General features: G+C 46.1%; 4 protein-coding genes across 5 annotated transcripts; 2 read left to right on the top strand and 2 right to left on the bottom strand.

Annotated features, from left to right (window-relative positions):
* Nucleotides 1-4,145: 4,145 nt before the first annotated feature.
* Nucleotides 4,146-13,387, bottom strand: LOC307089951 (monocarboxylate transporter 9-like). 2 transcript variants are annotated; one of them, XM_079756440.1, is made up of 9 exons: nt 13,194-13,387; nt 11,732-12,052; nt 10,773-10,916; nt 9,526-9,621; nt 8,394-8,769; nt 8,051-8,130; nt 7,227-7,452; nt 6,599-6,771; nt 4,146-6,294 (listed from the first exon to the last, which is right to left on the bottom strand). In XM_079756440.1, the coding sequence occupies exons 2-9, from the start codon at nt 11,994-11,996 to the stop codon at nt 6,056-6,058; spliced, it is 1,599 nt and encodes a 532-aa protein (XP_079612566.1). In that variant the 5' UTR covers nt 11,997-12,052; nt 13,194-13,387; the 3' UTR covers nt 4,146-6,055. The 2 variants fall into 2 exon arrangements, with proteins under 2 accessions (XP_079612566.1, XP_079612567.1); XM_079756441.1 differs by lacking the exon at nt 10,773-10,916.
* A 9,834-nt stretch (nt 13,388-23,221) lies between these two features.
* On the bottom strand, nt 23,222-46,310 carry heatr1 (HEAT repeat containing 1; the record flags this gene model as incomplete). Its single annotated transcript, XM_079756628.1, has 44 exons — nt 23,222-23,837; nt 24,417-24,525; nt 24,969-25,127; nt 25,631-25,785; nt 26,112-26,274; nt 26,401-26,505; nt 26,832-26,966; nt 27,089-27,247; nt 27,793-27,943; nt 28,226-28,539; nt 28,783-28,923; nt 29,256-29,379; nt 29,490-29,545; nt 29,812-30,011; nt 30,354-30,480; nt 31,185-31,400; nt 31,954-32,082; nt 32,401-32,522; nt 32,678-32,796; nt 32,987-33,133; nt 34,000-34,103; nt 34,243-34,374; nt 34,704-34,943; nt 36,025-36,195; nt 36,554-36,726; nt 37,611-37,803; nt 38,598-38,746; nt 38,892-39,051; nt 39,462-39,656; nt 40,196-40,317; nt 40,687-40,898; nt 41,062-41,150; nt 41,413-41,511; nt 42,048-42,155; nt 42,508-42,625; nt 42,761-42,862; nt 42,975-43,077; nt 43,371-43,504; nt 43,827-44,038; nt 44,251-44,391; nt 44,808-44,909; nt 45,160-45,301; nt 45,825-46,041; nt 46,169-46,310. The coding sequence occupies 44 exons, from the start codon at nt 46,308-46,310 to the stop codon at nt 23,749-23,751; spliced, it is 6,480 nt and encodes a 2,159-aa protein (XP_079612754.1). The 3' UTR covers nt 23,222-23,748.
* Nucleotides 46,311-49,826: 3,516 nt separating this feature from the next.
* Nucleotides 49,827-60,415, top strand: sun1a (Sad1 and UNC84 domain containing 1a; the record flags this gene model as incomplete). Its single annotated transcript, XM_079756820.1, has 17 exons — nt 49,827-49,930; nt 50,468-50,679; nt 50,831-50,857; nt 51,000-51,335; nt 51,704-51,826; nt 51,924-52,011; nt 54,782-55,013; nt 55,399-55,692; nt 56,059-56,151; nt 56,374-56,459; nt 56,678-56,846; nt 57,187-57,555; nt 58,232-58,316; nt 58,418-58,533; nt 58,950-59,117; nt 59,311-59,403; nt 59,794-60,415. 17 exons carry the CDS (start codon nt 49,827-49,829, stop codon nt 59,908-59,910), a joined length of 2,712 nt encoding a protein of 903 aa, XP_079612946.1. The 3' UTR covers nt 59,911-60,415.
* An 892-nt stretch (nt 60,416-61,307) lies between these two features.
* Nucleotides 61,308-68,773, top strand: get4 (guided entry of tail-anchored proteins factor 4; the record flags this gene model as incomplete). The annotated part of the gene is made up of 9 exons (XM_079757235.1): nt 61,308-61,447; nt 62,088-62,166; nt 62,516-62,597; nt 63,212-63,361; nt 64,573-64,711; nt 65,745-65,885; nt 66,248-66,323; nt 68,361-68,433; nt 68,635-68,773. 9 exons carry the CDS (start codon nt 61,308-61,310, stop codon nt 68,721-68,723), a joined length of 969 nt encoding a protein of 322 aa, XP_079613361.1. The 3' UTR covers nt 68,724-68,773.
* Nucleotides 68,774-71,008: the final 2,235 nt, after the last annotated feature.

The raw sequence follows: 71,008 nt of genomic DNA, 5'->3' as shown, positions 1-71,008 counted from the left end.
GCCAGAGACTGGTTAAAGATGGTGGTGATAACTGGAGCTAGTTCAGCCGCACAGTCCTTGAGCACCCATCCCTGGACTCCATCTGGGCCTGCCGCCATCCTGATGTTGATGTTGCGTAGGCTGAGTCTGACCTCATGAGTGCTCAGGACTAGGGTGGAGCCACCAGAGGGGAGAGGGGGCGACACCGGGTCCTTGCTGTTCCTGTCAAAACGTGCGTAAAAGATGTTTAACTCCTCCGCTAGGGGGCGCTGCTGTTGACAGGGGGGGATGTTCTTCCCTTGTAGTCCGTTATTGCCCTGACGCCCTCCCACACCTGCCAGGGGTGCCAGCTGTGGTCCCTCTAGTCCTCCTAGTCCCTCTACTCCTCCTAGTCCTCCTAGTGCCTCTAGTCCTCCTCGTCCCTCTAGTCCACCTGGTGTTGGTGTTGGTGCTGGGCTGCTTTTCCTTTCGGCAGCAGGTAGGTCCCGATAATCCCGCCCCCAGTACTAGACGTCACTGGTTCGTGCTGAGTTGGAACCTGTTGGTCTGGCCTGGAGCCAGGATTATTTATGTGGAAAAGCCAAGAACGGTTTGAGATTGGCACTGGCTCCGAACCAGCACCGGAACCGCATTGATGGAAAAGGGGTTCTAGTCCCCCTAGTCCCTCTAGTCCCCCTAGTCCCTCTAGTCCTCCTAGTCCCTCTAGTCCTCCTAATCCCCCTAGTCCTCCTAATCCCTCTAGTCCTCGCAGTCCCCCTGGTCCTCCTGGTCCCTCTAGTCCTCCTAAAGTCCCCCTGGTCCTCCTGGTCCCTCTAGTCCTCCTAGTCCCCCTGGTCCTCCTGGTCCCTCTAGTCCTCCTAAAGTCCCCCTGGTCCTCCTGGTCCCTCTAGTCCTCCTAGTCCCCCTGGTCCTCCTGGTCCCTCTAGTCCTCCTAGTCCCCCTGGTCCTCCTGGTCCCTCTAGTCCTCCTAAAGTCCCCCTGGTCCTCCTGGTCCCTCTAGTCCTCCTAGTCCCCCTGGTCCTCCTGGTCCCTCTAGTCCTCCTAGTCCCCCTGGTCCTCCTGGTCCCTCTAGTCCTCCTAAAGTCCCCCTGGTCCTCCTGGTCCCTCTAGTCCTCCTAAAGTCCCCCTGGTCCTCCTGGTCCCTCTAGTCCTTTTAGTCCCCCTGGTCCTCCTGGTCCCTCTAGTCCTCCTAAAGTCCCCCTGGTCCTCCTGGTCCCTCTAGTCCTCCTAAAGTCCCCCTGGTCCTCCTTAAGTCCCCCTGGTCCCCCTGGTCCCTCTAGTCCTCCTAAAGTCCCCCTGGTCCTCCTGGTCCCTCTAGTCCTCCTAGTCCCCCTGGTCCTCCTGGTCCCTCTAGTCCTCCTAGTCCCCCTGGTCCTCCTGGTCCCTCTAGTCCTCCTAGTCCCCCTACATGATGAGGCCCATAGGAACAGCCACATTTCAAACCATCTCCACACAGCCCACTGCCCGGGGAACTTGGTCTGTCTTCAGAGACTCGTCTAGTGTTTTTATCTGAGGGTAAATGGAAGAGAAGAGAAAACACTGCATTTACATTAGGGCATTTAGCAGACGCTTATCCAAAGAGACTTACAATGAGTGCATTTGTCAGAAGAAAGAGAAACAATATACGCTGTCGGTACAGTAAGCAAGTTCATAGAACCAAGTGCCAAGCACTAATGATCTCTAGGTTACACAACTGAGTAGGCCTATTATAACTAAATACAACATACAATAGGTGCGTACATTAAGTGCCAGGACGTAAAACATACAATCAGTTGGAGGGGTGGGCAGGGGTGGTTATGCAGAGTCTAGGTCAGGGGTCGGCAACCTTTTCTTTGTAAAGGGCCATTTATGGTTAGAAATGGGGTGTGGATATCTGTATGGGGCTGCATTTTTGTGGTAATAGGCTATTTAGCTACTTTAGAAATTAAATAGCCTGTATAGGTATGTACAAAAATAGGATTTATGCAATGAATACATGCAATTGCAATAAAACATAGGCTACAAAACAAGCCTTTGAGTGGATGTTATATCTAACAATAAATGAGGGAGGAATGCAGGAAAAATCAACTCAGGTTTTTAAGTTGAAATTGAGTTGGCCTAGCTCTTTTCAGTCCATGTTTGTGCAAATGAAATGAATATCATTGCATCATAGAAAATAACAACACTGTTAAACATTTAAACTGTTCAATTTCAAACAATTGAATTAGGACTGTCCAGTTCAGTGCTAAGTAGTCTTTTGCATTGATTCCCAGCAACATGCATGAGCAAAAAAATAAAATAAACTCAGGGTTACAACTTGCTATAATGAATGAGATAATCAAACACCCCCTACCTTTCTCACCCAGTTTCATGGGATTTTTGTTTCTGAAATTCAATTCCAGGGCTTCTGAATATCAGGGCTGTATGGAGTTGTTTTCATCTTATATATGTTTTGCCTTCTTTGGATCCATAGCTAGAAGATTTTAGCAAGCTACCCGCTCAGAAAATAGGCACCTGGATAGTATCGAGATGCACATTTCATGCTGAAAAAACATTTTTCATGCCATATACAAGCAATATATTTTTTACAAATTGATAATGTATGGTTGACTTTTGGCCTACAACAATCATAGGAAAATGAATCCCATAAATGTTAATTTCGGGTTATGGCCAAAGCGCCTTAAGGGCGGCGCCAAAGGGCTGCATGCGGCCTGTGGGCCGAGGGTTGCCTGGTCCTCCTGGTCCTCCTAGTCCCCCTGGTCCTCCTAGGCCCCCTGGTCCTCCTAGTCCTCCTAGTCCCCCTGGTCCTCCTAGGCCCCCTGGTCCTCCTAGTCCTCCTAGTCCCCCTGGTCCTCCTAGTCCTCCTAGTCCCCCTTAGTCCCCCTGGTCCTCCTAGGCCCCCTGGTCCTCCTAGTCCCCCTGGTCCTCCTGGTCCTCCTAGTCCCCCTGGTCCTCCTAGTCCCCCTGGTCCTCCTAGTCCTCCTAGTCCCCCTTAGTCCCCCTGGTCCTCCTAGTCCTCCTAGTCCTCCTAAGTCCCCCTTAGTCCCCCTTAGTCCCCCTGGTCCTCCTGGTCCTCCTAGTCCCCCTTAGTCCCCCTGGTCCTCCTAGTCCTCCTAGTCCCCCTTAGTCCCCCTAGTCCTCCTAGTCCCCCTTAGTCCCCCTGGTCCTCCTAGTCCTCCTAGTCCCCCTTAGTCCCCCTAGTCCTCCTAGTCCCCCTTAGTCCCCCTGGTCCTCCTAGTCCCCCTTAGTCCCCCTGGTCCTCCTGGTCCTCCTAGTCCTCCTAGTCCCCCTTAGTCCCCCTTAGTCCCCCTGGTCCTCCTAGTCCTCCTAGTCCCCCTTAGTCCCCCTGGTCCTCCTGGTCCTCCTAGTCCCCCTTAGTCCCCCTTAGTCCCCCTGGTCCTCCTAGGCCCCCTGGTCCTCCTAGCCCTTCTAGTCCCCCTGGTCCCCCTTAGTCCCCCTTAGTCCCCCTGGTCCTCCTAGGCCCCCTGGTCCTATTGTACTTGAGTACGGTACAGGGCAACTTTGCCTATGGCGACTAGTGCGCCCCTAGACTGCCAAAGACAAAAACTTTAGCCCAACTTTTGTTTTACTCCATTCATAACTTACCCATGTCATGTTTCATTATTAAGTTAAATATTAATAGTCCAGTAATGCTGTTGGAATAATAATAATCAATTCTCCTATTCAAGTGATCTTTTCATAGTTGTATAGTATACAAGCAATGAAGCCTGGCTAAAAAGGGCTTCCCTTGAGCTGGGTTTGTAACCCATATTATCTAAATATAGTATTCTTCAAACGGAAATTCCGAAACTTTAAACCAGTCATAACAAATACATAAACAACGACATGAAAGCCCCCTCTGAATCCCACACACGTGCTTCAAAGAACTGAAGACATGAACTCACCGGTCCCTCTCAACTCTGCGGTGCCATTGGCTCTAGATTTAAGGAGTGTGGTGAGGTCGGGATTACATCAGCCCACTTCCTGTACGCATGGAACATCCAAGGACCCCAAATTAAAACCGACTGACTCATTGTGTACGACTGTTTGGGGAAGTTGGGATTAACATCAGTTCAAAAGGTGTTCAGTTCTGCTTCTCCCGACGACCATCACTAATCACACACAAAAACAGTTCTGTGTCAATTATCCCTGGGAAAGAGATTTACTTCATCATGTAGTACAACTTTTTATTTAAAAAAAGAATGCTGAAAACCCCTAAACAAAAAACAAACAAATATATTGCCAATGTGTGTCATAGCATATATCATAGTAGGTACAGTTCAGTTTTTATTTCAAGTAACACCTTGGGATTCCTTTATCAAACAACCAACAGATAGACTAACTAGTGGCCCCTATTGCTCTTTGTCTGTGTGAGATGAACTTTAGGACCCCCAAAGAACAGAGCAGAATAGAACACAGGCACACACAGACAAAGAGGTTCTTCATCTGTTGAGTTGTTTGATTTCAATCCATCATAAAGTTCAGTCTTGACCACTTTTTGAACACTCTGAGACGATTTGTGAGTTGAACAATGAAACAGAATATATTGTATATAATCATACTTTTTTCCTTTCTTCCAAACTACGTCTGAGAGACCTTTTTCAGAAGATACAAAGACTAATTTCTACTCCAAGACATGTTGCCTCACATCCAACCCCGTCACAATAACCACTGTGGGGTAGATATGGTACGAAAACATACACATATATATATATATATACATAAATGAAAAATGTATGAAAAAACGTTTTAACTGTAGGACCAGCCTTTATATGATTTTTTTTATTTTGATTGTTAATGATTTTCATTTTGTTCCCCAGTAGGGTCTATACAACCTTTAGGAAATATGCTTTATAAAACAGTAGTGTATGACGCCGGGAACTTTGGTTCAAATCCAAATACACAGGCAGAGATTTGTTTAAGACAGCCATATTGTTTTCCTTGTAAACCCACACAGTGGAAAAAATGAAGAATTGTCATAAGGTACAGTCTCAAACATAATCACACTTACAAAAAATTGACTAGTATAAAAGTTTTGACGTTGAATATCCCTCTATTTCGTGAGAATACACAAAAAAGTGTTGTATGGCAGTTCGAATTTGGCAGGTTTGCACTTAAAAAGTTAAATAAATTTAATTTTAAAAGGTCTTTTAAATTATTATTATTTATTTTTGTAACATTTATAAAAAAAAAGAAAAAAAAAGAACATGGATCAATGTTGCCTCTGGCTTAAGTGCTGACCTTACATCAAAAACCCCTGTAAAGAAAAACAATATAAATAAAAAAGCATAGTGGTAAAACAGCATAGCAGCTAAATGATAGCACAGATATAAAGCCTTCCACTATAAAGGGATATACTTGGATAAAAAATGATTACAAATCAAATCATCAACAATAATAAACAGTTACAAACAAGTCATAAGGAACAAAATAAGAAATAATTATTTGGACGGCTAAACTTTGCATAACAAAAAATCGTAACCGGACTCCATAGAACCAAACTACATATTGTACTTCACTTTAGACATAGACAATAGCCTATGAATAAATGTTTGATTTATTTCTCGGTTTCAACTGCTTTACTAATGTGTCCGTCAGTAATATCTGTGTGTGAACCCCGTACAGTTACGGTTTGCCGAAGAGATATATATATATATATATATATATATATATATATATATATGTATAGATATAAAGTTATGATAATAATATATAATTACTAGTAACTTTTGACGGCAGTATATTTGAACAAAACAATTCACTTGTAAAATACAAATTCCACGTAAAAAAATATGACTAATTATTGCTAGAACTGGTTCTTTGGGAGAGCTACACCTCTGTAAGAAAAACGTGGTGTAAGCTGTCTGAAATGTGGGGGGTGTTGGTTATTTGTATGTCGTTTCTAGGCGACCGCATAACCAGAAACTATTAAACAAGGAACTAGCTTCAATGTTGAGATTGCACAAATGGCACCTCTCAACCCTTTTTTACATTTCTATCTCCCTCAGAATCCTGAATGAGAAACATCTGATAAACTAAACCGCTGATTCAGGAGTTTGGGATACGGTTTTGGACACTGTTTAATGTAATTTATCTTTCAGGCCACGAACGTTACCATGAGGGTCGCCGGCGTGTATGACCCATCAGTTGTGTCGGGAATGACACACTCAATGTGTTCCGTCTGCACGGCTTCTAGGGTTGGGAGGGGGGTTTCCAAAGTGGTACGACCCAGGCATGGCAGGGTACAGGTAAACAGGATCATGCCACCCAGGAGCACGCACCCCCCGCTGAAGTAGAACGCAATGTCAAAGGAGAGGGTCAGGTCGTAGAAGCAACCTAGAAAAGAGAGAGAGAGAAAGCATGAGCATGAGAGAGAGACAAAATCACACAGATAGCTAAGGTCAATATTAAATCGTTTAACATAGCTTGATAACACAACATTATTGTGTTTTACTGTCATCAATAATACATACAAAGTAACATGTAAAATCCTAACACATAACAATCATTGCACGCAACCAGCTGGTAACTAGCTGCGCTTTAGGAAAAGAACACATTCAAACCATACCGTCTATTTCCCTCCGGGGAATGACCGTCGTTGTTGTCAACAAATGAGTGAGCTAATTGGTCCATGGCCTACCTACGACTGGAGGCCCCAGGGTGATGCCCAGGCCTCCGAAGAACATGAGGACGCCATGGGCTTCAGAGAGCATCTCCTTGCCCACTATCTCGTTGGTGATGTACGGGGTCAGCGACCAGTTGCCGCCCAGGAAGCCCATCCACACAGCCAGGATCTGCAGCCCCAGGTAGAACCTGCACGCAGAGGTCAAGAGGTCACTCAGCATTCTGAGCATGCATTCTTTGCATGCTGAAAATGTATGCCCCCGAGGTATTCTAAGAACAGAGCTCCTCTGAAAATGCTGGGTTGCCATTATTGGCATGTCAACGCTGTGCCACTAATGTGTGGACAGGAAGTATCCCGAAGGTATAAAGAACGATGTCATCGTTTACGAGTGGACAATCGTGTGGATGGTGGCTTTGGAGCACCTACCGTTCATCAGCATGGCAGCGACAAATCAATCACATTAAAAACAATTCCACATTTACTAACAATTAGCATTAATATAAAATAAAAGCAGATTTTTTTTCCCCCGATTATTATCAAGTTGAGCATACTAACGGAAAAAAGAAAAGAAGGTCAATATGTAAGTAGGAAACAAACAAACATCAAAAAACAACCAAGCAACCAGAGCAGTCTCTGTGCTTACTTGGTGAAGGGTATGAGCAGCAGGCCCAGCCCGCTGCCCACCATGGTGAAGATGAAGAGGGGGATGCTGTGGACGAAGGGCAGGTCCACCATCGCTCCCAGGCCCAGCTTGCCAAAGCCGCTGGCGATGGCGACCAGCGACACCAGCGGGAAGGTGGCGGTGCCCTCCTCTATGAGCCCCTGGCTCCGGGCTACGTCCTCCATGAAGAGCAGGGTGGGGAAGGCACCTATGGAGTGGGGGGGGTGAGCAGTTTAGCGGGCCACCGATGACTGACAGCGCCTGGCAGCTGTGGGGGGTGGGGGGGAGGAAAGCGGTTAGAATTGTTTTTTGTTTGTTTTCTGTTGTTGGTTAGTTAGTGTATCTGGATGACCGTTCCATGACCTGGTAGGTTTAAGGAAGTGTGTATAGACACAGTATTGTTTTTGGACCGGGATGGGCCCCTCCTTATTTTGATGTAGGCTGAATTACCTTCACCGCCTGTCAGGGTACCTTACAAAATACAGAAGGTACCGAAAAAGTTCACATTATCGAGGTTTTGTTCCTGTCCCTGTGTCTGTTCACGTGTGTGGGGGTGGGGGTGTGGTTGTGGTTTGTTGGTTCACCGGGTGGCAGCTGAAGCATGTAAGTGTAAGACGACCAGCTGCCACCTTGCTCCCGGTTACGCACTACAACAACGCCTGTGAGTGTCTGCGACCTCAATATAATTCACCACAAATGAAAACAGCCAAACAGAAACATTTATGCACAAAAATATATGAAATATATCTGATTTGTAAATGGTCTGTCATTGCGGCAAAACATAGAAAATGTTGAATAAGACTTACCAAGGGCGAAGAGGAAGAAGGAGATACACAGGGCCATGAAGACTCGGTTCTGGAACACCGCTGATGTAGAGGACATGCATCTGGAGAGAGAGAGAGACATAAAAAGAGAGATATGAAGCGAGAGTGAGGAGTGGGAGCAAGCAAAGTGCCAGAGGAAACCAATGTCGGGAACGATGACTCATTACATTGAACACAGAGAGGGTGAACTGAAAAAGTGACCTATGCCACACGGTGAGGTCACCGGGTTAAACGTGCTCCTTGTTGTTATTTGCTGAGGGGAAGGAGCTTTGTACGCGTGGCGGGATCGTGTGTCACATGAACTGAATGTCGGCCTCACACATACCTTGAATAATCCCTTAGCCTGCTCTTTATCTGCCGGACCAGGTCCGCAAAGTCGCGAGCCCTCCTCCTCTGGAACGGCTCCTTCGTCTCCACGGAGAGCATCACGGCGTCCTTGGTCAGCAGAGGCTTCTGATTGGCCGGGGCCTCGTCCGGGCCCGGCTTCTCCGACAGCCTCGCTGCCTCGGCCTCGGCCTTCTCCAGGAGGGCCGCGCGCTGCTTGAGGTAGTACTTGGGCGGGGTCAGAGGTCGCATGGGGCCGGCACAGGCGATGATGTTGAGGGACACGGCGCCCACGATGAGCAGGCAGCCACTGACGCCCAGCAGCTCGATCAGCTTGGTCTGCAGCGTGGCGTAGAGGAAGCCGCCCATGCTGGAACCTAGCCCATGAGACATTGGCGCACGCACCGTTGATTGACAAGCCAAATTAGCCAATCCACTTTGGTCTGAGTATCGGTAAAAGGCGATGGATTTATTTAATACAAACACAACTAAAACCTACATTTTAAGTCAAGTCAAAGTCAAACTGAACTTTATTGTCAGACTGACCGTGCAACAAGTTCCATAGAGGACCGAAATTGTGTTTCCCAATTCTCCAAATATGCTATTAATATATTTACCAACATATTACATATAACATAACAACATAATAGAGCAAAAAGACAACAAATAAACACAACATATACAGACAGACAGTATATAGTATAATATTCACAGTGTTTGGAAGTAGTTATTGAGGTCCAAATAAAGGTGCAATATAGTAAAGTGCAAAACTGCTGAATAGCAGAATGGAGTTACAGTTATACATTATTGTGCATATAAGTTATCGTGCATATGAAGAGCATAGTATAGAATGTTCATGGAATGTTCTTGAGTGAGTTGAGGTGTGATGGCCTGTGGGAAAAAGCTGAGAATGCAATCTAATTTGAATAGCCCCTCGGCAGACTGACTGCCTCAGGGGCTTCACATGCCCACATGGTACGAAACCCCCTTACCCTTAGGGAAAAACTCGCCCAATCTAGAGGAAAAACCTTCAGGAAGGAATGATTATTTCTAAATGGATCACATGACAACACTTTATGTGTGACTTGATGTTGTTTGTTCGACAGTGGTACTGCAGTATGGACATTATCTACCTGTGCCCACAATTCCCAGCGCAAGGCCCTTCTTCTTGTCAAAGTACAGGCAGGTAATGGTGAGCGTGGCTGCGTACACCAGTCCGCATCCCACACCTTGGGGACAGAGAGAGGGAGAGAGACAAAATAGATAATTTTCCAAAAATGTAAAATAATTACCACCAGGACAAAATCACTGTTAGCTAAAGTCAGTATTAGCTGAGGTTCATTTGAGAGAGAGAGAAAGAGAGAGAGGGAGAGCGAGAGAGAGAGGGAGGGCGAGAGAGAGAGAGTGAGAGAGAGAGAGAGAGAGAGAGAGAGAGATGAAGGGAGGGAGAGAGAGTGAGCGAGAGAGCGAACGAGAGAGAGAGAGAGAGAGAGACAAGCTCTCCGGCATTAGCTCGGGGCAGAGACACATTGGCACCAGTATGACGTCTGGAGTGTTTAGAGGGACAGTGAGTACAGATGTAGTGTTGCTCATGGACTACTCAAAACAGAGATTTGAGCAGTAAGATGAGTCGCCAAGGAGGAATAACAGAGAGAAAGGAGAGAAGGAAAGAAAGAAGGAAAGAAGGCAAGAAAAAATTACTTTATCCTATCAAGCATTTTACTGTATTTTCAAGGGCACTATGTATTTGATTACCGAGTCTCTCATCCTAGAATGACAAGTCACCATGACCATGGTTTATAAACAGAACAAATGGATAGATAGCCAAATATATCTTTGGTGGAGGACTAGAGGGGATGCCTTTCCGTTCAGCCATTTAACGTTCAGCTGATTTAAGAGATCAGTCTAGCGGCTAAAGAATTCCTTCTGTACTTAGCCGACTGACCCACATCTGATCCAGAGGAATATTTTTATGGCCGGGTCACATGACACACGCTTCCTGCTCCAATCAAGAGGGCTCATGAGTCAGCCCTTCCAAAATGTACCGACTGAGTCATTGAAACTGGTGGGATTGTGTTTGAGTGAACATGTTCATTTCCGTTTAGTCTTAGTCTGTGTCTTTTTACCGTGTATTTTTGTGTCACCAGTCTTTCTTATTCATCGTGTTGCAGTGGTGAGTACAGTTTCCTTGTGATGTCTTCGCTGACAGTTATAAACGGTCTTGTGCGTGTGTTTCATTTCCTCCGACTACACTGCAATCTGGGCTCCTTCCCTTCCTTCATCCTGTGTTATCTTCAGTTCATCCTTCCTTTGAATTGACCTCAACATTTAAAAATATCTCAACTCAGCAACAAATTTAGCTTTTGCTTCCGAAACTCACCGACAACGATGCCGAAGGAGAAGATAAGGAAGGGGATATTTGGGGCGAAGGCGCTCAGCATAAGCCCCCCCGCCACCATCACCCCGCTGAAAACAGTGACCGGACGCGCCCCAAAGTGCTCCACACTTGCACTGCAAATGGGACCTGAGAGAAAGACACACACCGAGAGACCATGTTAATGTGAGAGAGCAGAACAGAGGGTTGAGGGCGAGACAAAGGATATAAAGATTAAAGGACGGAAGAAGAGAGGGATGGGGATACAGAGAGAGAGATGGAGAGAAAAGGGGGGAGAGATATAGAGACCTGTTAATGTGGGTGAGAAAAAAGGTTGGAGTTAGAGGGAGGGGGAGGCATCAAGAAAGCGAGAGAGAGCGGGAGAGAAATAGAGACAGAAAGGAACAGAGGGAGATGATGACTCGGCATGACTGGCGTATGATGAATAGAGCAAATACAATAGAACAGAATAAAAAAGCACAGAAAATATAACCAATGGTGTTTTTACTGGGATTACCTGACCAGCAATATATCCCTAGGAGGCTAGGACCATTATAACTTGTACATTCACGAATCCCTAGACATTGAATAAGATGTGTGTGTGTGTGTGTGTGTGTGTGTTCGTTGGTGTGTGAGTCCCTGCCCTATTCATCAGCCTCAATGTGTGGTATCAAAGAGCCCAAGGAAACAGGCATTGATGTTGTCATGTGTTACTCTGGTGTTCAAGAGACCTGCGAGGTGGGGAAGGAAAGAGCGAGGGGGACGCCCTCGTGGTGAGACCAGGGCGTTTCAGGGGGAAAAAAACACGGTATTTATTTCCATATCCTTCACTGCATTTTTACAACTTATATCTCAATATATAAAAAGTGTGTGTCTCTCTCTCACACACACACACACACACACACACACACACACACACACACACACACACACACACACACACACACACTCCGAGGCTGACTTACTGACGATGAGGCCCAGTCCAGAGACCAGCGAGCCCACCCAGGCAGTCAAGCCCTTTCCTTCCTGGAAGACGTGCAGCCACTCTGGGAACAGGACTCCCACAGACAGGGGAGACCCATAGGCCAGGAACTGAGCCATGAAGCAGGCCACGACAATGACCCAGCCCCACCCGCCATCCAGGGCCTGCTGGGCTCTGGTCTCTGAGCTCCTGCTGCCTTTGGAGGTGTTGCCGGTGGTGGTGGTGCCGGTGGTGGTGGAGGAAGCCATGTTGCTTTCCGACAAAAGTGGCTGAGTGGGGGAAATCAAACGCCTCCACTGATTGGCTGTAACGAGAGGAATGTTACATGCACATTACATGGAAAATTGATGGCAGAGAAAGGTGCAGGTCATTTTATAAGAAAGAGGGGGGAAGGGAAGGAAGAGGATGAGGAGGTGGAGAGGAGATGAAAGGATAAAAGGGTGAGGGAAATGGGAGGGTTTTAAAAAAGGGGGGAGAATTAGAGAGAAGGGGGAAAATAAAGGGAGGGGGAGGGAGGAATGGGAAAAAGAGGGGGGGGGGGGGGGGGGGAGAGTGCGGAAAATTAGTCAGGGAAGGAAAAAGAGGTTACCAGAACAAAGTCAAGGAAACCGGTGTGTTTATATTACGTCTGGTTTGTGATAAACATAACTTCAAAAATAACATTCAAGATAAAGTTGTTCTTTGTCTGAAATGTTTCCGTACCGATTCACGACACAAATGTGTAATTCGCTGATAAGAATACCGCAATGTGTTTCAATTCATCCATTGTTATTTAAAATAACTAACAAATCCTTCGACGATGTTTGACTAATGAAATGTAAAAAGCTTGCTGTACACCGCGACAGGAGGCAGCCGCCTCGATGCGTGTCTGCTACACGCAACCAGGCGCACGCGGTAGCAACCGCGAGCATGCGCGTGGTCGGATTCACCAGGGCATGCTGCGCATCGATGACAATAAAACTTCAATGGTAAACATAAGCGTCACTTCCACATGTTATGTCGGTTTCTATAAGTGAAACGTATATCGAGATTGACCAAAAAACGTCGCCCAAGAACGTTTAATGAAACGTAGATAAAGAAATCATTTCGAAATAAATAATTAGCCTATAGCGTAAAAAAAAAGTCGGAAACGCTTAATTCTTTCTGACCGTTACACAAACATAGCAAGCTGTATCAAATATATTGATATTCAAATATATATCATCAATAGACAACAGAATAGTAACGTTAGGCGGGCCTATATCTATCTATCTATCTATCTATCTATCTATCTATCTATCTATCTATCTCTATATATATATATATATATATATATATATATATATATAGATATATATATAACGTTACAGAGGGAGAGATAGTTCAATTAGGATACTATTCGTTACCATTAACAATAATATTGTACCTTATTAGGCAATATGGAATAAATGATGGACATAACTTACCTAGTTAAACTAGACACCTGCAAGATGCTCGATTCAGGGCGTCTCTATAAACCAGCCAATTTTTCGCACTGGAGATGCGGTAGCCCCCCCCGATCACAACTATCATAGCCCCACGCACATTTCCACCACGATAAATCTGCTGTATCGGCCTCGGTAGCGCTGAAACGCGGCGGAGGTGCAGTGCTGTTGTGGCATCATCTGTCTGAATGAGAAAGCCGGCAGGAGGAAGGCAGCGCTATTGTGTTGCCTAGCAGAGACGGAGAGGGGAGTGAACCGGTTTGAAGCTGTTCTCGCTGGTCTTCTCTTCGTTCACCAGAGCGTTCATCCACAGAGGTGGCCACTTCCTTGTGTCTCGCGCGCTCTGTCTGTGTCTCACTGTCTTTGTGAAAAAAAAAAAATCTATCTCTATATCTCACTCGTTGTCTTCCCCCCCCAATGAAAAGGTTAAAAAAGGGAAATACAAGATACAAGGAGGCTAACTCTCTCTCTCTCTCTCTCTGTGTTTGCGTGCGTGTGTGTCTGTGTGAGAAAGAGTGGGTGTCAAATAGGCAGCTGTTTCAAACATCAACAGCATGTCCTTCGGGCTTGTTTCCTTAGTTTATGGTGTTTTGTCAAATGTAAATTGTCAAATATACGAAGTTAAAACTTCAGAAGTTAGAAAGCATGGAATGTAAAGGAAAAAAAGGGATTTATTGAATGAAATGTGTTTGTCTTCATGCATCACATACGAACACACCGATTAAGGTGTCTGTCATTAACATGACAGACCACATTAACATATATTAGAAAAAAGAAACAAAACACAACAAATATTAACATTGTTTGTTGGGAATGAGACGTTTGATAACCATGCGGAGTACACCGAGTGCCTTATTTCATAATAGACAAAAACATAGAACACAATGATCCCTGCCAGCCCGAACTGGTTCCCAGCCCTTTACAACGGTGACTTGCACACGTGTGCAGGGGGGAAGATGCTGAGTGCGCGCTCCTAGTCATGTTGAAGCAACTTGTGAGGGCGACATCAAGCTGCATAACTGGCTTGATGAACCACTCACATCTGAGTATCGTGGGTTATGCTATAGTGACGTTAAACAGACGATACGATTTGTAAGGGGGCTGAAAGTGTATCCAAACTATGTGTAACCATAATAAACAATGACTGAAGGCGGTTTTCTAAAAAGATCGACACATGGACAATTTGAAACAAAAACAGAGAACGCGGGGGCGCGCGCCGTCCACTCACGAGGAAACCCCAAACACATGACATCCGCATTGTCAGGAGTCTAATATTTCTGCCTTTTACATCAGCCGTATTTGACATATAGGCGTAAAAAAAAGAATCCTATGAAATGAATCAAGCTGGCCGGTTGCGAATTATACGGTGAAATTCAGGACATTTCTCTTCTTGTTTCTCCCACAACAAGTCATAGACCATACATGTGAAATGTCGCCACTGTAGGTGAACAAGAAACTTTTAAGCGAAGGAATCATATAATTTAATAGAGAATGTGTCCATTCCAGAGCGATTGAGAACCAATTGCAAAGATCGATATTGTAGTGCCGAGAGACGAGAGTCCGAGTATCCAGAACTGAGTTTTTATTAAACACCGCTTACACCAGCACATTCGAAAGCCAATGAGGACTGAGGACTGAACTGAGACGTTCGTTCCGTCTGCCTAAAGTGTCCGTAATAAACACCCCCCCCCCCCCCCACCACCACCATAGTTCCGTGGGTGAACTATGCCAGTGGTTTTCAAACTGTGAGGCGCGCCTCCCCTGGGTGGCGCCAGAGTTCTTCAGGGGGGGCGCGACGTGAGAAAAATATATACCAGAAAAAGTAACGCAAAAAAACCACAAAGACGAAGACGCGCTGTGTTCGAAATCGTTCCGTTTTCACTCACTCACTATTCCCTATATAGTGTTTATGATATAGTGCACTACATAGGGAACGAACAAACGAGAAGTCGGACACTACACTGAACATTTCTAAACGTCATTGGCGTCAATAAATGCGCCGGGTATTTGTGTGACGCAGACAGCTGAGCCCACATCATGTAAACAAACCGGGCACCCACGAGTAAAACTGGAGGTTGTATTGATGTTGAATGTTACATTTCCTTGATTAAGTTATTCTTAAATTAATTTTGAATATTACATTTTCTATGTTAAATCCCAAATAAATTGTTGACATTTCTATTCGTTTTCGCGGTTATTCAGCTTCTTCTTCTCCTCCGGAAAACACGACCGCATTGCATTGTGGTATACGGGAGTAACATGTAGGGAACATCGTATGTTCACTCAAATTTGAAGTATTTTAAGCCCACTATATAGTGCATGAAAGTTACCACTGAGAATTCGAACACCACTAAAAAAATGGCGAGCACCCTATAGTGCACTATATCCATGATAGGGAACGATTTCGAACACAGCTACGCAAACTCATTGCTCCCACCAAAGTTGAGGTGAGCTAAAAAGGAGCCTAAACTGGCAGTTTACAGATTAAGATGTTCAAATGTATTTTGAAAACGTTAAGCAAAAACATGCTTACATAAAGATGTTAAAATGGGTTAAGAAATGTGTTTAAAAACGCACAAAGATGTTTAGAATGTTTCAAAAATATGGTTCAAAAATGTTTCAAAAAAAATATGATCAGAGATCTTTAAAATGTGTAAAATATAATCAAAGATGTTTAAGATATGATCAGAGATCTTTAAAATGTGTAAAATAATTAAAAGATCTTTCAAAACACAGGGATTTAGAAAAAAAAATTGGGGGGGGGGGGGGCTCAGCTGAATTCACCCATAGTCAGTGTCCTTGTGATGGGAGGGGCAAGACCCGACCCGGCGCGTGCGGATGACAGGGGTCGAGGTTGAGGAAGCAGCAGGCAAGTCTGTGCCGTCCACCAACTCAGAGGTCCCGGGGTCAACGAGGTCGAGGGAGTCTCAGCGGTAAGCGGGGGGTGCGGCGCAGGAGGACGGCCTGACGCCGGGGTTGCGCCACCTCCATCGGTCAGGAAACGTCCACGTTAGCTGGCTTAATCCTATCCAAGGAAACGGTCTCAGGTCTACCCCCGATGTCTACCACCAGGCACTTGTTGCTGTGGTGTAAAACCCTGAATGGGCCATCGTAAGGAGGGCATAGGGGACCACGGTGGGCGTCGTGGCGAATGAAAACATAGCCCACCGCGCGCAGATTGGGGAGCATGCGGAAAGCGGGGGTGCCGTGTTGCGACGTGGGAACGGGCGCAAAAACCTTGGCGGTTTCCAGGAGGGAGAAACGTCTGGCCGCCGACCAGGGAACCGAGGCGTTAGGAATAAAATCCCCCGGCACTCGTAGGGCCTGCCCGTAGACCAGCTCCGCCGATGAGGACTACAGGTCCTCCTTAGGGGCGCACCTGAGGCCGAGCATTACCCATGGCATACCCACCCAGTCACCGTCCTTCAAGCTGGCTCGTAGGGCCGCCTTCATGGAACGGTGGAAACGTTCGCACAAGCCGTTAGCCTGGGGGTGATAGGCGGTAGTGCGGTGCAGCTTGACCCCCAACCCCTCAGCCACCGCGCTCCAAAGTTCCGAGGTGAACTGCGAGCCCCGGTCTGAGGAGAGGTCTGAAGGAGTCCCAAAGTGTGCGACCCACGTGCCAATGAATGCGCGCACCACGTCGGAAGCCGACGTCGAGGAGAGGGGAACTGCTTCAGGCCAGCGGGTCGTCCTGTCGACCATGGTGAAGAGGTAGGTAATCCCGTGAGAGAAGGGAAGCGGTCCAACCAGGTCGACGTTGGCGTGGTCGAACCTCCTCTCGGGAACAGTAAACTCTCCAAAGGGGGCCTTAATATGGCGGTGCACCTTGGACCATTGACAGTCAACGCATGAGCTGACCCAAGCACTAACGTCCCTTCTAAGCCCCTGCCACACAAACTTCTGGGAAACCAATTTCACCGACGGCTTCCTCCCAAGGTGGGAAAGGTCATGTAACGCCTCAAAAATGGGACCTGCGGTCGAGGTTGGCCTGTGGAGACGTCACACCACAGCCTCACGTCTGAGCTGCCAACCGCAACCTCCTCCAGGTTGCCATTTTCTGGCGATTTGAACGAATTTAGTTAGTTTATAATATAAAAAATAGTCTAATATAATTTTCTTGAGGCTGTTCAATAATGTGATGGATCAGCTAAGTAAAGTAAACTGCGCAGGCACGGCGGCCTCGATAAAAGTCAACAGCAAATAAATGTTCTCTTGTTTCTTTTCTTTTTTTTCCGCTTAGCTGTTCCACTTAGAGTTCACCGTTACAACCGTTAGCCGTTGCTCCATGTTTAAATCACAGTGCCCTGTTCGTGACCGGTCTCAAATTCACAAACTGAAATAGTGCCCCCTAGTGATCTTTTACTTTTTAAACTTTTTTTTTGTAGTAATACGCCTACTATTGCTGTTTTCGGGCTTTAGCATAGACGGGTGGGCCCTTAGTGTCTATATGATGCTCTACTCAATGTTTTGCCATGACCGCGGAAAAGGTAGGTCGGGTTAAACCGGGGAACTCCCTGAGAAGGCTTTTATATATTTGTCCCCCTCTGAGAGGGAGCTGGAGAGCCCACCATATACTGCCTCATCGCGGGCACATGCCAACGAGGAAAACTTCTGTGCGTCCACCAGGCGGTTGTTTTTGACGTCCACCAGCAGATTGTGCGCACAAAGGAAATCCGCGCCGAGGAGGGGAAAGGAGATGTCGGCCATGACAAAATCCCACTTGAATCGCTGGCCTCCAAAGCACAGGTCCGCAGTCTTCAACTGTGGACCGTGGCCGCCAGGCGCGGTGTCCTCCACTGTAGCCAGCAGGACGCTCCTCTGAGCGCCGGTGTCGCAAAGGAACTCGTGGCCGGAGAGGGTGTCCCTGATGAACAATAGCCGGGTTGACGTGCCTGCACTCATGGCCACTAATGAGCGCAAGCCTTGGCGTTTCCCGTCGGTTTGAAGTTGCACGGGGACCGGCATCTCTTTGCTTCAGCGCCGAAACACGCGTGAAAATAGCACATACCTGTGCTGGCAAGGCCTTCTGCGGCTACCGGGGTTCTGTTGGCTAGTCTGTCATTGTCCGGGGGGTTGACACTGCGTGTTGGGGCTAGCACCTTGGGTACGAAACTCTGAGCACCAAGGAAAAACCGGTCGGCTTCTTCTGCCAACGCGCGTGGCTCGGTAATCCTCGTGCCCACGAGCGCCTTCCGGACCTGTGGTGGCATGTGTTGGAGAAACAGCTCTATGAAGAGGAAGTTAGGCTCCTCCGTACCCAGCAGGTTGAGCATCATCTCCATATGCTCGGAGGGTTTGCTGTCCCCGAGGCCTCGAATAGCCAACAACCGTTGGTCCCGCTCCGTGCTAAACACGTCCCCCCCCACCCATAGTTCCGTGGGTGAATTATGTTAATAATAATCACCACAATATACAAATTTAGGCTACACCTTGGGGAAATTGAATAACCCACCATGGGGGGTGTAGGCTAATAGGCCTACCTAGAGGATACCACTCATCGTTCCACCATTGTTGTTCAGTGCATCCATCTATGATCTCCCATCTGTGGGTTGCAGACCCTGAGGTACGCAGACGACGTGGTCTTACACACAGGAAAGAGAATAAACAACTTTGACACTAACCTTGGAAAAAGTTGCAAAGTGGCTCAGTTCTTCATGACTCACTGAATATTGTCGGATTTACCAAATATTAATAACGGTCATGGGCAAAAGATAAAAAATCTTAGCTAAGTTTAATAGTTTGGCCCCTGACGAGTTACTCTAATAAACTCAACTTTTAAACTAATACACATAGGATAAACAATATTTTGACACAGAATATTGTATAATGTTCTCTTGGTTAATCTATGCTGGCCCTAACATCATTTGCACAATTAGACCTAGGTGGTGTCATGTGTAGAGACTATTATAAGAAGAGTGCCAAGGAATTGTATGTCCAGTACTGCTGTCTACACAGCTGAATCGTCTAGAACTGTCACCTCAGTTGCACGAGAGCTCAAGACCTCTGGATCGTCTCTGTTGTTTGACTGCGGGGAGAAGGGAGAAAAGTTATTTACCAGTAGAGCTGTCAAAACGAAACCGCCTTAATCCATAAATGTGAAGAAGCTTAATAGTATTTAACTCTGCATTGTTATTACCGCTTTTACACAGAAAGATCATTCAAATCACTGCAGGAAACAATTTCCTACTGGTTCTGTTCAAAATAAATAATGAAGAAGGCTTAATTTGTGGATCATTTGTAAATGATTAAGCACATACGTAGTAGGCACTAGGCCTAGTAATTATGTTAATAAAAATGACTTCCATTCATGTTGACTAGCTCAGTGTTGTTGTGGAAACCGGTGCCAGAAATATGGATTGAATTCCAACATATTCTCACCTCACCTCGCCTTGCCTCAAGGCCTTGCTCAACTGTAACCGAAAGGTTGCTAGTTCGATCCCCAGCTCCTCCTAGCTGAGTGTTGATGTGTCCCTGAGCAAGACACTTTGCATGGTTGACTCTGCCGTCGGTGTGTCAATGTGTGTGTTAACCGATGTAAGTCGCTTTTGATAAAAGCGTCTGCTAAATGCCCTAATTGTAATTGTAATTCTAACTGTTTTGGAAACAGTGACCTAGGGTCTGTGTGTGTATGTCCATTTTATATCACACAGTGCCGCCTCCTTTGCCACCTGTTACATGTACAGTAGAGTACATGTAACATGTACTCTACTGTACATGTACAGTAGAGTACATGTAACATGTACTCTGAGTCCTTCCCTCTCCTTCGGCAAGCCAGTTATTGCATCCCATTCTCCAAGGATCTCCTAACTGGTATGGACTAGACTGTTGTAGTGCCCTACTGACTATCACCCTAACACTCCACTCATATCAACTCTCAAATTAAAGATTGTTGCTGTTTCCTTTCAAGTGATGACATGAACACTGATTGAGAATCTTCCTTTTGTTCATATATTGTCAAAGACAAATGTGATCGCACACCCGCACATTGCTTAGGGAGATACCCCAAGATATCTGTAATGATTAGTTACTTTGCTTTGTGTCTTTATGTTTGGTGGATATGTGTTTGGGAGAGAAAGAGTGTGTGTGTTTTTGTGTGTGTGTGAGCGAGAGAGATAGAGACTCACATATACAAACACACATACAGACACACACACACACACGCACGTGTGTGTCCCACTCGATCTCCCTTACACATATGCAGTGTCAGAGAGATCGAGTGGCCAATTGCCGTGAACCAAATAGCTCAGATTTCCCAAGCTTCCATTCAAGAGACAGCTCACAACACAACACAAAACCGCAACTCAGTCGACAACACAAAAGCACTCTCACTTTCCTATGATAGTCATCTGCATGCTATTGTTGAGGAAAGGTCATTACATTCTTATGTATTATCTTCCCTTTATGGCCCAAACACTACAACTCTCATTTCCACCCATTATCTCAAGACAGCTGACGTTATTTTAGTTTGCTCACTATTTTGGATGAAAAGGTCTATTCTGTGTCCTAGGGTGGAGGGCAGCATGGGATCATATCCATATATTGTGTCCCTTTCTGTGGGCCTGGGGCAGATTGTGTGTGAGTGTGTGTGTGTGTGTGTTTGTAGGATTTTGGTTGACAAAAATACACCTCATACCCCACAGAGCAACATCTATCAATATAGATACAATTGACCCTGTCATAAAAAGTATAAATGAATACATTTCAATTTAACCTGTCATTTTATGGAATAAATTAAAACACTTGAATCATTGTGATAAGTAGATGCTCATTTACCTTCCAGACATTTGACTCAAAATGTGTGGCTCCTCCTGCATGGTACTGTCCTCACAGTTCCAGCAGGTGGAGTGTCCGTCTGTGTTTACCCAACATACTGAATATCTTCTTCAGCTGTGCCCATATAGGCAAAGACAATAAAATAATTGATTTACTCCTTCCTTTCACCTTTTTCTAACCTTTGTATCTCCTAGTTTGCTTTGAAGATGTATAGGCTTCATCTTGTTTGTCGGTTCCTATCCAAAGGATGAATAAGATCCACTTTAACACATTTTAATATTCATTGTATATTAGACAGGGGAAATGGGGCCAATAACAATGTCAAATTAACGTTATCATCTAAATATATACAATACAAATATTAAATAAAAATTTTGAACTTCTGAAAAAGTTAAAGTAAAATATATACAAATCAATCTACATACATCTGATGTACCCCATGGGGGACAGTATAGTACTCCCTGTTGTCAAATATTGTTGTGCTGTTGGTAATCAGTATCTGACATCTATAACCAATGCTTTAAATCTTACAGCTGGGAGCACCAGAACAGAGTGGACCTATAGGAGGGACTCACTTTACTCAACCAGACCCAAATGGCATTCAAATATTCTTAACCTGTATGGGATTATTTGTAAAGGGAAATGAGGATGAGACGATAGACAATGGATTCAACAACAATCAGCTCTCCATCATTTTGTTTTTTAGTTTACAGCTTATGTTTGATAATTTGAGAAACAATCACCAAGACTTGAAATGCAGAGTAATAATGTGTGGACGTTTACATGAGCCTTTCATCGAAATATCCAGCTGAACGTTGTGTCTGGTAGTTCCATTTCCCATGATACCATCTTTCTCTTCTTCTACCATGTTTATTTTTCCAAAAAATTGAAAACATAACCAATATGACAAAGAATGCATCGTATTTCAAAATAAGAAGTGCCGTGAGTCAGTAGTCCACTTTCCCCTCCCCCCGCCAAAACAACCATCACTGATACACTATGCTTGCTTACCACCTATAAATACAATCGAACTCCATCATTAAATGGCTCATTAGGTCATTAGGTGGCTCTACTGAACTTAAGCCTTGCTAGGCCTGGGATCCAGCAAGGCGTGGACACTGAGCTCAGCACAGCCACCTGATCCGCCTTCACACCAACGTCATCCCTGCCAACAACGCTAAACACTTTCAAATAAAAACAAAGGTCGCTCTTCTAAAATGGTGCAAAACAAACCCCTACTTCTTCGTTTGGATCGCATCGGTTAGAAATACAAACGTTTGAAATAATCGATTCGATCCTTTGCAATGGCGTTTTATTGCCTTAATTTAGAGTGCCCTAAAGCTGTCATATGACACATTACAATTAGTGCAGGTCTATATAAAATGGAAGAATGGTAATATACATTCCTAAAGTAGCCTTATATCCTAACCTAGCTTGCGAGGGTTGTTAATTCGGGATGAAGCTGAAGTAATCAAAGTTGATATTTTATCATCTTTTAATATAAATAACATATCGCTTATCACACGCTCTGAAAGCAGGATTTGGTGAGGAGGCTAATTGCTCTTCATATAGCCTAACCTATTCAGTTAAATTGCACACAAGCCTCAATCATCCCGATTGGGCAGCCTCTACATAAGAGCGGGATGGAGGAATAACCTCCCCAAGGTTGCAAGAACACATGTTGTTTGACCGCTCATAATGTGTCTTTAGACTGCGTGTGTCTTTTTAGGGTAGTTGGATGCCATCTAGTGGACACAATTGAATGTATAGGCAGTCATTTAGTAGCCTGGTAGAACAAGACCACATTCATGTGAGCAACAACTTCTTCAAAAGGGGTGATATTATGCCCCCTGATGTGATGTGATAAGCCATTACAGGCCGTTTGAAAATCGTCCTTTTCCTGTGTTTAGTGACAACATGAGTGGGAGTGTCCACCTAGGTGTATGATGGATAGATAAGCAACATCTGTTACAGTGCACTGGGTAGGCTGGTAAACTGATCTATCCAGTATACACGTTGGTGGACACTCACACACCTGGTGGCCTAATCACCACTTTAAAAATACTCAGGATTGTATAAATTGGGATTGTATAGATGGGATCCAATTATTTTAATAAAAACAATTATAGACTACTATAATGTTTCTTAGCCATTAGATGCATACATTTAATGATGAATGACATCTTCATATATAACAAATACAGAAAAACATAACATGTATACATCATCTGGAAGATACAAGAAAAGTATCTTTATTAACGATTCCTACTCCATTCCTACTATTTGTCTAAGGAAAAAAAAGTTACCTTTTAATCTAACAAATAGTTAGATTAAAGGTCAAAAATACTCACTCACACTGATTCAACCCAAAATACAAAATATTACCTAGCTTTGAGTTGGCCAAAAACAAATGAGCCATACGTAGGCCTAAATGCAACCACGGCACTGACATGAAAAATGTCATTCAGGGAAAAATTACTTGTTGGTTGGTGAAAGTGATCAGATGTACACAATGAGTCTTGTGTACGTTTGAGATGATGCATGGGAATGGTGAGTTTTTCCAAAACGGGCACCTAGATATTTGTGGCTGCGGCAGATTTATATATTCGCTAAGAAGCCGTGCAAATATAGTCAAGCTGCTGTTTAAGTCCTTCTAAAGGCATTTAAAGTATAGACACCCATATAGCATTAACTGCTAACTGGAAGTATCGAAGGTGGAGTTATGCGTGTGTGTGTAGTGTGCTATGGGGTGGTGTGTGAGTTAAAAGTAGCTCTGCAGAGGTTCCCCCAGGATGTTCTCCATCTCCTGGATGACCTTCTGGACCTGGTGTTCCACCTCCTCGGATTCATCTGAACAGGGGGAAAAGACATAGGTAGTTCAACCCAAATCCTACAGGCAGGGGCTGTAGGGCTTTCACACCCAAAGCAACATCATGTATTCAAAGGGAAAGGAGAACGTGCATGTATTTATGTGGGACACACAACCCTGACGTTTTAATTATTTAAGATAATTTATTTTTTGTGTAAAGTTTTGCAGCAATTTTTAGGCAAACATGAAAAATATTACATGATCTGAAATGTTTTTGGATGAATCATGAAAAGTATGCGATTTGTGCACTGTTGGACTGACTTTTATGAAAGGTGAGAAATGTCAAGGGTTTTTACTACTACATGTAGTAGTATTGATCCTATTGATCTGCACACACATTCAAAAGGTAAGCTTTGAACTGACAATGAACTTACAAAATGTACTATTGCACTCTCATTTGGCGGAAGAGCAGCTTCGATTTAACGACTTAGCAAGTTCAGATCGGAGCTACTCATGACCTCAGCTTCCAATACCGGGCACCACATGTTAACATATTAGGCCGGTATAGGACTGGAGCATCCCTACGTTGGACCCAAAGTGACTGGGGTGGGCTAACTTACCCTCCATGAGTTCGGCCAGGAAAGGGATGGTCTCGGGCAGCAGCACCATGTAGTTCTCCCGCAGCTTGCGGGCCAGCTCCATCACCATCAGCAGAGCGGAGAAGCGCACCTAAGGTGTGGAGAGCAGGTGGGTGAGGGGAGGTGACCAGAGATGTGAGCCATTGGTTGAACCCCCCTTCGTATTTTGTCTCGTCGAGACGTGCCAAACTGCCTCCAGGTCCGTGAAGGAAACTCAGCTGGTCCACTTTGACATTTACTCCTGGCTGGCTTCATACATTAAAAACACACGCTGATTTTCCCTGAAGCAAACGACCACGGCAACATTCCTATTTATTGTTAGGAAGAAAAATACTATGTACTATTGTGGTCATGTAGAATTTATCTGAGGTGATTTCAGATTCAGGTTATTAAGGAGCAGGTATTTATTTAAATTTCTGATATTTTTGTTATTCCCCACAGAGAGATTCATTCTCTGCGGGAACTAACCCCCCCCCCCCCCATGATGGAACCCAGGACCTTCGTACTTGGTGTGCGCCTGTGTAGGATTCCTACCTTAGACGAGCTGTGCCGGGTCTTGAGCAGAACCTGGTAGTTGAGGGTCTTCCACTGCGTGTCGTCACCCATGGCAACGGAGAACTGGCCCAGGCAGGGCACCAGGTGCTGGGTCACCCGGAGCTGGTAAGAATCCTCCCCACCGAGGGTGTTCTCCAACTGAAGAACAACGTTTATGATAACCATGACAACCAAAATACGTTTAGCGCTTTAGGCAGCATAACTGGGCCCTTGTTCGTGCACCTACTTATTTCTTATTTTAAACATTATCTCATAAAATATATATTTCTGTTGGAGAGCAAGAGAATATACCAAGAAGAATTAATGCTCTCCCCCATCCACCTCATAAACTATTCTCAAAATGAATGTGAGACCTGCCTTACTCAAAAGGCATCACAGAATTCAACGGGAATACATGCCACATTTCTTTACCCCTTGCTTCACTTAGCGACTTACTTTACTGTCGTTACGTTTCATCTCGCAAAGGACTGCAGAAACCGGTAGCCAAACCTTACATTGCCATCGGGTTTCTTAAAAAGAGTTCAGCTAGCTTCACCTAGATCCTACCTCCCATTTAGGCTTTACCTACTTCCACTCCACGTTTGGCTGAATTAATTTTTGACTTTGATCGTGCGTCTTCAAGCTGTGATGCTCGGACCCACCTGATCCACCAGGGGCCCCATGAGGGCCTCGGCACGGTCCTTGCTGAGGAAGTGGTGCGTGTCGTACATGAAGATCTTGAACATGCAGTCCAGCACGTGGTTCAGCAGCATGGTGCTCTTGTCCACCCCGTCCTCCGAGTCAAACAGCGCCTCGTCTGGCCGGAGGGAGCGTGGGCAACCATGTTATTTGATATAGAAGTCATTTCGGACCAAACATTCACTGAATCTGTGACCTGCCTTAACTCTTTAAAACTTGAGAATTGAAACAAATTAGGAAAATTGAAATGTGTTGTATGCAAATAGGAGTGGAGGTTGTCGATGAAAAGCTCGAACCTCCTTGTTAGCTATTCTATAAAACAGGGTTGAGCAATCTGTCACACACCTCAGAAATAAATGTCATTTATAATTCAGCAATAAACTATAACTCAGTATTTGTTGCTACAAGTTTGCGCTTGGCAAAAAACGTGGAGAGCGGACCCACCTGTCTTTGCGACGTTGGTCTGCTGGAGGAGGTCGGAGAAGGGCTTGACGAGGTTGCCGGCGAACAGCACGAAGAGCCCCTTGAGGCGGTCTGCGATGCGGTCGGCCAGCCGGTAGAAGGTCAGCAGCCTCTGCTTCCCCTCCGCCTTGCTCCAGTCAAACAGCTGCAGGAGGCGGAGCCAGAGAACCACAGGTTATAGAAGGGTAGGAGATATCTGACCACTGGACTCGGTTAAAACATAGCACAATATAAAACGATATCAGCACATGTTCAAGTTTTTCCTGGCTACCTTGAAGAAGAGTGGTCTGAAGGTGATCTCTGAGAGCTTCATCACCATGGCGAGGAGACAGTCGATAGTGAAGCCCTCCACCTCCGCGGTCTTCGGCAGATCACCCTGTCAGAGGGGAAAAAACATGGCCGCTCAGATGCTTAGTGACAGCACCTTGGAATGGCAACGGGTCCTTGCAGTTGTATTACGAATGGTATCCTCGGGTGCTGAGTATGAGCGCTTAAATCTACTACACTAGACCCCCACCCACACCCACTTCAGAACAAACTGCCCTGCTAGTCCTGTAACAATAGACTTTAGACAATAACCTATGAACAAGAACGCTATACAAAACAGGACAGTCAAGGTACTCCTGGACCAACAGGGATTCCCCGCTGGACCAACAGAAGTGAGGGGTAAAGACGGACAGAGAGGACAGGGCCTGCTACTACCTGGCAGTGCTGGGCCCGGAAGTCCAGTGCAATGAGGAAGAAGGAGGTGAGCTCTGATTGGTGGGTGTTCAGCTGGTCCTTCTCCATGTGAGTGATGTGTGCCTTCAGAATGGACATGAGGGGACCTAGGTGGCTCTGCAGAAACAAAGAAACCAATTTAAACTCAGAGTTTGGTTTATAATATTGGATTACAATGCACTAAACGCTTTTAGATTAGCAATGAAGTTTCGCGCAACGTTCACACTCGTTTCACACACCTGCTTTGCGGGGACCATGTCGTTGTAGCACTTGGTGAGGGTGGGCAGCAGGACCCTGGGGGGCACTTTGGTGGCCAGGGTGGAGCTGAGGGAGGTGAGGCGGGCGGAGAGCTGGGGGGACGTGGCAGAGGTCTCTGCTAGCCGGGATATCCGACACACCTGATGATGAGAACCAATGAAGAACGTGTTGAGGGCATATCGTTGCAGGGCACACAGTATTTATGGGAAAGAACTTGTAATAATGACGATATCTTCTTTCACTTTCAAGATGATTAAAGACTGAAGATATATTAAGTTGTGTGGCAAATTAAGTTGGCAATTGCAAGGATGTAAATAAAAGTGTATATTAAGTCGCTATATATTGCGGACCACGCCTTTGCAATGAGATTTCACAAAAGAAATCCCAAAACTGAAATCGTAATGACTTCCACTATAAGGCTTCACACAACATTTTGAAGACCTAAAGACAAACCTCATGTGATAATTATCACTCTATAAGTTGTATGAATGAAGTTATTAAGTGAAATCCCATTGGGCTGGGAAGCACTGCCATAACAACGACGCCTAAACACCCCAAAAAATATTCACACTTCAAATTCTCGCCACCACTTTCATGTCGAATTCAAACAAACGTTGTGCATCGATTCTTTTTTCAACAAAACATAATCGTGTTTTCAGGTGAATGAAGAGACGTGGCTCCTGACCTGTGAGACGGTGGCGTGCAGGTACGGGCTGATGAAGTGGGGCAGCGTCTCGGACACGCGCTGCAGGGCCGTGACGGCGCTCAGCAGGTAGATCTCGTTGGACAGCAGGTCCTTCCTCTCCGCCATCGTCTGCAGCACTGCCGGCATCAGTCTGGAACAGACACACACAACTTTATTGATACTTCTTTTCTCCCATTTTGACTAAATGTTGCACATTGCATTATGCATGGGAACGCTTTTCTCCAAAGTGTTTCACAAGACCGGGGTTTTGGAGCAAATACTTTCAAACCATGGGGGTGTGCCCAAGGGGGAATGGAACCATATTGGTTAGCTTTGGTTCTCCTTTAGGAAGAGGGTGCCCAGGATCCCCGGCAGTAAGTGGACGACCATAAGCCATGAAGCACAGCGCCCGGTGCGCCCCCCATCTCCTCACCGGGGCAGCTGGGGGATGGCCAGGGTCTTGAGCACGCTGGCCACCTCGGCGATGCAGAGCAGGGCGCTGCCCGTCACGTTCTTCTCCTCCTCCGTCGCCGTGGCGACCTCCACGGCGCGCTGCAGCACGGGGACGAAGGCCTGCGGGTGGGCGGCGCCGAAGTTGCGGCACAGCAGCTTGAGGCTGTAGAGCGCCGTCTGCCGGTTGATGGCCAGCTCCGCCTCCTGCTCCTCCCTCATCTCCGCCTCCGGCTGGCCGTGACCCCTACCCACGATGGCCAGCAGGTCGTCTGAGAGACACAACAGCACCGTGACCTGCCAGGGGAACATTCAATACGTTAATACAATACAAACGGTCTCATCTGCTTTAAGTCGGTACACTCAAAAATATGTTAAAGTCTTGTGTTATCTAGGTGGATGTACACGAGTAAAATGAAACGACGCCAAGTGCCTGTAATACGAGAGCCTTGGCTCAATAAGGAAGATGATAGTATAGTTTGGCTACAGACGGTGTGTTTGTACGGAGCGTTGAGGGATTGAGTGAGCGTGCGAGCGTACCTGCTGCTCCTCCCACTCGGTCCTGTGCTGCAGCTTGTTGTTCAGCAGCTCCATGGCCTTCCTCCGGACCGACGGCAGACGATTGGTCATCAGCCCCTTCATCACAATGATGAAGGTATCCGTGGGCAACAGGGAGTTCACCTTGGTAATAGAAGACGTTGCACCGTTATAGGAAGGTTTCATGTTTTTAAATGGGAAAAGATCAATGTAAATTATATATTAAATGATTAAACCACCGGATTTTCGGCACAAAAAGAGATTAACTTAAGTTTGCCAAGCGGCATCATTTCCCCTTGGGGATGATAAGGTTAAGGCCATTAACCCCGCACCTTCACACTTATAATTATTTGATCGGCGATACAAAGTTCAAACTACCATTATCACCAATGATAATGAGCAAGTCTATATGAATATGGTCACAGTGCCAGCCCCATTTGTGGCAGTGATACATGGCGTTAGCACTGCTAGCTTACCTTATCCAGGACGTCGTAGGCCTTGTTGAGCAGAGCCCTCCAGAACTTGGCGGTAGGCTTGTCTGAGTTGTCCTCCACGCAGCGGGCCACACTGTGGATATAGCGCAGCGTTTCCTCCAGCAGGCTGAAAGTTAAACAGAAATCTAAATGTGAGCCTTTGAAACTTTGTTACCGTCACTGGGAGTTTGGTCCACGTTCAAACACTCCTGATGACACACACACACACACACACACCTCTGCTGCAGCTGTAGAAGACCGCCATCCTCCCCAGCATCGGTGGTATCTGCGAGCTGCAACAACAAAGACAGAAAAATAATGAAAGAAGTCTTGTAAACTTATTTTTAATGACAGAAAAAAAACAAAGATTGAGAAGAATTGCATCAGGTGGAGCTACTCCAACGATAACCTCAACTGGTCATATCTTCCCTATGAGAATTACTATTCCAGAAGACCCCCTGAGAGCTACTGGGCCCTAGGACTACTCCAGAAGACCCCCTGAGAGCTACTGGGCCCTAGGACTTCTCCAGAAGACCCCCTGAGGAGCTGGCGGTCCTACCTTCCCGATGAAGCCGCTGGCGGCGAGGAGCTGGGCGGTGAAGTTGACGGAGAGGAACTTGAAGTGCCTGAGCTCCTTGCTGCTGTGGGCCTCCACGTTGAAGAGGAGCTCCTCTGCCTTCTCCTCCTCCTGCTGCTGCTGTGGCCCCTTTCTCCTCGCCCCTCGACGGGGGGCCGGGGTTCGCGTAGTAGCAGGAACATCTGGTGGAGGGCGGCAGCGTTGGTGTAAAAAAGTTGTTTATTTAATCCACTTAAGCGTAACAGCCATTATTAACATTTTTGCGGTATTCTATTTATTATACATATTATTTGTATAATTAACATTTATTTATTATGGGCAATAATTGAATCCAAACTTGATCCCAATGTAGTCAGCTTCTAGGTAGGAAGGCAAATTAAACACTTGATTTAGATTGTGTGTGAGGGGTCCAAGGACAGTGTAGTGGTTCAGCTGTTTGACTCCCAGCCACCAGAGGGGAGTAAGAGGGTTATAGCAACAACGTCCGTCAAGCTTTATCAAAGTAAAGGGGCGCTGGTTCTCACCGTCCTTGTCCTGGGGCAGGCCCATGAGGTACTGCAGGATGTGGATGACGGAGGTGAGCTGCTCCGACACCTCGAAGGTACAGCACAGAGAGGTCCAGAACTCCACGTCCATCTCCAGAGCCACCTCCTGGGTCGACAGAACCATGTCTACCATTAGGGTCTGAGTACAGTGAGGGTGCGCTCCACCGATACGTATAACCTGAAACCCCTTCCCACTCTGACAGTGTTTAGCAGAGTGACCACAACGGTAAATGCATCACATTTGGTTCATCGCAAGACTAAATTAACTTATTCAAGTATTAAAAATGAGGCAAAATATAGCTGAATATTTTCTGTACAGCATCTAATAATATGATTCAATGATATTGAAAGGCTTAGTAATATCCTTGTTTGATATTGTTGCCCTTTTTCTTTCTTTTTTTTTAAACACATTTAATTTTGTGATTGAGTGTATTTGCATCGCTTTATAAAAAAAAATGAAAAAAGTATATAACGATTAATATTTATAATGGTCAATTATTATACTGTAGTGAGTGTAACATAATTCACCTACAGTATTTTGTTATGTGTTGTTCTTTACACTGTGTTAGGCATGTCGTTTACTGTCTCTGTGTTTCAGGGATCGCTGTGCCTTTAAGGATTACGAGCTTCTCATGACGCGGAGCCCGATGCGGCATATGTTCACTTGCAGCACGTTTTGATTCCTGTTTTCTAAAACTAAATAAACGAGTCACACAACTGTGTGCTCAACATGCGAAATTGTATCCTTCATTTAATGCAATTTCCACAATACTATCGATTTGATTAAAAAACCCATGATTCATGTCTCGCCTTGTCAGCGGCCGAGCCGGCGGTCTTGGTGGCGTGCTGCTTGAACAGGAGCAGCATTAGGACCCAGAGGAAGCGGGCGGGCCCCAGCGTGGTCACCAGCTGGGACAGGATGGGCAGGCGCCGGTGCTCGGGCACGTGGGGCAGGGCGTCCACGAACACGTGCACGATCTTGATGACCACCACGTCTATGTTGCTGGTCTCACTGCCCTCGTGGGCCTGGTGGAGAGAGGGCGAGAGATGAAGGGAAGATAACACAGGGACGAAGGAAGGGAGGAAGGAAGGAAGGGAATAGCTTCAGTATCTTGGTACCATTTTCTCCACTAATGTAAACTTTCTCACCCTTGGGGTATATGTGGGTACATGGGTTTTATCACACTGGAATGACTGTGTGTGATAAGCATAATGCACCAGAGTTCTGTTAGGCCCAGGTATCTCCCCTCTGCTCACTGAAGGACCAGAGGCGGTTTTCAGCCCGGGCCACACATCCCTACGCTGTAGTGATGAAGAGCCACTAGACCCTGTTCACAGAGGCGTCTTTCGTAGGACAAACACAGGTTCTACCATTCGTGGTACATTAAAGTCCCAGTCTCATCGCATTATTAAAGCTGCGATAGGCAACTTGGGAGAAACCAGCCAGTGTAAATATACTCAATACTCAATTCCGCCAAAGCCACTACCCAAAAACACTCGACTAGTTGGCTAGCTTCAGCACTAGGCCTGCCTAGCCTCGTGGAAGACCCTCGGTCATGAGTCCTAACCCCGCACTCACCTTGATCAGGGCGGGGATGACCGTCTGCACCGTCTTGTTGATGACCTGGAAGCTGTAGGTGTCGTCCAGGCGCATGATGTTGGCCCCCATGAAGGTGAAGATGGGCATGATGTTGTGCAGTACCTTCTCCTGAGGACGGACAGGGGCGGGGGTTAAAACACTTCATTGTCCCAACCGACGACGATCTAGGGCCAAAGCCGACGTCAACTACGCCCACCGTAAAAAGAAGCATGCACAGGGATATTTTAATTGAGTGGAGTGTATGGATGTGTTCAGGGTATCACTTAGTGGATGTGTGGAGGGTATGGATGTGTGGGGGGTATCAATGTGTTCGGGGTATCAATGTGTTTGGGGTATCAATGTGTTCGGGGTATCAATGTGTTTGGGGTATCAATGTGTTCGGGGTATCAACGTGTGGTATATTACTGTTTGGAAGGAGCAGCTTACGGGGAACATGCTGGCAACGGTGCCCAGCAGGAGGAGGGCGTGGTGGTGGGTCTGGGGCATGTCCGACACCCTCACACACTGGACCACCAGCTCCACGTTGAACTTGTCCTCCTCCAGAATGTCTGCACGAGAACAGGATTTATGAAAAATAGTCAAATGTGGGATGTATATTAAAAGCAGCATTCATGAAGAGACAGAATATTGTTTGTTGATGATTGATTGTTAATGAAAATGTATTTCAAGATGGGAAAGAGGCCCCAATCTTTCCTGGACCTACCCGTCGCCACGGGCTCCCCGTCTGGAGACAGCTTCTGGCAGACGTTGAGAAGGCAGCTGAGGAGGAGCTGCCGGGTGTACTCCACGTTGCCTTGGATCCCTGGGCCTGGCTGCAGGCTCCTAAACGGAGACACCAGAGGGTTAAGGAGAGAGGCAAGGACCCTGGTTAGGGGTCCCCGTGCTACCAGATGGGCTCTGGGCCTCGTAACCCAGGATGGGTCCCCAGGTACCTGTATTACCAGGTGTGTATGCTTGTTGTACCGGGGTCCGTCTCAAGGTTCCTTAATTGCAAGGTCTGCATTTCCCCTACCTGGACAGCAGGGTGAACAGTGCAGGGATCAAGGCCTGGGGTCTCTTCAGCTTCTTCTTGTGCTGCAGCAGCTCCAGGATCAGAGTGACCCTCTGCCACAACACCGCCTCCTCCTCCGGCTTACTCTCCCCGCTCTCTTCAGCTTTCCTGCTCGGAGAAAAACAAAAACAAAATGTTGGTCCCCTTCTAGATTTCCCTTTTCCTCATAAAAAAAACATATGCTTTATGTCCTCTTTGAGTAGCTCAGAGCTTTGATAGAAGCCATCCCATAACAGAGCCATTAGCTGCTCAAATGCAATATTCAACCAAATGCAAAACCACCTCTATAACCCAGATGACCCACATGTTGGTACATGGGTTTTATCACACTGGAATGACTGTGTGTGATAAGCATAATGCACCAGAGTTCTGTTAGGCCCAGGTATCTCCCCTCTGCTCACTGAAGGACCAGAGGCGGTTTTCAGCCCGGGCCACACATCCCTACAGTGTGGTGAAAAAGACCCGATAGATCCCTGTTCACAGAGAAGTCTTCGTAGGACATACACAGGTTCTACCATCCCTGGTACATAAAAGTACCAGACCCATTATAAATGTTATGAACGACACCCGTGTCTTTCTACGCCTCTGTCAAAAGGCGCCATTATCTTCTCCATTCAGTTGACTACGAGTAGTTCCTTGCCTAGACAAGGAAGGAATATGAAGATATCTCTAATATGAAGATATCTTGATCCTATATTACTAAAAAGACATATATATAACCGAATGCCAAACAAAAATAGGTCTAAATATATATATATTTTTGTAGCAGTAAATACATTTTTTTAATGATTTGATGAATCCTGATTAGAGGATTCTAATCAGGATTAGACTATTTTTTTTTTTAAATACTAACAGTGTAGGATATTGTTATGTCAAAGCAAAGGACTACGAAAGAAACATGAGCTAAACCTGCTTTCACAGTACAGTATGTGAAGGGAACGTGAAAGGGTCCTGGGTAATGTAGTCCATCCCACCTCTGTAGCATCTTGCTCCTGCGCGTCTGCTGGACGGTCACGCTGACTTTAGGTTTCTCTGGAGGAACCAGCTCTTTGGCCACCAGCTCAGCATCCACCGCTAGCTACGGATGAAGAAACAAAAGAGAAGCGTAAGTAAAGTGTATCTTGAAACGACTGTAGTGGCTAGGAAGTTTATGCCAGTGGTGATGTCCAAAACTCAAAAAAGTAACCGTCGCCATCGCGGCGGCGGGCTCCCCTCACCCCTTTGAAGACACTGCAGATGGCGCTGGAGACGAGGGCGTCCCGGCTGTCCGCCAGCAGGTCAAACATCACGCCCAGGAGCTGCTGCTGCACCTTCTCCTCCCCCAGCGCGGCGAAGAAGGCCTTGGTGATCTGGAGGGGTCAGAGGTCAGACGGAGACAGGTCACGGACAGGGCGGGGGCGACAAACTGGTAGCACGCGCGATCTATCGTCTGCGGAGTGCCTGGGAATATACTGGGCTTGGGGAAGATGTACACGTCCTATTTTGATGAATTCTTTATATACATGCAAATATGAAAAGCAGCGATTTTTTCTGCCCATAGTGACGTCATAGGTGTATTAACAAATGGAAAAGAATGGCTCAACATCTCAACCCGGTGGTAAAAAAGGGGCCCTTTAACACCCTGTTCCTTTTAGAAGACAAGTTCAGATGAGACGAGAAAGTGTGCGGAAACACAGACCTGCTCCAGAGCCATGACTTGGATGCTTGGGATGTCCGGGTAGGGCTGCACGGGCGACTTCAGGGCCTGGATGAACAGGGCCAGGCAGGCCTGGTCCTTGGCCAGCAGGGGGGCCGCCTCCTCGTTGTACTTGCCCAGGACCAGCTGTGACAGCTGGGCCTCGCTACGCAGGAAGGTGGGGTCCTGGCCGCTCTGCACCACCAGCCAGTCCAGCACGGGCATCAGAGCCGTCAGCACAGACTTGGGGAGGGCGGGAGAGCACAAGGGTGGCCGGGATAGAGTTAGGAACGGTTTCGTTCGGCTTCAATAAAGTCAGAGTGGTCGGGCGACTAAAGAGTTGCTGGTTCAGAGCGAAGGCGCCCTTGAGCAGGATACAAAGACTAACTGCCGTTTGCCCTTATAGCCAATGTTTATCGCCAATGCCCATCAGCATTTGGTGCATCTATATATAAAACAGAGGGGGGAAACACACAGCGACAAATAGACAGAGACAGAGAGACATAAAGTGTAGGAGAGACAGAAAGGGGGTTTTAAAAGTATGAAACCAGCATTATCTAAATGTAAATGTGCAATATTCTTATAGTGATTCATCAGTACTGCCCTGGGGGGGGGGGGGACACACACACACGAGATGACCCTTGCGGTACATGTTGGTACATGGGTTTTATCGCACTGGAATGACTGTGTGTGATAAGCATAATGCACCAGAGTTCTGTAAGGCCCAGGTATCTCCCCTCTGCTCACTGAAGGACCAGAGGCGGTTTTCAGCCCGGGCCACACATCCCTGTGATCACCGGTAATATATATATAAAAAATAATATCGCTGTTGCATACAAGTAAACCAAAAAAAGCAAATGGTTTGCTGCCATAGAGTTGAGATGGGTTTGTTCGGCTTTAATAAAGTCATAGTGGTCTAGGGACTAAAGAGTTGCTGGTTCAGAGCCAAGGTGCCCTTGAGCAGCATACACAGATTAGCTGCCGTTTGCCCTTATAGCCAATGTTTATCGCCAATGCACATCAGCATTTGGTGCATCTATATATAGTTAATCATCCAGGGATGGTATTGCTGATACACACATCTATCTGACTGTATATTCAAATATACCTCTGGACTATATTACACACATGCTGTCCATTTGCCCAAAAGCCTGCGTCTGCTTCGCCAGGAGTCATGAGAGCCAAACACTGATGATGATAAACAAATAGCATGGCTACGACAGTTGGCTAACGACACCCTGCAGCATCGTTGACATCGGCAACTGCGTCGACCGCAGGAGCTCATCAACAGAGCGGGCCTGTTGTGCTGCCACACCCCCCTCACCTCTCCGTTGACGTGGTCCAGGGTGCGCAGCAGGGCGACGGCCGTGTAGGAGGGGCAGACCGAGGCCTGGGTGGTCTGCAGCAGCTGCTGGAAAGCCGTCCCCAGCGTGGGCTTCCGGGGGTCTGCCGGCTCCGTGTCGGCGCTCACCTCCTCGTGCAGAACGCTGAGCGCCTAAGGTGAGGAAAGACAGTGAGTGGGGTGTTGGTGCTCGGGTTAGCGCTGCTCGATAATGGAGAAACATCAGTCATGATTACTTTGGTCAAACTTGAAATCACGATTATTCAAAAGAAAATGTTCAAATCAAAAATAATGTACAAATATGTATCCATCTGTTATTTTAATGAATAAAATAATATATACTTGATTTCTTTTTTCAATTACATTAGTTTGGAGATCATTTGACCCCGAAAATCGAAATCACGATCAAAATTGGATTGATTGCACAGCCCTAGCTCGCGTTACTCTTCAGAATGTGAATGTAACAGTTTGCCCTTTCGTGTTGGTGTGCGTTTTGTCTTTGCCGCGGTACCTGGCTTAGGTGGGAGGGGTCGGCGATGATCTCCTCCGTGTTCCTCAGTAGCCTTGTGATGATCGGCTGGAAGGAGGACGCCGTGGCCTGGGACAGTTTGTCCAGGACGGCGATGGCGGCCCGCCGGACCTCACGGAGCGGGGAGCAGAGGCAGGCCAGCAGAGACGGCACCACTGAGGACCAGCCGGAACCGAGACGCACAGTGTCCATTTAGGTTGTTGCACTCAGTCAATTTATATGTCAGACGCATAGAGTTTAAATTAAACTACAACAATTGTTTTTATTTTTTAATAACAGTACCTTGATTTAATATCATCTTTCGGAAACATCTAAACTCTAAAGAGGAATGAGTTGAAATAAAAATCGATAACTTGTAAATCACTGAAACAGAATCGCTCTGAGGGGGACCTACACTAGATGACCCTTTGGGTACATGTGGGTACATGGGTTTTATCACACTGGAATGACTGTGTGTGATAAGCATAATGCACCAGAGTTCTGTAAGGCCCAGGTATCTCCCCTCTGCTCACTGAAGGACCAGAGGCGGTTTTCAGCCCGGGCCACACATTCCTACAGTGTAGTGTTGAAGAGCCGCTAGACCCCCGTTCATAGAGGCATCTTCATAGGACATACACAGGTTCTATCATCCCTGGTACATAAAAGTACCAGACCCATTATAATGGTTATGAACTACACCCGTGTCTGTCTACGCCTCTGTCAAAAGGCGCCATTACCTTCTCCATTCAGTTTACTACGAGTAGTTCCTTGCCAAAACAATCTCGCTAATATGACGATATCTTGATCCTATAATACTAAAAGACAAGGCAAAAAAGGTTCTGGGCTCGATGCCTAATGGCGACGCTCTACCTGCCCGAGATGAAGTCACTTTGGATAACAACTGCTGTTGACTAAATAAGAATCCATTATCACAAAAAGAAAATACTACTACTATACTATTCATCCTCAAATAATGGCCCATTTCTCAAAATATATAATTTGTTTAAATCCCATCTTATCCATCCATCAATACATCTATGATGCGAGCTTCGGGGCGTACCTGGCGACAGGGTGGAGGCCAGCGCGGGCAGCGTGCTGGCGGGCAGCGCGGCGAGCACCGCCTGGCACACGTACAGCGCCTGGGTCTGAAGGACGGCGCCCACGCGGACGTCCAGCTGGTCGCCCTGGTTGGCGCCGTAGTCCCACAGCATGCACAGGAACTTCATCAGGTCCATGGGCGTGGACAGGTGCACCTGGGGGCCGGTTCAGAGTGTGATGGGTTAGAGAAACAACAACAACAACAACAACAGGTGCACAGTTGAAAGACGACAGTAGATGACCCTTTGGGTTCATGTGGGTACATGGGTTTTATCGCACTGGAAGACTTTGTGTGATAAGCATAATGCACCAGAGTTCTGTTAGGCCCAGGTATCTCCCCTCTGCTCACTGGAGGACCAGAGGCGGTTTTCAGCCCGGGCCACACATCCCTACACTGTCACGATGAAGAGCTGATAGACCCTAGTGTTCACAGAGGCACCTTCGTAGGACAAACACAGGTCCTACCATCCCTGGTAAAGTACCAGACCCATTATAGTATGAACGACACCCGTGTCCGTCTACGCCTCTGTAAAGATGGCTCCATAGCCTTGCCCATTCAGTTCACTACAAGCAGTTCCTTTTCTAAACAATCTCACAGTGGAAAGAGGGCCATAAGGACTATTTATACTCTCACCACGGTAGTTCACTGTCGTCAACAATCAACTGGAGCTAGCATCACATGAAAACGTAGAGATAGATAGGACCTTACGTATATTTTAAGTGTATTCTCTATGGCAGCATTTGGCCGCGGGTCGGTGTCGCTACGAGGTGTATTGCTCACGAGGTTGGCGCACTAGCGGGGTCAGCGTGACGTGGGCTCTTGCTGAACTTTGAACGTGAGCACGAGCCCTTGCTACGCTTCATACTGTGTCAGAACTCAGCCTCGCTGCCCCCACTACCCCCACCAACAAAGGCATCGGCGACACAGAGGAAGGGGGCCGCCGTCTACCTGGAAGAGCAGTTTCATCAGGTCCCGGTAGGGCCTCTCCGCGGGCCCCTTGCTGGACCCGCTGATCGTCACGTCGAACAGGCGACACAGCAGGTGGAGGTAGCAGCAGGTGGAAGTGTCCAGCTTCTCCGGGTTCCACCACACGTCCCCTAGGGAGAGAGACAGAGGGACACACGGCCAATCAAATGACAGCAGAGAGAGAGACAGCCAGTTAAATGAGTAGATAGAGAGAGAGAACCAATCCCAGTCAAGCAGAGGCCAAACAAGTGTATTAACAACAGCGTAGCTGCTCACCTCTGAAGGAGGGGTCCGGGCACTTGAGGGCGGAGATGAAGCCGCGGAGCAGAGAGAGCAGGACGTGCAGGTACTCGGGCTCGGCCGCTGCGCCGCCTCTACCCTTCTCAAGGTACACCGTCAGGGAGCCCGAGAAGGAGGTCTGGGACCCTTTGGTCGACTATGGGTGGGAGGGGGGAGGAAACAGAGGGGGGGGGACACACGCAGAGACAGATAGAGTGTAGGAGAGACATACAGATAAAGAGACAGAAAGGGGTTTTTAAAAGCATTGCAGACGAGATGGAGCAAGACGCTGAGGTTCCAGCATTATCCAAATGAACATGTGTGATATTCTTATAGTTGTCCATCAGTACCGCCCTGGGACACACACGAGATGACCCTTAGGGGACATGTGGGTACATGGGTTTTATCACACTGGAATGACTGTGTGTGATAAGCATAATGCACCAGAGTTCTGTTAGGCCCAGGTATCTCCCCTCTGCTCACTGAAGGACCAGAGGCGGTTTTCAGCCCGGGCCACACTAGAAAATCATCTTCTATAGCTGTTGCACACAAGTTAAATCAACTCACCGCTTTGCCGTCGCCGGAGGCCTCCAGCAGGTGGCGCTCCAGGCAGGTGTAGATCCTCTGCGCGGTGACCAGGTGGTGGGTGTCGCTCTGCTGGCCCAGGCCCTGCAGCAGCGTCTGGGTCAGCACCAGGTAGGCCGTCCTCGCCCGCAGCCCAGTGCCCTGCAGCTGCTCTACCACCATCGCCAACTTCTCCAGCTGAGGAGGCGACCATGGTAATGTTTACCGCTTGGTCATGTAGGGTTGCTTTTAGCCCCAAGGGATGTACAGCGAGTCCAGAGGAAGAGGAGCCCGTAGGGGGTGAGGGCCTCTTGCTCTAGCAGAGGCCCAGGTTAGGTTGTGGAGATTGGAGATGAAGCCCAGGACCTTAGGGCTTGGGAGTCAAATACACCACTGGCCACTACACCACCCTGCCCCTCTCCCCTACACTGCCTTTTTAATAAAGATAGACCAATTTCATTGTCTAATTATATACAATATAAAAAAAGGTTACCATCAATTCGATAACATGGATGGAATTGCCAGGAAAATAACCTGCTTTAGAACCAACCGCTTTCATTTGTTAATGACAGCTATCTATTAACCGACTTTCCCATGTCTCGTGTCTGATCCGTTCAGAGCTCGCTGAATGAGTAACGGTATATAAATTATTAAGAGTGAAAGAATGATTAAATAGGTGCATCAATGAATAAATGAGTGAATGAATGAATGAATGAATAAATGAGTGAGTGACTCACAGCAGAGCGCTTGGAGAAGGGATCCATGAGGGCCAGGTTCTTGGACAGGGTGGAGACCAGGCGGTCGTTGGCTGTGGCCAGCAGGTCCTTGCTGCTGGTATTGGTCACCACGTCACTCAGCTCTGCACAGCAGGGGAGAGAAACATCCTGTATTCAGCATCTTGATGACCATGGTCAAAATAGGCGGTCTACTTTCTTTCTCATTGTGTCCTCACAATATATACAAATACATGAATGCTTATTGTACAGTATCTTGTAACTAATTATAAACACAACTTTACGCACCTCATATCTTAGATTTGAACTGTTCTTTGCTACTTTAGCTCTATTTGTAATCATCCCCACTTTGTGTTTTCCACACGACATAGACAAACCTGGTCATGACATAAGAATTTCCCTTACAGAATTGACCACGTTATCCTTTGCCAATTAAAAAAGGAGAAAGAAGAGGTCTGTGTTTTCCAGACTGTAACCCAGTCGCCGGCAGCTACCTTTAGCCCAGTCCTGGGTGAGGGGCTGCTGGGCCAGGATGGGGCAGGCGGCCACGCAAGTGGCCAGCTGGAGCTGCGGCGAGTCCGGCTTGGCCCCGGTGATGACCAGGAAGGGGAGGAGCCTCCAGCCCAGCCGCTCAGAGAGCTCAGCGTTGCCCCTGCCGAGGCGGGGGTCCGACAGCACCCGCACGCAGTCCTGCAGCACCGGGAGCCTACGAGTGGAGAAGGGTGGGGGTGTCAGTGCACCCATAGAGGACAGCACCAATAGTTTGTCATTTAAAATGTTGAAAGATTATAACAAAGGGCAGTCTGTGGCTTTTTAGGAGAATACATCTCAACAAAAGTCCCTTCCTGAAGTGACGGAGTGTAGTTTACCACTGTCGAGCCAATGAGACGTCGGTTCTCTCCAGCAGGGACAGCAGGCAGGAAATGGTGTCCTCTGGCTCCAAACGATCGATGTACAGCTAAAAACAAACGAGGAGTAAGGGAAGATAGAAAATATGATTCCAATTAGTACTACAATGACATTAAGTCTAAATATATATCCATTTGATCTATCCATCAATCTCACTATCAACCTATGTCCATCCATCCATCGATCGTTACAGACAAAGAGCCATGTTAAGAAATGATTAGCCTCTATTAACCAAAACGTAGAGCTAAGTTAGGAAACCATTAGCCGCTAGCTGCATGATAGCTTCTCCAAGTTTCTGCTAGCAGACTGACCTCCAGGGCCTTGAGGGCAGCGGCCACCACCTCTGGGACGTGGTCCTGCATGCGGTCCAGAAGGGCCTCCCTCAGGAAGCTCTGGTCCAGGTTCTCCTGCTGCTCATCACAGAAGCACACAACCAGCCAGGAGTTACCATGAGCACAGTCAGACCAATGAAACAAGCTTACGAGAATATTCCTGGCAGCTGTACCATGAAAATAGAAAAAGATAAGAAGATGAATGTCAGCTCTGCTCTGGGGGGGAGGGGGTGACCCTTGCGGTATATGTGGGTACATGGGTTTTATCGCACTGGAAGATTGTGTGTGATAAGCATAATGCACCAGAGTTCTGTTAGGCCCAGGTATCTCCCCTCTGCTCACTGAAGGCCCAGAGGCGGTTTTCAGCCCGGGCCACACAAGATGAAACATCAATGAAATCATTGCTATCAAATTCTACTAATACAAAGTTAACTAAAAAAAATGAACTTTTTATCCAACGCATGTTACAATACAGTGAGTGGAAGCATTGGGAACTGAACAGGGACCCTGGCAGTGTTAAAGTCACGCTCTACCAGTTGATCTAGACAGGACATCTTCTCCATTGGGCTACAAGACCAGAACCTTACAGCCCACCATAGCAGGGTAGTGCTCACCTGGCCAGAGGAGAGGAGGCCTGCCAGGTGCTCCACGGCCAGGTTCCTGACCGAGGACAGCGGGTGCTTCAGGCTGAGCAGCAGGGACGTGTCAGAGTCGCCCAGGATCTGTGGAAACGGTGGAGGAGGTTAAAGTTAAAAAAAAAACACCACAACCTAGAATATCCTGCCCTCAAGTCAGGCTGAACAGAGATTCACTGAGACTCAAAATAGAAGAAGTGCGTCAACATTTCAGAGCATAATTGTTCAAAGTCTCACAGAACAAAGAGGGCAGCAACATTTGTGCCGTACTGGAAATAACAACAACACACACAAGTACTACAACGGGCTCCACTAGCACACTAGCCATAGAATTACTCACTTATTTATCTGGACATACAAGCCCTCGAGATGGACACATGTTAACTATGTAGAACTGTTGACTGGTTTATCTGACAGGCAAGGCATGCTGGGAAAGTACCTGGAACTTCCCACTGCTCATTGTCAGGGAGATGAAGTGGTGGAAGAGTTGTTTCTGCTCCGCGACAGCAAGGTCACACACGTGACCCGACAGGGCGCCGTCCAGGGCGCCGCAGTACCTGCAGGTGACATCCCAGTCAGACCGCACTGCCAGTTTAAATCCATCATCGTAAAAAAATGCATTCCTACTCCTAGGCCGCGGTGGAGTCACGGGCAGAGCACCAAACCAACCGCTTCCTAAGGGATTCACTCACTTTGACTCAAACAGGCGCACCAGGGGCAGCAGTCTCTGGTTGAGGGCGGCGGTGTGCTCCTCAGTGGGTGCACCCAGGCCCAGATACTCCACCAGGAGAAGCCTGCACGTGGAAAACCACAAGAGTTTTGTATACAGAACAGAAATGAAGTAATGGGACCGTCAGACTGATGAGGTATGGGGTGGTTGGCGTGGCTATGAGGCCGGGTGCTCACCTGGCCACGGTGTTGTCCAGGCCCTTGGTCAGGGGGAGGGACCGGACGACGGACTCCAGCAGCAGGCCGTGAGCGGGAACCTCAGCGTCTTGCTCCATCTCGTCTGCAAAGTCATGGGTTTGCATTCATCCAATGAAAAGGAGGAACTAAGTGTAATGGCTAGCTCTTACTACTGGACTTTATAACTGTCATTTTCAACAGAATAAACTAATAAATTAAGCCCGGTTCGAAAAACTAAATCCATCAGTCTAAAATAAAAAAAATCCTAGAAAGTTATATTAAGCTGTTAAAGCAAAGAAAACTATTTCCTGGATTATTCCAAAAGAAAATTTAGAACAAACATCCCGCCATGTCCTGCTGCCATGACTAACCACCCCGCGTAGGGTGGCTCCGTACCGTAGCGCTCGGTGACCACAGAGTGGACCAGGAGGGGCAGCAGGTAGTGCAGCAGAGGGCTGATGTCGTGAACCAGCGCCATGGCCTGGAGGCTCTCCACCAGGGAGCTCACGCTGCACAGGTGGCCGAAGGCTCTGCAGCACAAACAAACAAAACATTCTGAAGGTTGAGAATTTACTTCAATCGATATTTAAAGATTTTCCGAATTTGTCCTCACCTACTACTTTTCCTGATCAACGGATTGCATGAAAACTTAGGAGATAATGATAAATATGGCCTTAATGCCTGGATATAAATGTGAGGATTTGCTAGCGTTGGGCTAGTTTCCATTCATTGGACTTCAAGGGTGCTGACTTGCAGGCAGGGGCTAGAGCTAATAGCATTAGTTTGCAGAGACCACGTAGTTCGTCACATTAAACCCATCGGGCTAACCAACCATGATGCACCAATACGTACTTGGGGCCTACAGAGTCCTTCTTCTGGTTCTGGAGCAGGACGATGAGACAGCCCAGGCCCTCTTTGGTGAGCACGGGCTCCTTGACCATGGACTTGGCGACGTGCAGGGCCAGAGTGTTGACCAGGCTGCCCTCCATCACCACCTTCACCGCAAGCTGGCACACGATCATGTAGGTGGCCGCCTTGTAGTCCGTCACGGACGACTTCAGACCCTGGGGAGGGAGAGGGCAACATGGGGGTCACCAGCTTAACAAAGGCATTTTTGAAGTGGTTCATAGAGGTGAAGTAAAGTGTGGACAAATGTGAAAGCAATGCTTCGCAAAAAAACTTTTTATCCAAATACATCTTGGGGCGTTTTTCAGGGAAATTATCAGGGATATCTCCAATATTCATTCAATGACGTGAATGACACAGATGTTGTTACCTTCTGAACAAAGGGCAGCAGTTTGGAGATGATGGTGTCCGTCACTTTGTCCACAGCGTCCAGAGTAGACACCATGGTGGAGGCGTAGAAGGAGAAGACCACTCTGAGCTGAGAGTGGGTGGTCGAGTGTGTAGAATATGCCTGAGCAAAAAAAAAAAATCAGAGATTAGGATTTCATGCAGTAAAGGGGTGAGGCATTAGGCCAATGTACACGTTCTGTGTGTTGGAAGATATGAGATGAAAAAATGGCATTTCTTCATTGTATTTCCGAATTGAGATTCATTGAAAAGGGATTCTGTAAACTACAGTCAGCATGAGTTTTACTATTGAAACCATTTTTGTTTAATATCACGTGCATTCACATTCAGCATACAGGCTATGACAAATTAATGAGTCAGGGAGATTTTAAAATATGTCCTTTACACTGGACTTTTCCATGAAAAAGTAACATCAGTACAAGTTCAAAAGGCATGGCACATAGACTGGCCGACAGGGAGAGAGAAACAAATGCATTGTATTCACATGCATGTCACATGCGATGACACGTCCGTGCTTACCTCGACAGCCTTGGTGACCATGGTGCAAATGAAGTCCATGAAGCTCAGGTCTTTGTAGCAGTGAGTGATCAGGGTTCCTCTGGCTAATGGCACGCCGCTCCTCTAAACACATACACACACCAACCAAAGAAATGGGGGCCGCATCCACGTTAAGTTGTACGCAAAAAGACAAATTAGGTTGTATATGTTCACTGTCCATACAACTACATCAAAACAATTGACCACCATGTCTAGGTTTATTTTTCTCTCATACCAAGACAAGATAATAACAAATTCTGGACAGAAGCATATAATTACATCTGGTACGACAGCATAAATAAAGCTACCTGCGTAAACACACACACACACACACCTGTAAGGCGTGCAGCCAATGCCAGCGGTGTGTTGGCTCGCTGATCTTCAGGAGTTGGACCACCCTGGAGAAGATCTTGGTCTCGTGGTAGGGCAGTGTGCACGCCAGCAGGCTGTCCACATTGTACAGCTGGATGTGAAACCTGGGATGATGCAGGCCAGGGAGAAACAAAGACACTTAAAGACGACCTTCTGAGCACTTCGATGCTGTGATGCATTTCCTAGTTGGAACAAATTGTTAACACAGTTCAAAATAGGTAAGGGGATGTGATGATAGGATTTGATTGGAAGTAATGGGGGATTTAAAGCCTACTAGCCTCAATATATAAGATATAACGAACCTACAAGATATATTGCATATTAAACTTATCGACGGTTCTTCAGGAATTTAAGGGGAGATTAACACAAAGTTATAAGAGAAGTCGCACTGTTATCAATGCAAGGTGTGTTTGTTTGTAGAATAGATGTATAAGTACAGAATTAGTAATACTTTGTATAGCCATTTTTAAGCATTCAGATACTTTATGTATAGATAGATATAGGTCTAAAAATCATAAGTCATCATAAAAACACTTGTGTAGAAATGAGCAAACAACTACTGTCACTCTGCACTGAACATACCATTGAATTTAACATCAAGATTTAAGATTAGGTTAAGAACCATACCTGTGTATGAGCCACTCTAAGCACTTCTGGGCTGGCTTGAGGAGAAAGTAAGGTGAGATGCGTGCGAGGAAGAGGGAGATCCCCTCGTCTAGTTTCTCGTTGATTTCCTTCGACTGGACGCTCCTTTCCAACATCACGGAGCCCTGGTTAAATAGTGTGTCCTGGAACTCTGCGAACGCAGGTTCGATTCCTAGAAGCTCTTCGAGTCCATTACACCCTAAAGATAATACGAATAAATATGTGACGATTAAGGACGGAAATCAGAGAAGAAGACTGAATCAGCAAGCAAGCTGTAATGCACACACACACACACACACACAGATTGAATCCCAAGGACTACTCACCGAGGGCGTAGAAGGTGGTCCTGTCCATAGTGGCAGCATATTTGGGGTCGAAAAGAAGCGAGGCGACCTCTTTCCGGGTGAACAAGTTGGGGTCATTCTGAGGCAAGGCAAGCCTCTTCAGTTGGTGGGCTAGGGATGTCATTGTTGCTTTCTGGAAATCTAAAATGGGACGATTCGAAACCAATGAAGGGATGAATGTAGTGTAGGAAATGTCTCTTTATAAATAACCTCTATACTTTTTAACTCCTTTGCGAATTGGCTATATTCAAATTATGTTTAACATGATTGCCAATGGTGGGATCATGCATTTTTTATTTTCAATAAATCTCGTTGCTCTTATCTTAGAGCTGTAGATCATTCGAAAGTGGCCGGTATTACGTGTTTTAACGTTATGGGAGTTAAACTTTGGGCATGGCATGGGCTACCTCCGCAATGCGTTTGCTATTTCAGCTAAATAAAGACCAGACGCATTTCATAGGTAAACTGATATGCAAAAGATTCATAAATATGATGATGAATTTCTATAAGAATAATGAAAACTCGAAAAAGTAAAACATTTACCGGTCTTCAGTGAATCCCTTCCATACACGTGCCCACAGTGTTGCTGGCTGCAGTGACCTGCCACGCGGAGATTCTACATCCGGTTCACCACTGCCCGATTTGCGGGTTTCTTTCTTTCACATTTCTTCCATTAACTATAATTGATTATTTATGAATATTTTTATTCGTTATTATTTGGAATACTATAATCAATATAGATACACATTTTCAAAAAAAATAAGGCAATAATAGCAGCAGCAATTGGTGCTGGTTTTATACACCCCCTTCCAACCACAGGGGGGCGGTAATACACCGTAAGTGTATATAGACCGGTCAAATCACACAGTCATACTAGGTGGGATGCCGCACTAGCAAGAAGTCTGGAGCCAGTGGACAAAACATTTAACATTTGATGCAGAACCACATGACTGTTGACGAATATATTTTTATTCTGGTGTTTTTATGTTAGTGCCTTTTGAAGAAAACTAAATTTAATAGTCGATTTGCCAGTATTTGGTTAGCATCACAAGCCGTAGCAAAGGACACCTGCGTCACTGACACGTAACTGAAGTGGCGAGGAGAAAACACATCGGGGCGTTCTCCAAAGGTAAGTATATGTGTCACGCTAATACAACAAAGAGTGTTAATTTTATGTGTCGTCGTTGGCGTTGGCTGCCTTTAGTCCCTTAAAGTGTTGACATTTTGTTTTTCGCGGGGTCCCGCCCACCATGGGCTATGATTGGTTCATTTCTCCGCCAGCGTGTCATAATTCCAAGCCGATTGGTTGAGCTATTTAAAGCTCCTCTGAAGTTGCTGTTAAAGCTGACTATGCTGATTGGAATAGGACGTTAGCCGGGCCCAATTCTCTACGTCTATATTCTCTACCAGTGGTAAGTGAAACGGGGCTCTGTTGACCGGGTGCCGTGACTCGTTTCTCATGCGTCAAACACAATTGATTTTTAAACGGTAACCAAAAGAGTCAAACAGTCGGGGAAGAACCAAACTGTGGTTCTGGCAGGTGATTTCACCTGTTACCAATCAGCAGTTACTGCCCCCTGTAGTCTAATTAAAGCTACAGCAGTGACAATGAGGACTTCCCTAGAAAATCTTTAATTGGCTCAATGAGAGGGAAGCTGGGTAATCCAAAGGTAGCCTACAATGGTGTGCCAACTGATTTAGTAATTTGTATTATGTAGCCGCTGGCTGTTCCATAATTTGTTTCTTCAAATTCATTCAATAAATGTCTTGACTAGGCAAAACAAACTCCATTCATATCACATTTTAGACTTGCAGAGAATTGTATGCAATGTAACTTTTTCATGTTTTCGGAAGAGACTTGCTCATCCCCTGCACTCATCTTCTCCAGGCACCCCTCTATCTCAAATGGGTAATTGTGAACGCCTATAAAGGCTAATGAGACCTTAAGAAAAGCAATCAATAGCTTTCTGATTAAATTAATCTACCATATTAGTGGTAAACTATTTAAGATTGTCCTTATTTAAAGTGCATTTGATTTGAGATGTTATTAAGGACAAGGAAAGGTAAGGCATCTTGCTGAAGGTAGTCTGGACATTGTGGGTAAGACTATGAATAAGCATACTTTCCTGCATTTACAGATACTAGTTCATGCTAGTAGTTCAATATCTGGCAATTTATATTGTAATATGGGGGTCTTTGAGCTCGGCGATACTCGATCAAACACTGAAAATACTGCCGGCAGTCTAAACAGGTGGTAGCTGAAGGGAGAGGGAGGGGTGAGTTAATCAGTAAGCTGCTGCTGCTGCTGCTCTGTCCGGCATGCTAACAGGAAGTGATCGCTGCTGCGGCAGCAGTACAGTAAGCAGGGCTAAGGTGCTTGATGCTATAAGAATACATGTGCGCGTGTGTGTGATGTCTTGCCTTCAGTTCACCGTGGAATGAACACCGATGACGAGGAGGGTACTCTGGAGTGCTGGGGATGGACTGACCTGTGTGTATTACTGTTGGTTTCTGTCTGTGATCATTCCCTGGTGACTTGGATCCTATCCTATTTGTGTGTGTGGGTGTTGTGCTTTTTTTGAAATGATGCTATTTTTACTTCTTGCTGTATATGTAGTACATCTAATATAACTATTGGCAGTGGTCCCTTTTCATGTGGCACCCTTTTAGACTCGGGTGGGAGACTGCAAAGGAGTTTGTAAGGAACCAACTGTTTATTTTTGATCTACCTTACTGTTTTGATCGGCTTCAGTGTGGCACACTTACTATCGTCTGTCTGTGTGTTCATCCTTAATCTGTCTCAGAGTTAGGTCTCTGTCTGCCTGTAAACCATGTGACATGCTGGATGAATTCAAAGGTCATTGATCTAACGGCATGTCTTGTAGATTAGCCTTGCAGTTGGGCTGATACTGTTTTGGCCACTCGCAGAACGTGTGTGTTTGTGGCATTCCAGCCTAGTGTCTCGAATGCCAGTAGCTGTTATTAAGACCCGCCAAGTTTAGCTGTTCTCCCTACTTTCCTGCTGTCTACTTAATCCCTTTTGTGGTTATTGTTCTGGGTTATCCTGTAAGGTGTTTCCTGTTCAACCTTGCACTAGCCGGAGAACATGACACTGCTGGGACATCCCAGGGGGAACCGGACTCCCAAAGGCTTTATATATATAGTCCAAACTGGTCCATCCTGAACTTCCTAGAGGGGTTTTTTCTTTGGGCCATTTGGATCTTGTTGACTGCCTCGCTGTGTCGGGTAAACCAGAGGGGGACCTTATGACGGGCAAAAGAGGCAGGACCCCAAAAATGTGACACTTTTTGGAGAACTATTGTATTTAATATAATCGAGCCATGTTGGCTGATGCCTTTTTATCCAAAGCGACGTACAGCTACTTCATACACTGGTCATTCAGGATCATCTAGGGGTTGGATATTGTTCTCAAGGCTGCCCACCGGTAACGTGCGGGGAGGCGAGATTGAACCCAGGCTCTTTCGGCCGGGACTCATCCCCAGTTTGCGACGAGCACAGTGCCGTTTCATTCAGTTCTCATCTCTTCATTGGCTCTCATCCGTCCAGCTACTGGTGGGCGGTGTTGGACGAAGAGAGATCCGACCAACCGGACCGACCGTGCCCACAGCCCCCCGCCACCATGTCCAGACGCAGCCTGAGGATCCACACGCCCCCCCATGAGCGCGGCTTGCCCTATGGCAGCACCTCCTTCAGCCTGGGCGGGCCGCCGAGGAGTGAACAGACGTAAGTGGGTGTAGAAAGACGGGCTTCTGTCTCTTCGAGTCTCCTCTGTCTCTTAAAGCATTTCATAATATGGCTACCTGGTGGTAGAATAGGGGTACTTCAAACATAATTGAGGGGAGGTGAGTGTTCAAAAAGGGTGGTTGTGTATCCTTCCACTGGAGCATGGCAATAATATTACGTGTATTCGTCCGTAACACTTTGCTCGGAATTTAACCCCTAACCCTGGCAGTGTCAGTATTGTAAGACAAAATGTATAGGTGTCCACCAAATGGCAGCTATATTTTAAAATATAATACAGCATAACTTTTTGGTTATTTGGGGCTGTAGGACAACAGCCGTCAATTTAATTGTATCCCTGTGCCACTTTTCATGCAACTAAGACGCATGTTGTTCAAGGGCTGTCTTGAACATCTAGATTGTACATTTAGAACGGGCCTACTGTTATTGTTTACACTGGTAGGAAGCAGAGTTTCCCCTGCATTCAGCTGCCTACCAGCATGTGTTGATCTTCCGAATAATTCTCCTTCTCCCCGCTAGGCCGTCGATCAACAGCTCGTCCAAGTCATTGCGGCGTCCACACCTGTCAGTCTCCTGCTCGCAGTCTCTCCTCCAGACCCCCCGCAGACCCTCCCTCCACCAGCAGCACCTCGACAGCAGCCTCCACAGCATGGCCTCGGACGCCTCCCTCCTCTCCTCCATGCTGGACGAGTCCTCCTACCAGGAGAAGACCCTGATGGACAGTTACTGGGGTACGCTGAACATGGTTGCACTGGGTCAATGGTGGTTATGACGAACAGGGATTCGGTTGGGATGTTATTGCACACGTGGATATGAGTAGCTTGCTTGTTGAATCCTACGGCTTATCTTGATTGATTGATCTTGTCTTCCTCTGATACACAGGTTTGGACGACGATGAAGATCCACAAGGTACATTTACATAACTTTTGCATTTTGATTAAGGTTTACCGTATGATTAGCCTGTTTATCCATAGACAGTGCACACAGTAGTATACTATCGTAGTCAGCTGTACGCTATCTTTACACTGGTCCTCTCCGACCTCTATCCCAGACAGTACGATCCTCCTGGAGCACAGCACCGCTCTGTCCAACAGCTCTCTGGTCGGCAGCGGAGACGGACGCTGCCACAGCATCCCGGCCCAGACGCAGACCTCCATGGTCAACGGCCACCCCTGTAGGGACTACTCCCTGCCCTCAGAGAGGAAGCAGGCCCCCAGCGCCCTCCACAGCTCCGCCAAGTTCCCCAACCCCAGCTCCAGACTCCCCGTGGGGCCGTCGTCGGCGCTGTACTCAGGTGCCCAGCACCAGGGGACCTTGGTCAGTCCGGCTGCCACGTCCCCCACCTCGATCATCTACTGCGGGGACAGGAGCCGCAAGGGGAAGCCGGGTAAGGCAATGGTCTGGTTGTTCCAGCAGAGGGCGGGGTAGCACTAAGCAGAGGAGGGTGAACTGGAGTTGGATTTAAGTTGGAAATACCATTTCAGTTAGGACTGCTTTTTGTTTTTGATTTTTTTATGCAATATGGTGATATTTTATGGGTGCTTGAAGGGAGACTTTTCCTGTTCTCGAAGGCTTACGTAATAAAACATTTTTGTTGACTTATTCGATTATTCTTGGTGATTTTGCATGGAGTGATCCTGCTTGGGTGTCGTGTAACATCACTAATGGCATTTTCAACTGATATACAAAACAAGTTTTATCCTAATCATCTCCACATCGGGCATCAGTAATGCATGAGACTGATATTTCTATCAGGTGTGTTTGTGTCCATGTGGGACTCTGTGAGGCGTGTATGCAGGAAGATGGCAGCCTCCCTGGCTCTGCTCTTCACACTGATTTACAAATACGTGCTGCTCAAGATGCACCTGGACCATGAAGGTAGCTGGACCATCCACAACTACCGACCCTTTTCCTTCAATGGTTCATATCTGGTCTCCATTGTAATTAGAGGTGTTGCTCCATCAAACCCTTATAGGTGTTGTGCCTTGGATCCTGGCCGTTGGCAGAGAGGCCATGGTCTCTGCCGTGTCGATACTGAACCTAGGCTTGCAGGTCTTCCGAAGGTTAGGCTCACAGGCCAGGCAGGCTGTCCAGCATGGCTGGGACCACTGGCGCTTGAGACCTGCTGATGCTGGCATAGGAAAATTGGGTAATGAAGGTACTGAGTAGGGGTCGAATGATATTGTCACTGGAACTCATCGGAACCACGATGGGAGGGTCTTCTAACCAGGAGTTTTCTCCAGCTTTCACTTTTTTTGGTGTAAAAGTGTCTCTCTTTGCCGTCCTATCAAGGGAGAAAGCTGATGTAACTGCCATTTCTGATTTGTGCTAGGTGGTCTTTTCTTCCACAGGGGTTTGGTTATAGTGTTTGGCTTCTCTTAAGGCATCTTATTTCTTTATTCGAAACACTGGTCTCTGCACGAGGAGGGAATCCATGTTTTCAGTCAATGGAACCCGGCAACAATCTCACGGTGGTGATAGACTTGATCGATTTGATTTTCATTTTGTTTATGCTAATGATGCAGCATGGGTTCCTGTCACCTGTAATGATCCATTCTCAAACAAATACGTCTCCACCCTTTTTGCTTTGGCTGTTTCCATGGGAAATGCAAATTCTTCCTCAGCCCGGCGGTGTAGTACTGAGGCCATGTTGGAATTTCTCACAAATCTTTGGGGCTTAAACTATCACAAAATCTGAGCTTATTTTATTAATTTATTTTTCCACAGCCTCCTCCAGGTTAGGTGGAGACATGGATTCAGCGGGCCCGGGTGACCAGAAACAGAACAGATCTCTGTGTGAGTATTCTTGAGGAAACGCATACAGTCCAATTCTCAGTGATTGTTTCACGACGTGTCAGCTGCAGGATTAGGTTTCTCGTAAACTTGTCCTTCCCTTTCTCCATGAAAGGGAAAGAAGCATCAAGTGTAGTGTTGTGATTGATGCTTATCACAGATCTTTATATTTTTAAAGCATGTAGGGCATATTCAGGGCATTGTTTTTAACATGCAATTCATTTCTTTTCTCAGTTTAATAATGCAGCTGTTTTTGAACATGGTTTAAACTAGTATAGAAGAGGAATAAATGAATTGTTTTTAGAGCATTGTTTTTAAACAGGATTTGTTTTGGTTGTGTCCAAACTAGACTAGACCGTTCCTCCATTGCACATTCTGGTTCAAAGTGATGTTGCCAGTACTTGTTACGTCATCTTAACAGTCTGGTTCAATGTGATGTTACTAGAACTAGTTCAAATACACTGTGGACTGTTTAGTACTAGTAAAATACAGAGTGGACTGTCTACTCCATTTGGCTTTCCTACATGGTACATGTAGGTTATAACATGTGGTCATGTTAAACGGTGCGGGTATTAGCAGGTGACGACCCCAAGGACAAGCCGACACAACCACCTTCCATCGTCGCCTCCTCTTCATCGCCGTCATCCTCACCATTTTCATCATCAGACTCCTTTCTGTCTTCGGTTCTCTACTTGTTGTTGGGCTTGTTGTGGATTGCCTCGTCCTCTGCAGGTTATTTGACCTACTTTTAAAACACTTCAATACTTGGATAGAATACAATAAGTTCTATCCAAATAACGGATCTGTGTTGACTTTATCTTCGTACACGTCAGGACTTTCTGGTTTGACTGTCTAGATATGGGAAGAGATTCTCGTGTTTGTGATTGTACATCTTGCTCATATTCCTCCTTAGGAGCCTATGTTTGGCAGCTAGCTCAGAGGGCTGGCTCAGCTGGATGGGTTGTAACCAAGAAGCGATTGTCTGACCTCAGGGAATCTGGCCCGTCTGCAGGTTACAACGCTCCTGCACCTCCCGATCCGGCTCACTCTTTCTGGCTTTGGCTCTCGCTTTCTCTATCGCTCTAAGAGAGAGAGAGGGCGCATGCGTACTGATGCTTTTAGCTGATTGGTTGACTTTGGACGTCAACATTCCCTGTTCAAAGTCACTCTTGTGCATGGTTTTACGTTTTGGCTTTGCAATTTAGATTTCGGCATGACGACCTTCTTTAGTGCCATCGTTGATTTTCTGGTCTGCGTTTTTAATGCGTTTTCTGTTAGTGTAGTCATGTGAAAATGCATGCATTGTTGTGACGGCAGCCAACGAGAGGTGTATAGAGTTCCTTAGTAGGTGGGTCAGTATAGTTCCCTCCCAGCCGCTTGGATCTCCGGTCTCTCTGTGACTTGCATGATTAACCGAGTTGGTGGCTGTCTGTTAAGTCCCTAATCCAGGGACCACAGGATAGAGGACACTGTGAGACTAATCCTGCCCTTGCCCTTCATGTGTGTCCAGGGCAGGTAGGATCCAGTGTGCTGCGCTGGCTGGAGAGAGGATGGTATCACACTTCCTCCTTCATGTCCCTCCTCAAGAACTTTCTCCTGGTCTGGTGAGTTCACACTTTTGCCAATAGGAATATAACATTAGGAGTAGGGCTTTAGTGATATTTGATGTTTGGTTAAACAGCCTGAGGCTTTCTGCTTCATGGAACTTGACACCTCATTTATTATTTATATCTATTTTTTGATCTGCTAATGCATTTTGCTTGCAGTTAAACAAATGTATGTTATTGCATCCTATAACTGAGCCTTGCATTAACAAGGAGGATCTGGTCTTGTATTTCGCAGGTGCCTTCCAAATCTATTCAGGGTTGCACTGCTTCTCCTCCTGTTACCTCTACTGTCTGGTAAATTAGTCAACATTTTTTTTGTCATTCTACACGCATGACCTATTCAAAGGTCATAATCTGATACGTCTCATTGGTTATTGTCGCGCATACTGAACACTAAATATTGTTCAGCCCTCCTGGGGTGGTGGGACCCCAGAGACGTGCTGTCCTCCATGCTGCCTGTTGACGGGTCAGACTGGAGGGACGCCCTTCCCCTGACCAGCATCCCTGGCCTGGCCGCCATGCTGAAGCCTCCCCAGGAGAGCAGCGGGCAGGCTGGCCCCAGCCCCCCGGACCGGGCCACAGACCTCCAGGTCTTCACTGAACCTCCTCCTCCTCATCTGCCTCCTGCCATGCAAGAAGAAGAAGAAGGAGGGGAAGGAGAAGAGGTAAGCAGGGATGCGGTGGACCGCTGTTGCATTGTAGTGAAAACTAGATTAATTATTTCTGAATTCATCCAATGCTGCCTTGGTCCTTATTGAGTCTCCATCCACACCTAATTGCACATAGCACCTGCACTCAATAGTTTTCTTTCGACTATGTATTTTTATATATTTATTTGTTGGAAATTTGTAATATGTTGTAAAAAAAAGACGTAAAAAAAAAACGTACAAAGTTATATTCCTACTTGCCAAAAAATTCCATTCGGAATTACACTGTCTCTGGATTGTTTTTGAATGCACATGGCTTCAAATAAAACTTAGCTCGGAGAAATGTCTGCGTCGAAGTCCATCTCTGAAGTAAAGCCATGCACTGCTGTTCCCCCCCCCGCAGGGCGAAGAGGCCTCGTCCGGGGGATCTGAGCGTCTGCGGCTGCTGGAGCAGAGTCTGGCCCAGCTGTGGGAGCGCATAGAGGACAGCGGTCACCGGGCGGAGCGGATGCACGGCGAGGTCCTGGGGCTGTACCAGGGCCTCCGGCAGCAGCAGCAGCTGGTGGTGGTGGTGCAGGACCAGGACCAGGCGGAGCCGGAGCGGGCCGGTCTGGAGCCCTGGCTGGACGGACTGCTGGAGGCCAAGCTGGCTGAGATGAAGCTCAGGCTGGATGAGGACCGGTTACACAGGGAGCAGGTGAGCTAATGGGCTGAGCGGGGGATGTAATGGGATGCTCATGTGCTAGTGGGGTCAATGTAGAGGACCATACACAAGGCTAAAATGGTAGGGTCTGTAATCGTGGAGTTTAAACTTAAACAAATATAATTCCAAAACGCCATGTCGGAAGGTAATGGACACTGGATGAGTCATTTGTTTGCGTCAATTATGTGTATTTTAAAATAAGGAGCCTCCTTACCATTTTGGTTCCCAAGAGTTGTTATTCCAACGAAAACATGTACATTGGAGTAGGCATTGCATAAGGATTAACAGGCATAAGGGCTCTTGATGGGTTTTGGGTTGTGCAAGAGGATTTCTGTTCAGTATCTCATGGGTTTGTTCCAGACTCGAAAGCAGTATATGGCTCAGCAGAAGAGCCAGGCATTCCGTATGGCTGAACTGGAACAACTTCTGCAAGCCCTTACAGCTAAAATGGAGGTAACACACTGTTCAATTCAGACATTTCTATTGCCCTCTTCTCTCATTATTCTCTTATTTTGCAAATAAGTACTTTTTTAAAGTTTTGTCTGTTCCAATGTCTATTGATTATATTATGTTTCATCCTGTGTGACCTCTTGAGAGTTAGGAAGCCAGTTTGAGGGGAATCTCTTTAGAACTACTAATGGAACCAAACTATTGCTTTGTTCTCCACCCCTCCAGGAGGTGCAGCAGAGACAGGAGGCGGTTACTACGACGACGACAACCCTTCAGCCAACTTCAGCCTCGAGGCAGCAGACATCGGTCAGGTACTACAGACAGGGATGCATTGCAAGTCAGACCTGACTGTCCTTGTAAAGTGTGCAGATTCTGCTCTTTGATATACCAGGGCACAAGTAGTAAAATATACTAGAATAGTATATTCTAGATTTAGCGTGCCCTGGGACATGAAAGGGGCTGACCAATGCTTTGCTACGCCTGTTTTAACCTACACCGCCTGTGTAAAAGGGTTCTATTGATTTTGTAGTTTTCTCAGCGGTAATCTCTTTCTCAGCGGTGTGGACAGTGAGTCCCATGATGCATTGCGGTCTGATGTCTCCCGACTGGAGACGGCACTGGGGGGCGTCAGACAGGACCTGAACGGACTGAGGGGATGTCAGGACCACTGTCACCGTCTGGACAACATCCAGGAGACGGTAGGAGGACCAAAAAAAAATGTACTTACCGCATATTCCCCAGATCTCTTTATTTATATAGATAGATATGTTACTTAAAATTCACCACCACACTGCGTGTATAGACCTTGTATTGGAGTTAAAAGTTATTTAGTAACTTAATGCATCTACTTTTGACAGACCTCAGTCTTTGATGGTTGTATGATGAAACTTGATATCCTGATTGAATCATGACTTCAATCTATTTAGGTGGATTTAGTCGATGTTCCTTCCCACATGAACTCCTAGGCTCCACATGGGGGTCTCCCCCCCCCAGCAGCACCTCCTGGTGATGGTGTCCTTTTCCCTCCTCCTCCGTCAGCTCTTCTCCCAGGTGCGAGCCCAGGTGAGGGAGGAGCTCAGGGCCCTGTTGTATGGCAACCAGCTGGTGTCCCTCTCCCCGACCGACTCCCCTGGCGACGGCGCTGACGACCAGGCGGCCCTCCCCGACTCGCTGCTGGAGTGGCTGGCCGAGCGCTACGTCAGCGGGGCCGACCTGCGAGCCTCGCTGGCCTCCCTGGAGCTCAGCATCCTGAGGAATGTCAGCAAGCAGCTGGAGCAGCAGCTGGAGCAGCGCCGTGGGGAGCAGGTAGACGACGAGGAGGAGGAGGACCACAACCACCGCCAGACTGTGGTGACGCAGACTGTGGTGGACTCCCTGAATGCGGCCGGGGCCGGAGTGACGGAGGAGGTATTTACAATAAGTCCGTGGCATTGATGTCAGGATACATTATTTATTTTTGTGGTCCGCACTAATGACTCTGATCCGGATGTGTTTTTTAAATTCAAATGTGACCAAATGTGCAACCATGCACCTATGGTAGCAAGTGTATAGAAAGGTAGGTTTGACCGGAGCACCGCAGATTGGAAGGTATTTCTAGAAGGAGTAAGATTCATTAAAATGAATTGAGTTAATGGGATTTCATTGAGGAGCAGGTAGGGGTTCGGGAATCAAGGAGGCCTACCGGTTTGGCTGCAGACGTTCGGAATGGAACATGGGGCCCTAGATGTGGAACACCCTGTCTGTGGAAAATAAATTCTTGATTTGGTGGCTTTAACCATGGTTGTTCTGGTCTTTGGCTCACGGGCAGCGGTTGTTGTTGTTGAGGGAAATTGAACACGACTGCTGGATAGATACACTAGCACACAAGGTTATCATTTTGAATTACTGACAATGGAATAAAAATAACTATCAGCAATAGGGAATAAACGTGTTTATTTATCATATGTATGATATATCATGGGACTACCATGAAGTTGGATCATTATTTGACCTCCCCCTTACTTGATGTGCAGCTCCATTTGAACAGTCAGTCGTTTAAATCTTTAACATTAACCTCTCTTATCTCTACTCTCCAACTAACCAGGAAGTGCAACGGATGGTGAGGAACGCCCTCAGACTTTACTCCCAGGACCGCACCGGCCTAGCAGACTACGCCCTGGAGTCTGGAGGTCCGAGACCCTGCTCCTGATTACTATCACTAACAACGCATTAACATGGATGGATCATTTATTGCAAGGCACAATGGGTAATGATGGCCTCTCACCCACAGGTGGCAGCATCTTAAGCACACGCTGCTCGGAGACCTACGAGACCAGGACGGCCCTGCTCAGCCTGTTCGGTCTTCCTCTGTGGTATTTCTCCCAGTCACCTCGAGTTGTCATCCAAGTAAGGCGGTCAAGTTTAACATAATAATATAACTTTACAACCTGCATTATTACATTTTAGCAGTCATTTAGTTGACTTTTATGTTTTTCATACGGTACGTGGCATTAATGAGCCGGTAATGGTTAGCAACCGTGCTCAATGATGCCTACAGGTAGACTGCAGAAATTGGGCTTTGAACACCGAACATGCTGGCTGGGAGTAGAATGCCCTGCCTTATGAATCCTAATTTGGGGTAAGTGGGTGGAGGAAATCCCCCATGTCTGCAGCCTCCCTGTAGGCATCCTTGAGCAAGAGACCGGAGCCCTGCCCGGGGGTGGTAGCACAATGGTACACTTTCTGCTATGTGACTAAATGGTACCAATGGATTAAAGGTCCGCGGACTCGTGGCTCACGGCTTTGTCTCCCTGTGTATCCAGCCAGACGTCCAGCCGGGGAACTGCTGGGCGTTCAGGGGCTCCATGGGCTACCTGGTGATCCGTCTGTCCATGAAGGTCCAGCCCACGGCCTTTACCCTGGAGCACATCCCCAAAGCCCTGGCCCCAAGCGGGGCCCTGCGCAGCGCACCGCGGGACTTCACCGTCTACGTTAGACACACGCCCCCTTTTCTTTGTTGTTGTTTTGTGTATATTTGTTTGCATAATTCAGATACGACTATTATGTTTATAATTAATGTCCTGTACTTCTGCTGTGACATCCACATTATCCGACTGGGATTAATGAAGTACATCTTGTCTTGCCATCCCCAATTGCCCACCCCCCCCCCCCCCCCATTTTTAGGGTCTGGATGACGAGGGCCAGGAGGAAGGGCTGCTATTGGGCAGTTACTCTTATGAAGAGGATGGAGAAGCGATGCAAATGTACCACGTGACCGTAAGTTCTCCTCACCGCTCTCTACAATGCTGCACTCTACAAACTTTTGACAAATGTACTTATTGTAAGTCGCTTTGGATCAAAGCGTCTGCTGAATGCCGTAAATGTTAACTGACCACATTTGGATCCTACACATTCAGATTGGACCCTTCTGTTTTTCCATTTCTGTAGTGACCTTTGTTATTAGTTTTTTAGTGCCAGGGAAGATGAAGAGAAAAACGTGTTCTCTGTTAACATGTTGGAACAATATGTGTGTGTGTGTGTGTGTGTGTGTGTGTGTGTGTGTGTGTGTGTGTGTGTGTGTGTGTGTGTGTGTGTGTGTGTGTGTGTGTGTGTGTGTGTGTGTGTGTGTGTGTGTGTGTGTATGTAATTATTTTTTTTTTGAACCAGGAGGAGAATGAGCAGGCCTTCCAGATCATTGAGGTGCGCATTCTTTCCAACTGGGGCAACCAGGAGTACACGTGTATGTACCGGCTCAGGGTGCACGGTATACCCAGCAACGACTGAGGAGCCCTCCCTCTCGTTCTACCTCTCTCCCATCACTACTTCAGTTCCGTGGGGAACTATCCTATATGGAAGTGGTGTAGACCAATGTAATACTTGTCCCTGTTCTTTAAGAACATGACTGTTGGTGTTCTTTAAGAATACGACTGTGTGCCCTGTCCAGTGGATGGGTCGGGTGTTACTGGAGCTGGAATCCCTTTTCATGGCGTCGTTGTGTCTTGCAACACATCCATTTGTGTTTATTTTTATTTTTTATTATGAACTAGTCTGAACACCACAATTTTGGATGGTAAACAACCTGACATTTGTCAAACGACCAGAATTTGACTCTCGCACACCACAGAGAAAGCATGGTGAAATTAGATGATCTCTGATATATTATATACAGGACCTTTACAGACTGAACTGGGATTTGTATTGGCTTTATTGTAATTTAGCTTTTTTTGTCAGCACTAAGGACTTTGGTCCAACGGGCCTACGAGACCACCTGCCACCATATGGTAGCAAGTATATGGAAAAGTAGGTTTTGCCAAAGCCCCAGAGATTGCATGAGAAACTGCAGTCATGGCTTGAACGCCAAATTAATGTAGGCTTCTTGTCTATACTAATTATCTATTTTAAGAGTACTAATATATCTGTCAGTGTTGCTTTTTGGCAATTCATATTTATTTTAATAGTAGTTTCAGCAGAAATATAAGAATGTAAATCTATATGTATGAATGCTTACTGGAAGAGTTTTATATGGTGTATCTATAAGTGCCCACTGTAATTTAGACATTTTAAATTATTTTGTTGTCCAAAGTTTGTTCTCAAGCAGGAAGCTTTGTAAATTATTTTGTGACTAGTGTCAAACATTTTGTAAAGCCTCTTGAAACTTTTTTTTCTACTGTACATGTGTTTTTTATTATTTTCAGAAGGATTGTAATAAAGAGCTGATATTTGAATAGTTGGTAACTTTATTTGGAGTGAATCCCAGGAAATTAAATGGTTTCTTTATGTATATTGTAATCGAAAACTTAGAACATTAAATTAATTTAGCTGACTATATTGTACAAAGCTACTTAATAAGTGAATCAAACAAACATACAATGCCAAAAAGTCAATTATGCAAATGCATAAAATTCATAAATAAGCAAACTGCTCTGTACTTTATTATACAAAAGACAGATGGAGTTTTTAATATTTGTTTGTAGTAGGAAATCTTTTTCTGTTGACGGATCCAATGAGATTGTGTTGACAAAGTCAAACCTTAAATTGATGAAATAATAAACCCTAAAGTACGTCATTGGTGAAGGGTGTTGATCAAAGGTACGGCGAGCGAGCAGGACACTTTTCAAGCCAATTGGCGTTTGCGTTAAACCGACACTAGGTCGGGCAGTGCTGCTGCCGAGCAAACAAAGATGTCGGAGCAGGAGGGTCTGAGGTGCAGCAGTGCCAGAAACCGCGGTGGCGTGCAGAGGGTTGAAGGAAAATTACGAGCCAGCGTGGAAAAGGGGGATTACTATGAAGCACACCAGATGTATAGGACCTTATTTTTTAGGTAAGAAGTCTGAACTCGCCGCTAGTCACGCCGTTTTATCTCTCTAGGTCTTGCGGCCTGACACTTCCAGATCTTTTTTTTTTTTCAAACAACCTTGCCTTGCTACTGTTGCTCTTAAATGATTGGTTCAATTGTGGTTTGCTGCCAACACACCCTCTCTGGACGGGTTGTGTCTGTGTGTGGTACGTTTTATGTGTCAATCTCTTTAAAGCCCTACATTGGTTTAGCTTGCTAACGAGCTAACGTTAACTAATTATTTCAGCGTAACCGTTAATGTATCGCCCCCTCCTCCTAATTAATCAAGCTGATTTGGATGTCCGGTGTGGACACAGAGTTGTGTATACCCGTTTTTATTTATTGATGAATGTCTCACACCTGTCTGTACACCTACTTACAAGTGGCTTACCAGCTACACTACCCATCTGTCAGCTAGCCCTAGTTAGCTACAAACAATTTATGGGATTGCTCGTATGATGCTAACGTTGCAACATGACGAGTACGGTCCTCATAGACTGTACGGTTCGGTCACACATTTCAGGCGTGTCATCCGCGCCTTGCCACTAGCTATAGTAGACCTAAGTTGGTAGTCGCCATGGATCGACTTTCAGGTATTGACGACTGATTGATTGTTTCTCCTAAGGTATATGTCACAAGCCAAACACCCAGAGGCCAGAGAGCTGATGTTCCATGGCGCACTACTTTTCTTCAGCTATAACCAGGTAATGTTGGACTGCTCTCTCAAACCCTGCCCCTTTTCTAGAAGGTCTTGTTGCTTGAGTTTGCAATGTGACTGCGATAAGAAATATAATCTAAACATGTGTGGTCCCCTGTGATTTTTAGTTAGAGTTAAAGTAGTAAACTGTTCAGTTTAATGTGTCACACATGTAGACGATGATACGTTTATGTTTAACAGTCTGAGCCTGCACTAGAGGTCAGGCTGAGATTGCATAGCAGGGCAGGTGCATCATGGTTTTAAGTGTATATTTCTATACGGTTCTCAATATTTCTTATATTTTCTGATATTAATGTATGGAATAAACATTGAAAACGTTTTTCTCTTTAATACAGCAAAACAGTGCAGCTGACCTCTCTATGCTAGTACTAGAATCTTTGGAGAAATCTGAGGCAAAAGTTGAAGATGACGTACTAGGTGAGTGTCTGTCCTGCACCCGCATGGCCTGATCAGTGATAACACAATGGCTAATTAACTACCATGCATTCTTGTGGGCGAAACCAAAACAAGAGCACCAGTGGCTACATCATTCAGTAGTAGTAGTAGGATGGCTTAAAGTTTTGTACACATGTGATGCTGAACCTGATCACATGGCCAATGTGACAGCCACATGACTTGCAGGGCCACTATCTGACTTCTCTCCTCATAGAAAAAAAACCTTTCATTTATTTATTTTCAGAACATTTGCAGGTTGGCATGGTAATGAATACCTGCCACTATATCTGGCTCATCTGATATTGGCCTGTTGACAAAATACACTGAAGAGACCCGACTTTGTTCACGTTGAAATGAAGATTTGAACACTTCAGATCAGGACAACCAACACACCGCAGCCACTTCATTCAGTCACTTTCATCTCGTTTGTCTGCAGGGGAAACCAAAGAACAAATTTCTGTAGTAACTTTAGATTGGCTTTTCTCTTCATATGAATGCAACGGGTGTGGGCTAGCAGAGTTTACTTGGATTTATATCAATGCTTTTACCAGTTCACCCCGACCGGATGCTTACCTGAAATATTTGTATACCTGCAGAGCAACTGGCGAAGATATTCAGCATGATGGACCACAACTCCCCAGAGAGAGTAGCGTTTGTATCCAGGGCCCTCAAGTGGTCCACGGGAGGCTCCAGCAAGCTGGGCAACCCCAAGCTCCACCAGCTACTGGCTGTTACCTTGTGGAAAGGTAAGATGCTATTAACTGCTATTACTATTCAGTCATGGAGCGCACACTTGTATACAAAGTAACTGTCAGTGAAAACAGACTAGGTTCATGAAGGAGCAGGAAGGGGGCAAGGCACCTTGCTCTCAGGTTGTCTACAGGTAGGCTGTGGAGACATTGTGGATTCAACCCGTTCCTCGGGCTGGATGATAAAACAATTTTAATATCTGATAAACATTTAACAGCGTCAATCACTAACTCGGCGCAGCTCTCTGAGTCAGTGCAATGCGTTAAAGCAGAATACAATAGGCCACGTCAGTGTGTGATGATGTGCATGCACACAGTGCCACACAAAGGGAGGGAAATCCCTGTATGGAAATCCTAGTAGTCCTAGCACTGTTCTGGTAATTTTGTCTGCAAAATGAGTGCCCCTGACCAGGGCTAGTTGACTCAAGTTTCGGGCCCCTCCCACTCACAACAACTCACTATGACTACCATAAAATAGGGTGTGAGGAAACTGTCAGCAAAGACAAATGAATTGCCCCTAAGAAAGGTCATACCACATTTGGTTTATTTGGAAATGGTTTGGTTACCTGAGTCTGACCAAGGACAGACTAGCATTAGGTGCAAAATCTGTCAGTGACCAGTCCTCAGCAGAACGGGAAACACTAACGACCTCTTCCAGTTACCACCCCACAGAGCCCTCCGAAAGCTTGGGTTTGCTCTATCATGCTAGCATAGCCAACAGGCCAGCCCTATTGCTCGTCAAACTTCCGAAGTTCGACAACCAACAAATGTCTGTTTTTCAGACATTAGCCCATACTGAAAAAAAGATTGAAGCGATACAAATAAATAACCGGCGCAATGACGAGCCTTTTTTGCATAAGATGATGCCTATCGGCACAGTTGAAACAAAGCGCTTCAAGAACAGGAAGAATAAATGTCATGTTGAAAAATATTTTGCCTGAACATGACTCCCTTAGCTCTACTCCCTCTAGCAGTGGTTTACATATACAGCTGATATCATTTTTGGCCTTATCGTCCAGCCCTTCCGTAACCTTGGCTTGGAGTGGAGCAGCCTATCCATTCCATATCCATATCTACATAGAAAGCACACCACGTGTTTTCCTGAAGGGAGCAGCGGGATTCTTGTCATTCGTATACTATTAAAATGTATCTGCTTCTTGCTTGTGTGTTTGTGTGTGTGAACGTCGCCTTCCCCCCCCACTCTCCAGAGCAAAACTACAGCGAGTCCCGCTACCATTTCTTACATTCGTCTGACGGTGAGGGCTGCGCCCAGATGCTGGTGGAATACTCTGCCTCCCGGGGGTTCCGCAGCGAGGTCGACATGTTTGTGGCGCAGGCCGTCCTACAGTGAGTCCACGGGCCTCTTATTGACGGGACAACATCATGCCAACCTATGATGTGTAATGGATGTCAGGCAGGGGCATAGCCAGGGCTTAATTACTGTGGTGGCAATATGACACTTTAAATAAGAATAATTGTGCAACTAATAGTAGTATAGTACTAAATAACTAATAGTGCATATATTTCAGCTTTCTTTAGACCGTTTCAGTTCAGGATTTTTTAATTTAATTATTATTAAAAAAATAATAATATACTTTTTTATCAGACTCGGGGGGGCCAGCGGGCTGGCCGACCTCTGACCAGGGGGGTCGTGGCCCCACCTGGTCCCCATGTGGCTACGCCCCTGATGTCAGGCCTCTGAGCCATGTAGAACCCATCCAATGACCTTGACCATTGTGCCATTGATTTTTATTTTTTAAGCAACTTTAAATTGAAGAAGAATACAATATAAAGCATGGCTTGATATATCTTTTTCGGTGGAACAATAGGGGAGGCTTATTTCGAAATGAAGATGTAGCTTGATTTCTGCCCTTTTCTTCAGATAAGGAAGTTAATGCCCACACAATGAACTAATTGTTCGTTCTTTTGTTAGTGCTTTGGTAGAGACAAGGGAATATTCCAAGCCCTTATTCATCCAATAGAAGCCGTCTGTCCTCCACCTGGGCCTGTTTTTATATGGGCTAAAAATTACTGTTTGTAGTGAGTATATTTTCACTTCACTATTGCGGTTTCAGTTTTAAAGAGCAACATCTCTTTCTTGCCTAAATCTCAACTTTTCTTTCAAATTCTACTTTTTAGATATATTAGTCACCTTTATCCATAGCGACTTGCAGTGTATTCAGATATGTGTCATTTAGGTCAGGGGTTATGGCAACACCCCAGCCAATACCTCCAACCCACTGATATCCTGTATTCGGTTTGCCTCCGCCACCGTCTCTCGCTTAATTTAAGTCGTTCTTCTTAAGGAGCACTTTTATTTTGAAGGCCGCCTGCAGGCCTTTCCCACTGAATGCTAACCGCTCTCTCATCCGCATGCCAGGTTCCTCTGTCTGAAGAACAAGAACAGTGCTTCCGTGGTGTTCAGCACGTACACAGAGAAGCATCCGTCCATAGAGAAGGGACCCCCGTTCGTTCAGCCCCTGCTCAACTTCATATGGTTTCTGCTGCTCGCAGTCGACGGGTAAGAGGGATGTGTGTGTATGTGTACGACCTAATGGGGGGGGGGGGGCGGGGGAGTCCTTTAGAGTACTTCCATTTGGTTGAAATACGTTGAGTCCTCATCTTGAGTTTGACAGTATTATCACAATATATACTATCCAGTCGTTTTATAGCAGGAACTTCATCCAACGCGACTTCGGTGCTATTGTTGGGCTGGTAGGGTGGGTTTGCTCAAGGATGGTCTATTTGGGGATTCAAACCTATTTCAGCTCAGTGTTAAAGCACCATGAACACGAGTTCTCAGAGGTGTCGCAATGGAATTTTATTTTTTCTTAAAACATTTCAATCTGACTAATGCTTGTTGTTTAATTTGTTTCTCCCCAGGGGTAAACTGACAGTTTTCACAGTATTGTGTGAGCAGTATCAACCTTCGCTGAAGAGGGACCCCATGTACAATGAGGTCAGTCCAATGAATCCTGTGCACTGCCCCTAGCGATATAGTACGTCGTGGTGGCCTCGTGCTGAGTCCATCAAGCTCTCCCCGTTTAGTTTCTCGCTGAAGAGCCGTCTGGCCTCGATCCCGTCAAAACCAAATTTAAAACCTAAACACTGGAAAGACCAATCAGTGCTCGGGGGAGGGATTATTACTTCATGACGAAGCAAGAGGCACGGATAGAAGATGAACAGGAATCAGCTTTGCTCAGAGCTGTTTGCTTCAGACCAGATTTGGCTCGAGCGTCACTTTGTTATTTAATCTGATTGGCCGGGGTCAGTAAGGCCGTGCCCGTAGGTGGAAATCAATGACTGCTCTGCCACGGTGTGACTCCCGCTGTAACTAAGCCGCCCTCGCCCTAGCACACTGATCCATGGGTTTTCAAAGTTGGGAAGGAGGCCAGATTGATCTCTAGCAAGACGCTGAAATGTGAACTCACGAGATCAGGTGAGGTTCCCTGATCTCGTGACCCTGCGTATCGTAGGGGAGCGTATCATTATAGCCTGGTTCTCCACTGGTCGAGCCGCTGGGCCCACATGTCATTAAGTCCCAACCCAGAATATATTACCTTATTCTACTTTGTTCAAGAATGCTTGATTCTGATTGGCTGGGAGGAGGGCATTAACCCGGCAGGTTGCCCGCTGACTTGTCGGTTGTACTTGCTGCTGACTGAGCACAGTGTCATCAAATAGTAGATCAATACACCGCTTGTATTTTTTGGAATACTCGATTCTAATTGGCTACAGGGCGTCCATTAACCCTGATATATGGACACCTGCTAAGTAGTTCCAGTCAATTTGTCTGTTCAGCCTTCAAAACGAGAGCTGGTAAATTGTGAAAAATGCATTAAACTGTAATTAGACAATGCAGTTATATGCTATAGACCCTAGAGTATCTGTGGTATAAAGGCTGAGATGAATTGGTACTATTCATAACGTTAGCTCTCTGGCTCATAGCTGAGCGGACTAGAATACCTCCCGTTGCCAAGTCGTATCTAAGGTCCATCCTATTTACTAGAGGACTGAACAATGTTTCCGTTGCATAAGAACGTTACTGGAGGGTGAGGTTCCAGCTATTAGTCAAACCCTCAACCAGGGAAACTAAATGATGGCATGTGAAAAACGTATGAAAATATAAATTAATGGTCTTAATTTATTTTCTTTGGCAATTGTCCATGGTATAAGCGAGATAATGCCCTTCGAGGTGTCCAAAACATGTTTGATTGATCGTATTAAAGCAGACTACTTTTTGAGGGAGATGAACTCAAACAGAGTATACATTTAATAAGCATGCAGTAAGAATAAGAAAAAGCATAATTATTAAAGTATTTGAATTGTTTTATAATGTTGGCAAGCAAGAAGTAGAATAATCGGGATAATCACCTCAAGGCAGGGCACTGAAAAGGTAAGCCGCCCATGAGCCGGGCATATCAAAATGTTTGTTGCCCGGGCTCTCTGTGATTATCCCTTACATATTTACCAATTTGCAGTAATCAACAATGGCTTTGTGTACAGTTAGAACATGGAGGTGCAACTATTGGGGCTGAACTCAATGAAGCTGTTGACACATTAACATTGAAACATGAGTTCATTGACTTCATGGGCTTATTTTTAAAGATGAAGGTTATGCATACGTTCTGCAACCAACTCAAAGTGCCCAGTGGGTTGCTTCCCATCAGTGGAGAATCATTTACATTTACATTCAGGGCAATTAGTAGACGCTTTTGTCCAAAGTGACTTACAATAAGTTAATTTGTCAGAAGAAGAGAAACAATATATCACTGCCGGTACAGTGAGGATGTTCATAGAACCAAGTGCACTGACAATTGTTAGGCCAACCCATTCCCGTATCTAAGTAGAATCCTCCACAGAACTTTGGCTTGTAAAGTGGAGAATGTAATGTAAAGACTTAAGTTATGTGGCTGTAAAGTGTATTAATCTTTTCAACCATGCCCCCCCCCCCCCCCCCCCCCCCCCCCCCCCTTTGTGCTGCTTCCCGGATCAGTATCTCGACAGAATAGGTCAGGTCTTCTTCGGAGTGCCACCCAAACAGTCCTCATCATATGGTGGACTTCTAGGTGAGTAGCCCACTGCTTGATTCCCCTTTATATTTTACAGGATAATACATATTACTACCAGTATTATTCCCAATAATGGTGGCCTACTCACGCACAACCCATGAATAGTCTGTTTAGAAGATCACTTCGTTCTGCATTCCATGGTGGTTTGTAACTGGGGAGCTTTTGACCCCCAACACCTAAAACCCGACCTCGTTCCAGGAAACCTCCTGAACAGCCTGATGGGCTCGGGGGAGGAAGAGGAGGGTGAGGAGGTCCAGCAGGACGGCAGCCCCATAGAGCTGGACTGAGAGCCCAGGGGAAGAGAGAAGAGCATAAGTTAAAGAAAAATGAATGGAAAGAAGAAAAGACAAGCGGACCCCCCCCACCCCTCCCCCCAAACACACCTTTTTTTTCACGAGGGGTTGAGGTGTCCTGGTGGAGGCCTGATGTCTCCACTTTCCCCAAGGCCCACTCCGATCCAGACACCCCAGCATCCATCCTTTCTCCCTCTCCACCTTTCCTCCTCCTGGTCTTGATGTCAGAACCAGCATCGGGCTGCGTACCCGTCCGTACCACCGGGACCTGACAACGCCAAAAGGACAAACTCTGAAAACCTCACCACTCTAATTCTAAAATAAATTATGTTTCTTTCTTTCTTTGTTTTTAACGTTTATTTTTATTTTATTTTTTTCGTCTTTGGACTTTGTTTTCGTTTTGTAGGGTTTTTAAAAAGACTCGGACTCCAACGGCATTGCCGAAGAACTTGAGTCTCTTCTCTGCGTTTCCGATCTTTCTTTAATTTGTAAGCGATTCCGGTCTTTTTTTTTTCTCCCTTCTCCCCCCTTCATCCCCCCCCTTCCCTTTTCTCCTCTGTGGTTGTGTCTTCAAGTTTGATTGGTGGAAATGGATGGCTGTAATTGCTCAGCAATCGTGTGACACAAGCCTACAGATTTAACTTCCCAACCATTTTAATAAGTTCCAAGGCCACTTGACTTCCAGACAGTACAAAGCATCATCGCACGTTGACAACCTTTTAACCCGTTTAGAAAGGAATGGTGGAACCGTCATGGAAGTCCTAGTTCTTCTTCCTGCCTACATGTCGACATTGTAGTGGATTTTTTTTGGGGGTGGGGCAGGATGGCGATGTTTATCTCACAAATGTTAACAAAGAACACATTCATTTTTTAGTTTATTTTTACGATGTGTGTTGTGCTGCACTGTATTCATTTTGGTTCTACACAGAAACTCAAGGACTGTTCAAATGTCTGTCGCTGACCCCAAGTCTTTCAACCGATTCATTTTCATCTTTTTATTTTAATTATGTCAAAGTACTGGCACTACCAACTGTAAATTCCCAAGACTTTGGCTGAATGTTGGATGGTTAAAATAAAACACAGGAGAAATGAATGTGGTGTCTTTTGGGCAAGGCCATTATAGGGGCCAACTTACACTATTTCAATCCCGGCTCATTTGTTTCACATATCTTTGCAATACCAACAATATTGACCATCGTTCAATGGTTACCCCTGCCGTCATCTCCTGGCGTGTGTGTGTGTGTGAGTGTGTGACTGCAAACGTGATGGTACAGTCGTTGGAATGCAATTAACCTATTCTCTATATAAAGCCCTCTTCTATCTCTGAGGTGGTGCTACAACAGGAGGACATATAGAACGACCACAGGCCGCTCTTTAGTTCCTTTTAGTTTGCTTTTTTTTCCTTCTGGTTTTTGAAACCCTCACACATTACGATAAATCTATTAAACTGTGTAACTCAATTCACAGCACTGCAGTGTGTTGTTTCTGTTGAACAGTTTTTTTTTCTGTTTTTGTTTGGTACAGTCGGGCTGATTGAGGACTTCAGTTCTAAGTTTTGCGCTCATGGCAGTGTAGACTGGACATTTTGTCCTTAATTTAAGGACTTTATTTTTTTAATCTGCTTGATTTTCTCCACCTTGCTCCTTTTTTCTTTCCTCAATGTCTGTTCTTGAATTACTTTATCAATCTTAAGCAATTAATTAGGTAAAAGTCTGCTCTGGATGACTTCACACACACACACACAAGAGGGGCAATTACCCCCTCCCCATCCACTTTTGCACAAGCTTGGAGTATAATTAGTTTACTTGCTAATTATTTATCTTGAGGTTACTAGCAGTACAATGAAAGACAAGTCAGTAACATAGAATCTGATTGAGAGAGCTTTGAATGTTAAAGACCAGGCTTTGGGATTTTATTGAATATAAGTGTAGTTTTTAAAGTACTAATAATTAAAACTGTTGGATTGGTGCAGATGAATACAATTTGCCATGGGGTATTATGTTAACGCTAGTTATTTTTATTCCAAATCCTCGATTCAAAGCTTTTGTTTGACATCGAGTCAATACATTCGGGAATTTAATTCAGGATTGGAACTCTCAAATCAAAGTCCTAACAAAACTGAGGATTTACAAATTAATAAAAAATACTTAAGGCAAGAGCTGTGCTATTAATAAAGTCACTTTTGTCTAACTGGAGCTCTCTAGTTAATCCTACTTTTATTGTGACCGTTTTTCATTTATTTACATAACTTTCCTTATGGTTTGTAGCGGGGACTGTTG

This window comes from Pollachius pollachius (assembly GCF_949987615.1).
Source record: "Pollachius pollachius genome assembly, chromosome: 19".
Classification (NCBI taxonomy): Eukaryota; Metazoa; Chordata; class Actinopteri; order Gadiformes; family Gadidae; genus Pollachius; species Pollachius pollachius.
Note: the sequence above shows the minus strand (reverse complement) of the source record. Positions and strands in the feature narration are given on the sequence as shown.

Excerpts from the sequence above, each read along its gene's own strand:
- LOC307089951 (XM_079756440.1), bottom strand. The coding sequence starts at position 11,996 with ATGGCTTCCTCCACCACCACCGGCACCACCACCACCGGCAACACCTCC. Across the intron at positions 9,622-10,772 it reads CTCCTTCGGCATCGTTGTCG|GTGTGGGATGCGGACTGGTG; the intron begins GTGAGTTTCGGA and ends TCTGTCCCCAAG. Across the intron at positions 6,295-6,598 it reads CCTGGGGCCTCCAGTCGTAG|GTTGCTTCTACGACCTGACC; the intron begins GTAGGCCATGGA and ends TCTCTTTTCTAG.